The sequence below is a fragment of the Hibiscus syriacus genome, unplaced genomic scaffold (assembly GCF_006381635.1).
Source record: "Hibiscus syriacus cultivar Baekdansim isolate YM2019G1 unplaced genomic scaffold, ASM638163v2 tig00112910_pilon, whole genome shotgun sequence".
Classification (NCBI taxonomy): domain Eukaryota; kingdom Viridiplantae; phylum Streptophyta; class Magnoliopsida; order Malvales; family Malvaceae; genus Hibiscus; species Hibiscus syriacus.
In genome coordinates this window covers 432,322-504,410 of record NW_024063417.1, presented here as the reverse complement: position 1 = coordinate 504,410, position 72,089 = coordinate 432,322, and the positions used below count along the sequence as shown (strand labels likewise).

General features: G+C 33.8%; 1 protein-coding gene across 1 annotated transcript; it reads left to right on the top strand.

Moving 5' to 3' along the window:
- Nucleotides 1-30,385: 30,385 nt before the first annotated feature.
- Nucleotides 30,386-60,434, top strand: LOC120184447 (MADS-box transcription factor ANR1-like). Its single transcript, XM_039188917.1, has 4 exons — nt 30,386-30,567; nt 52,075-52,153; nt 59,129-59,190; nt 60,317-60,434. The coding sequence occupies exons 1-4, from the start codon at nt 30,386-30,388 to the stop codon at nt 60,420-60,422; spliced, it is 429 nt and encodes a 142-aa protein (XP_039044848.1). The 3' UTR covers nt 60,423-60,434.
- The last annotated feature ends 11,655 nt before the right edge of the window (nt 60,435-72,089 follow it).

Sequence of the window (72,089 nt, the reverse complement as noted above, 5' to 3'; positions counted from 1 at the left end):
GACTGACTAAAGGAAAAATGCTATCGGTGGATGTCTCCTTCTGCTGCAGTCTTGGGCATGGTATTGCTTGCCCTTTTTATGTCCTATTGTGAAGAACCCATTCGTATTCACGTTACTATTGAGGTAATTACAAAACTGATTTCGTATATTAATCATTTTATCTAGTGTATAATAAAAATTATTTCCTTGAATAGGTGGCCTATTGACAGGAAAAATCATCGGGATCTACATGATGAATTAGAAATAATCAAGCTACTGATTGATCAGAAGGCTGACAAAGAGATATGTATTTTAATGTTTGAAAATCTATTTCGTATTATAGTATAATAATTAGATTATTATTTTGATAAGAATTACATATATTTGTTTTAGTTTGAATGTGCACCTTATTGTAATGATGATATGAGGATGTGCATCCCACCTGAGTTGAGGTGTCTATTAGATGTTTAAATGGAGGTGGTCCCTCTAATATGTTATACGATTGTCGAGTGGAACCCCATTGATCGCATGCTCCGACAATTTGGTTTTGTAAAACCAATTCCGGAAGCACTTCGCAATATGGACCAGTTCCATAACACAGATCGACGCGGTAAGACAGATACATATTGGCTGGTGAAGCATTATGAGTAGGTCATTATATAGGAGGATTGACATCGACGCATTCCCTATAGGGAACCCATTTATGTTGACGATTTAACGGTTACAAATGGTTATTATGAGTGGTTCAATAGTAACAGGAAATTGTTTCTACTTTTTGAGGATGCACGAGGATGAAGCATTCATCGACGTCGACAGAGATGTGCATCGTCACAACCCCATCGTCCCTCGACTCGTGGACGGAGAACAGGTGCTTTCGGTTCGTCGTCAGTTGTAGCATTGGAACCTTCACAACAACCACCGTGACAAAGTTATATGACCCCTCCTGGAGGATATTATGGTTTATGTTTGCATATCCGACTTGGAGTTCATATGCTAGTTATTTAGCGGGTACAACCTCATCATCGATGGCCGCCACACATACACCTCCTGTACAGTTTTCTCATTCATCGATGTCTGTGTTTTCTGAGTTTTCCCAGTTTTCTATGAGTGGTGGGTTAATCAGTCATACACCTCCAGGGTCCTTATTCTATGGAGGTGCTACATCGTCATCAGTTCCTCATCAACAAAATGTATCTGCTCCTGACGACGACGACAATGATGATGATGATGGTGATGATGATGTCAGTGAGGAGTCAGAACCAGTTATACGAAGAAATCCTCCTCGAGACAGACAGCCACCACCCTGCGGAACACATTCACACCGCAGAGATCGATAGTTTTTTATATTTTATTATATTTGTATTTACCTATTTATTGGACTTTCTTTATTGTAAATTTTTTATTATTTATCATTTAATACTTTATTTATTTTGTTAATTTTGTTGGACTTTTTGTTAATTTATTTTGTTAATTATGTTTATTACCATTTAATATCAGTTATTGTAATTGTTTTTATTATTTACCATTTAATACTTATTGTAAGTTTGTTGTATTTAAAATTATATTCAAATACCAAATTGCTATTAGTTTGATAAAATTTAATAATTGTGTTTGATAACCTTCTTAAGTTTGTCACTTATTATTTGATAAGAAACAACTACATCAGTTCCTAATCAACAATGCAAATTAAACTAAAAGAATTATTAATTGATAAACAACAACTACATCAGTTCCTCAACAATGGTTACTTGATGACAAAAGAAGTGGACATGTTCTTCTAGTGTGTCCTGAGTTTCTACAATGCCCACATTTTTTTCGTGTGTTTATCAAATATCCATAACAAAATGAATTCGGGTGGATTTTGGACGACCACGCTCCCTCAATAAAGTCGGATATGGTACAATCGGAACCCAATTCTAGACCTTATTAGGGTATTTGTCATTACATATAGGGGGAACTCAAATTCGTATACCTTAAACACTTCTGATAGTAGGTATACGAGATCCACAAAACGGTTGTAGTTTTGACCGGTCTACGAGCAAGCTGCTATCACATGAGAGCATGTATACTTCAGAGCTTGAAAAAACCTGTAGTCCCACCATCTATCCTGTAGATTTACTCTTGATGACACAACTTCAATCCCTTGAAGAGGTCGCGACAACTCTATGACACGAAACAATTCATGCGTTCTAGAAAAGCTTGTTACAGACATTCCATTTGATGCATCAATTTGTTTTGTACATCTCTAACTAATCTAGGGTGATAGACATGACCGCCTTGCATCCATGTTTGAGCTTGTCCCTCGAGCTTCGCAAAAAGTGCCCCAAACAAAAATATGTAGTTTTTACCAAAGCCGCTACAGGTAAGTGACGTGCACCCTTTAAGGTCGAATTGATTGCCTCAGCCAAGTTGGTCTTCATGTGTCCATATCAATATCCACCATCATATGCGTTTGTCCACATTTCTTTATTGATGAGGTTGATGTAATCGTATCCTTTCTCATTCTTCATTCGTAAATCTTGAAGCATAGATTCAAATGTTTGAGGTAGTATTTATAACCTGAGCATAAAATATAGAACTTACTAACTTTGTTTCTTTAAAAAATGAAAATGATCGAAAGAAAAAAAAACCACAACATTTTCACTTACCCACGCACACAAGTAATTGGCGCTCATCATTCTTCTTGAACATTCCATGGTAGTTTACAACAATGTGTCAGATATAGTACCTATGCTGGACAAAGGGTGGTTGTCACAGTTGACTCAAAGACTTCATTGATGCTTTGATCCCAGCTCCGCGATCTGAAATGACACAGATTTGTTTCCCTCGTGATAACATGTGAACGTAAGTTTCGGAGGAAAAAAGCCCAAGAATCAGTATCTTCTCATTCAACAAGAGAAAAAGCCACTAGAAGAATGTTTCGATTACCATCTTGGACAACTACCAATAGTAAAACTTGCTTGTATTTTCCATACAAGAAAGTCCCGTCGATCTGGACCACAGGCTTGCAGTATTTGACAGCATTAATGCACAATGGGTAAGTCCAAAAAAACTGGTAGAATTGGCATCGATCGTGAAGAACTCAATCATTATGGTATGCATGGCAGGTTTCGAAATCCATAGTTTACCCAAGATTCAACCTCCGCACCACCCTAAACCAACTTGGAAGCTCGTTGTAAGATGCATCCCATTTGTCGTGAAGTTTTTTAATGGCATTCTGCTTTGCCTTCCATGCTTTGTATGAGATGGAATACCCATACTGCGATTGTATACCTGAAATCAACACAACAATAGCTATATGGGAGCTTGTTTTTACCATGGGCATGATGGCTTAGCAGATCACTTTAGAGTCCAAGTTGGGATGATCTTGGTTGATCCCTCCAGCATAACATGTGTGAAGACCGTTGTATATCGTTAGTTCTCATATATTGTTTTTCCTCTTCCTCTTCGATACGCGAACCATCCAATTGCATCCGTTTTCATGTCAGGCACAGTGGCATACATAATTTTCTATCGTAAAGCGGTCGACTCTGGATTGAACATAATTACGGATATTGTAATTTTTTATAGCCATTATCGCTTCTTCTTTGCTTAAAAACTCCATGCCTAAAGATAACTCACCATTATTTATTGATGAGTAAAATCTATAGCCACCGAGATTAGGTATATCCGCAAATTCTGACCCGTACATTGCACCATAGTCAGCTTCATACATGTGTGCTAGAGGTTCAGTTTGTGCCATATTTGAGGGAGCTTCATCTATATCATCATCATCATCAGAGTTGAATTGTGGTGATTCTGAGTGAATGAATAGTCCAGTCTCATCACCATCCGCACCTGGCTTACGAAACAGTTCTTCTGGTGGAGATGATGGTTCCTCCATGCTCTCCATATTTAGGTCGAAAAACCTACTACTTGCATGCCTTCCACTTGAACTAGAAAACATATCGACATTGAGATCGAAAAAGCTCGCAGTCGAATGCCTGCCCCTGGAGCTTGAAGCCATCGTATAAAATGGAAACTACACATATTGTTGCGTCGAGGGCATCTCCATATTAAGGTCAAAGAAATTGGCAGATGAATGCCTTCCCCTTGAACTGGACGTGATGTTGCCATACGGATTGTTCGTGGACCCACCTCTGTACAGATCGTAAGGAGTTACTGATGAATGTCTCCCCATTGAAGTTGATGGGATGGCACTATGATACAGATTTCCCATTATGGTATTAAAATCATTACACATGATTGTAGTCGGGCTGTCAACTTGATCAGCTTGTTCAGCCAGCCCATAGTGGAAGCTTAATAATAGACCCCGAAAAGCACGCACTTCAACAAACTTTGCATACATCTCCGTATCGGCGTCTGAATAATTATTTTGAGAATCAACTATCATTTCAACATCATCATTGTTCGATAGTTCAAACGTTGTATAAATTAACGGAAATAATGATGTTGGAAATCTATACTGAAGCAACATCATTCTTCTAGTATTTCCAACATGAACCTTCCTTGAAATCTTCATTATCATCTACTCAAGAGTTATATTTCTCTTGAAGGATATTTTAACATAATGATTTGTTACGAAAACAACGTCGGTTTCATCTTCCCGAATTTCTCCGTCATAATAAATAATAGCTAACATTTTTGTCATTCTTAGAGTTTGAAAGTAAGACAATCTTATATCTGCAAAAAAAAACATGAAAAAAGCCTAATTAAATAAATAATATATGAATTAAAATATAACACAATAATTTTTTTACAAATAAATGTAAATAATTTAAATAATATAATTTTATATTATTACCATATCGACAAAAATATTTCGACGTATGCTCCCGCTTTCCAATTTTACAACCACAAAAATTAATTGAAAATAATTAGTACAATATTTTTTTTTCAAATAATCATATATAATTATAAAAAAATTATCTTATAACGAAAGATCGAACGAACTTCTGAATCAAAGATAAGAGGATTGTCGGGTGATATTTACGGGTTGAGATGATTATTGTATTATTTTTTCGGTTGAGAGGTTGTTGTGTGAAAGTTTACGGGGGAGAGGTGTATTTATAGCCGAGAGGAAATGCTTTAAAGCCGAGAAGTGCGGATACAATTATACAAGGCGCTACCCATCCACCGTGTCATTCTGATGCGTTAAATAATTGCAGGAAGGCGCGTCCCATGCGTCGCGCTATACCCCTACATGGCATAAGGTGCGGCCCATACACCGCGCCTTACCCAGCGTGTCTCCATGTCAGCATAAGGTGCAGTGCATAGGCTGCACCTTACCTCACGTGGTGCCACATCAGCGTAAGGCGCGGTGCATGGGTTGCGCCTTCCTGCAAAGGGTGTTAGATCACACGAATAGAGAATTCTAACATATCACCGTTGATAAAAACACTTCAATAAATCCTCCTAAAAGAAGTATTATATAATTTCTAGTAAAATCGAAAATCATTAAATACAAACAAAATACAAAATAACTCTTCCGGAAGTATCAAAAGAATGTTTAACCTATCATGCTAAATTTAGTAATGATGAGTTTTACTCACACTTTAGGTTTAGTAACACATTATTTCATGAGTTGGTAATAAAGTATTTAAGTGGAAAAATATTTAAAAATTTGTTTTTCAAGTTTAAACATAAAATAATTCATGCTATATTAAATCAAAATGAGTTTTAGCGACCTTTTTTTGTCATATAGCGGCGTTTTTAAGCGTCGCTAAAAGCACTAGCGGCGATAGTAAAAACGCCGCAAGAAGTGCCGACCATACCAACGCCACTAAAGTTAGCGGCGTTAGAGAACAAAAAACGCCGCAAATTATCGAGATCTATAGCGGCGTTTTTGGAACAGACGCCGCAAAAGGACGGGATCTTTAGCGACAGTTTTGGAACAAACGCAGCAAAAGGTCATATCTATAGCGGCGTTTTTGGAACAAATGCGGCAAAATGTCGAGAACTATAGCAACGTTTTTCGGACAAATGTCGTAAAAGGTCATATCTATAGCGGCGTTTTTGGATACGAACGCCGCTAATTACCTTTCATTAGTTAAGATTAATTGATTTTGCATATTTCATTTCTGCTCTACATCACCTACATTTAATATCATGTAGAAAAATATGTAACAAAAAAATAAATTAAAATTTATAAACATTAAAATTAAATGTAATGTAGTTTGACATTGTTCTCTAGAATTTAGTCTTCATTGCTCCTTCGTGGGAAAGGAAGTAAAAAAACAGTTTTACTTGTTTGATGAAGCATCTCGTTATGTTTTTCCTCCGTGTAAACTGTATATGGAGAAGCTCTTCATCCATTTCACCAAATAAATCCCCTAGCCCCGGTTCACCAACTTCTGCATGCCTGAACTATATCAGATTCCGATACTACAACACTACCACGAACTTCCTGCAATTGTCATTCGCAACCTCATCACTCAACTAGTCCAGTTCTAGACACAAAAAAGTAAACTACAAAAATTTTTGAAACAGAAAATACCTTGCTGAATAACTCCTTCACCATGCCACACATGCCGTAGAAATAAAGCAAATTAATCACTAGCTCCAGAAACAGTTTTCATAAGATCTGTGTAACAAATTCTGGAGGGTGACTAGCTCCAGAAAATTAATCACAAGAAACAACTAAAGTATATGAGGTTATCTAGGTAAAGTGATAAAATGAGGATCCTTTTTATTATTTTAGCCTTGAACTAATTTTCAAGAACATTACTCAAGAGATAACATAAAATTACAATGAATAGGTATGTACGTGCACAAAGTATGTTAAAGGAAATTCCTTATCCATCATAAAGAAGAAAGCATCCTGATGCGACTTTCACTTTCTTTAATCCAAAGTTCAAAAAAAAAAAAAACCGATTATAAGGGGGAAGATCAGTGGGATAAAAACATTCAAGCAATAAATCCATATTTCATGTCTAGGTAATAAAAACAGAAACATCTATATCTATAATTGGAGCCATCTAAGCAACTGAAAACAGAAAATAAAAATAAAAAGTTTAGTATATAGAAGATCATCAGAACTTACTTTGGAGAAAAAAGATACACAGAGTTCAGGAGCTCGATGCCATTGTGTTGCTGCATAGTCCTAAATGGATGAAACAAGTTTAATTTAGCATAAGAGTTTTAGAGGCTTACCCTCTGTAACGTGGAAAGTAAAATTTAAAGAAAATTTTAAGTTTTTGACAAGTACTACGGAAGCATGAATGCAAACACTTCAAGAATAAGATTTTGTGATAGAACAACATACAGTCCAGAAAATCGCTGATGGGGAATCATTAAATGATACTCGTGCAAGCCCAAAATCGCATATCTTCAACTTACAGGCAGCATTAGCAAGTATGTTCTTCGGCTTTAAATCTCGATGGAATACATTTGCTGCAGAAATTTTTAGAATAAAAATCAAATACAAATCCAAGGTGTGAGAGTATGAAAGAATACTGAGAATAACATACCTGCATGTACATACTTCAGACCAAGAAGAAGCTGGTATAAGAAAAACTGATGGTGCTCAGGAGTTAAGTCATCATTGGCCTTAATTTCTTGATGAAGATCAGATTCCATCAACACAAAAATTACATAAATATCTCTAAATTCTCGTCGTGATGGAGGGAGCATAATGTGTTTTATTTGTACAACATCTAGATGACGAAGCAACCGTAGCAGCTTGATTTCTCTCAAAATACGTGTTGTAGACATCATTTTTTCATTTAAATTTTATTATTATTATTAAATTTATTATTACTAAATATTATTATTATTATTATTATTATTATTATTATTATTAATATATATATATATATATTACAAGAACTCAGGCCCAGATACAAAAGCCCAACATAAACCCTAAAACCCAACTAGGGTTTCTCATCACATGCCCCAGCCGCCATTGCTCACAGCCGTTGGATCTGGCCAAGATCCAACAGTCCTGATACTTCCAGACGAAAACCCTAGGGTATGATACCCTAGGGCAACCACGCGGCGCCGCCTCAGCTATCTCCAAGCTTCCAACTGCCACTTCACTGCCAGGTGGTCCAATGCCCCACTGCCGACGCCTCCACCGCCATTGTCGACACACCAGTACCACGACGACACCAACAGAAGACTCCACAGAAGCTCTGCTGCCACAATAACAGCCGTTCACGTCGAGCTCTATGGTGAGCCACCACCATAGCTATGGTGACTCACCAAACTGAACCCTCGAGACCGGTCCGAAGAAGACACCGGTCAGGCTATAAAAAGCCATCACCGAATCCTGCAAAAAAGAGAAGAGAGGAAAAACAGGAGAGAAACGAGGACATCCAACAACCAGAAAAAAAATATAGAAAACAAAGAAAGAAGAAAAGAAACTTACCCTTGGAGCCTTGACCACCGTCGGAAGCACTAAACATCGCCGGAGAACAGAAAATACCGAAGGTATTTTCGTAGATTTACTCCGATTAGGAGTCTTTTAGGGAAAACAAAGACCGGAATCGGTCTTAGGGCATTTAGATCTACGCTTTGGGGGTGTTTTTGGTGAATTCCGACCACCGTTACGGTGGCCGGCGGCGGTGGCCGGCGGCGGAGTACGGTGGCCTATGGCTGCCGGTTTCCCTCCGGTGAGGGAAACCTAGAGAGAGGCGAGAGAGAAATCTCTCTCTCAGTTTGAGAGAGAGAAGAAAGAAAGGAGAAATGAGTTGCTGGCCCTTCGGGCCAGCCAGCCTAGGGTATTTATACCCTCTCTTAAACGGCGTCGTTTAAGGGAGGACATGTGTGTAATTTGGTAAAGGTTAAATCCTTTCCGCAGTCCTCTGAATTTGTAAACTTTATATTTTAGTCACTGAACCCTATTTTAGATCTTTATAATTTGGTTCTTTAATTTTAGATTTATTTATTTTAGTCCTTTCTATTAAATAATATATTTAGGATAAATACGTATTTAGTCCTTTAGTTTTAATAAATAATATTTTAATCCTGAGAATATATTTTTAATTTATTTTAATCTAATATTCAAATTTTTTATAATTTTATTTTAGTCACCAAATTAATAAATAAGGAAAATAGCATGTTTGATCCCTATAATTTTAAATAATTAATTATGAATTGGGTATTTAATTTTATTAGATTATAATTTAGTCCATAAGTTTAATATATTCATTTATTTTACAAGCTTTATTATTTTTATACCATGTTTTAATTGTATTTTAAACATTATTTAATCATATGTTACCTTTATATATTTATGTTCATATATATTTAATTATCATTGCTATTATTATTATTATTCTTTATTAATTATGTCAATATATATAGTCTTATAAATATATATAATATTTATTTCTTTATTCTATTTTCCTATTTATAAATTTAATTTTATAAATTACTTTTAAGAAAAATAATCATATTTTGATATTTATTTATTTTTAATATCAAAGAAAAAAGTTGTCTTGAGGTACCTAGAAGCTCTTTTCTGATATTTTTGAATAAATAAATATCTTACTATATTAAAATAAAATGTTTTTGATATTTATTTTTAAATATTAAAGAAAAGAGCTGTCTTAAAGCACCTAGAAGTCCTTTTCTGATATTTTTTAATATTTTTTTTATATAATTTTGAAATAATAGGATTATAAATTAAATATATTTTGAATTTTTTTTAATTTTTAATAATAGAGACAATTTATAATTAAAAGTACCAATTTTGGGCGTTGTAGGGGTGCTAATCCTTCCCTAAACGTAACCGACCACGAATCCCTTTTTATTAATAAAAAAGAATGAATTTTTGGTTAAACGCATATCAGTTTATCTTTTAACTGATGTTTTCTTAAAAACTCTTTTAAAATATGATTTTTAGGTATTCGACCTACCTGACCCAAAAGGCCGATGGCGACTCCAAATTATTTTAAAAAAAATATTTATTCACATCAATTTCACCGCCAAATAAATTTTTCGTGCCCGGACGAAAACCGGTTACGACAGCTTGGCGACTCCACTGGGGACTCAGTTGTCAAACTTTTAAAATCAATTATAAATTGTCTCTACTAATTAGAAATTAAAAAAAATCATTTATTTAATTTTTTCTTTTATTTCAATTTTTTTATTATTTATTATTTTCATAATATTTATTATATTTATTATTTTATTTTCAAGTATTAAATTTCATTATTTATTTGTTTGTTATAGATTTGAATATTTCTCCTCACACACAACACTTGCATTGCATAACATAAAGCTCTATAATTGAGTTTGTCCTTTTTAAGTGGGAGTGAAAGCGACGTCTTCGTGAGAATTTATTCTCCGTGTCAGACCTAGCAAGTAACTTTCAGGGTTCATATGCTCTATGTCTTCGTGAGAATTTATTCTCCGTGTCGGGTATAGAGAAATGTGTCCTCTCGAATTGAACTCGATCCATTTAAGTCTGTGATGGACTAGGATTGAGGGTTGATAGCCCAAAGGGGCATCAACAAGGACAATTCGAGTACCTTTACTCCTAGAACTGAAACCATGCATGTAATAAACCTTAGAACTTCTCCTGATCTAAACCTCTGTCCTTAGGTGTACACAAAGGAGAAATAAGCTTTAGCTTTTAATTTTTTAATTTATTATTTTTTCTGAATAAATGCCTGCGAACTAAAAATCATGCGGTTAGGTTAATTTTTCCAAACAAAGCATGGAACTAGAAAGCATGAGGTTAAGATTTATACCTTGATAGATAGATTTTTTTCATTAGTTGGTACTAACTATTTTATTTTTTCTCATTTCTTTTGTTTGCATTGCATGATCATAGCATAACCAAAAGGTGTTACTTGAAAGACTGTTCATCATATTGGAAAGAAATCGTAAATGGACAAAAAGTTTTATGATCAAACAAAATATGATGCGGCCAAAGAAAGACATTCTGAGGAAACTCCGAGGATAGAAGCAAGCTATGCACCCAAAGATCGTATGACCATTAAGGAGCAAGAGGAGATACGAGAAATAAGAGAGCAGATGTCCAAGATGATGGATAGAATATCTGTGTTGGCCAAAGGAAAAGAGATTCCAGCACAGAAAGAGAGAGAGCTCAATGAACCTAACTCTGCAGTTTCAGATACGCAAGGGATTTCGATTCCTAACCAATTAGAGAAATTACAGACAGTCATCATTCGTATTCACAAATCGTATGGAGATACCAAAGAAATGGTGACAACTGTACAAGCTCCCAGAGAAGAGAAGAAATCATGTAATCAGAAATCATCAAAGTTTGGTCTGCTCCCGATGTCTAAAACTCAGGTTCAATCCAAGACAAAATGTGGCTCTCATCTTGATACTATCCCCATATCATATAAAGAGTTGTATGAGAAGCTATTTGAAGCACAAGAAGTGGATCCATATTATATAAAACCGTTCCAACCTCCGTATCCAAATTGGTATGACATCAACGTTCATTGTGAATATCATACCGGAGCTCAAGGACATACCATCGAGAATTATCTTGCATTCAAACGCCGAGTCCAAAGTCTTTTGGATCATGGAATCTTACAATTTATGATAAATGATCGACCTAGTTTGGTAACTAAGGGTCCTGATAGATTAATACCAAAAGTCTTCAAAGGTAAGAATATCAGTAGGGGCGCCCAGAGAGAAGAAGATTTGCTGAGGTTTGAAGCTCAAATACGTCATTTGAAGATTGAAAACGATAAATTGAACACCAAAATGGAAACCATACATGAAGATTTCCAGAAGGTGAGTCAAGCCTTTCAAAATGCTGGTATAGGAAACACCCCAGAAGAGTGGATATCAGGGGTCACCAAATTGAAAAAGAGTTGCAACATACTTGAAGATCTTCTCCAAAAACTTTTTGAACACAAAATGTTCTCTCGCAAAGGAAAATGATCAACTCCAAGAATTAAACATAGGAGATGAAAGAACCCCAGAATGTCATGGAAGAAGTTGCAGTCCAGACAAGCAATATGGCCCATAAGCTGATAATCTAACTTGGTTTTAGAGAAGAAAATGGGAAAGTTATTCCCTATATGTAAAGTTTTGTTGAAGTTAGGATTAAAAGTTGTCCCCTACATGTAAAAGTTTTGTTGATGTACTGAAGCTTTTGTGTTCAATGAAATCTGTTCTAAGATGATCACTCTTAAGTAACACCTTTCATACATACATTTACATTTTGTATATGGGCATTTTCATTTTGTATTTTTATTTTTTTTATATATATCTTTGAATTGCACATTTTGCATTCTTATTTTTCCATTTATGCATTTTTCACATTTTTATTTAAGTACTGTCATGTATTTTAATATAAATAATTCATGAAAGGTTTCTGTAACAGTAAAAACCAAGATCATTCATTTATTTTACTGTACCATCTTCATGAAAACAATGGAGCAATCTTATGAGGGACTACAAGACCATTGGCCAGAACCATTGACAGGGTTACCTCGGGATACAAGGAAAGAAGTTTCAGATTCAGTACCAGATGGATCAGATCAAATTATCCAGGGAATGGAATCTGATAAAGAAGATACAACTGCTATAGAGAAATCGTGCTGAAGAGTCGAGAAAGATAACATATCCTGGGGTATCCCACTCAAACTCAAAGAATAGTCTCATTAATTATTCACAATAAGAGGAGAAAGTCATGAGAACAGAGAAAGCAATCAGAAACATGAAAGATGTTAGTGCCTACCACAAAGAATTAGAAGCAAGAGAGCTCAGCTTGATTCCAGATTTGATTATTCCCCATGAATTCAAAATGCCTGATTTTGAGAAATATGATGGCACCAGTTGTCCTTTAATCCATTTGAGAATGTTTTGCAGAAAAATGGAAGGATATTTGAGTTCTAATGATTTATTAATACACTCTTTCCATGATAGTCTTGTTGGCCCAACAATAGTATGGTACAATCAGTTGACCCAAGAACAAATCAAGAGATGGATAGATCTAGCTGATGCATTTTTGAGACAATATCGATATGTTAAAGGCTTAGTTCCAACACGTATGGATCTTCAAAGAATAAAGAAGAAAACCAATGAAAGATTTCAAGAATATGCCCTAAGATGGAGAGGAGTGGCAGCACAAGTTCAACCTCCCATGATAGAAGAAGAGATATCACGTATGTTTCGTGATTCCCTTCCCGCTCCTTTCCGCGAGTTGATGCAGGCAAATCCAACAAAGGAATTCGAGAATCTTGTGACAACTGGAGATTTAATTGAGAATGTAATCAATGAAGAAAACTCAAAAGTCATATCCAAGAGCCCGATGGATCAAAAAGCAAAAGCTGATCATGTGAATGAATGTTGCATCCAGAGTCCTCGTAATTACAAAAGAAAAAGAGCAAGTAACTGTTCGGATCGACCAAAGAAAGTCATGCGATCAAGAAAACTTTGGAAGTGTTCCAAACTTCCATTTCAGACTTGTATCCTCATTTGGTTAAAGGTCAATACATCACACCAAGACCAACTAAAATGACATCAAACCCTTCTGCTCATAGTTATGATCAAATAGTGTTTGTAATTTCCACTTGGGGGTAAAAGGGCATTCTACAAGCAATTGTAGGCCACTGTTGAAAGAAATAGAGATGCTTGTTGACAAAAGAGTCCTAACACAAGAAATGATCAAAAAAATGGGGGGCAAATAAGGATAATGACCCTGGTCCAAATATACATCCAACATTAGAGGAGGCATGATGTATAAACAAGTGGAAGTGTTATCTACCACTATAGTACTTTCTATTTTCAGCATCTTGTTTGAACTTGTTTTTTTTGTTCCTTTCCTTTTGGCAATAAATAAATAGGTGTTTCTTTTATGGTTATGAGCAAGGAGTCAAATTTTAATCTTGTGATTATTGAGTATCAAGTAGATTAAATGTTCTTTTAATTTTTCAAGAGTTATAGATCTATTGGCAAGTGGTAAAATTATATCTTCAATATCCCATCCAATGCCAATTACTCAAATCAAATCCTTACACTACATTTATCTGAGACTCTGAAGAAATGTCTCTACCTGTTTTTGAGACACAAACACTAGATGTTTACCTTCTCGGGTAGAGTCGATTGATTGACGATACTACCTTCCACCATATACATGACTTCAAAAGTCACACATTTGTCTTTTCGAACACAAAACCATCATAAACCAAAAGACCTCAAAAGAACCAAAATTTCAATTATCCGTGAATCTGACTGTAAGAAGAGATGAGATGAGGTATCATGGACCAACTCATTGAAGATGATTTCGGATGATTAGGGCATACTCAAGAAGAAGGGGAAAATGATTGATTGAAATAAATATATCATGCATTAATTACATTTTTCATGTAAGTAAAATTAATCTTGAATATTCATCCCCCTGGAGATACCTCTTTTTACAAAGGTTTCTGTGTATGAGATGATGAATGGCATTGTTTCATTTATCCTTTAATATATATATATATATATCCTTTGTTGTCCCCATTTGAGCCTGAATAATTTTTCTTCTAATTCAACCCTAACCAAGGATCACCCTCTACATTGGAGGGCAGGGTAAAGGATATTGGCTCACAAGAATAAAGATTGTCAATACAGTTTTATTACGAAGACAAGTTTCCATGAAGTCATGAAAGTTTTGAACTACAAAGTATGTCAAATACAGAGTGCTTGAAGATCAATCCAATCAAGAATAATGGAAAACCTCCAAAATGCAAAAGGAAAAGGAGGTGATCAAAGCAATTGAAGTATTATACTCATCCAACAAAGAAAGAAGACAAAAAAAAGAAGAAGAAAAAGGAAAATTGAATCAAGATGGGTGACTTATTGAGCCTCAAGTTACAAGGTTGATCAAATACGAACAAGAAGAGCAAGAAATGCTGAAGATATGAGAAATTGGAAATGAATCCAAAATTTGGCAGTCTAGAGGGATCCAAATGATGGAAAAATCCCCAACAAAGTAAATCCAAGTTAAGCAAGGCAAGATTGATGGCATTAGAATGAATTGATCCTTGGTTTGATTACCCTTAAACACTTATTTTGGGCCTTTTTATCCCTTTCTTTCGTAACCATAAGCCATGGCCTACGTTACGTACCTGAAAAGTCCATTTTAATCATACATGGATTTCTAATTAAAAGAGAATATCATCAGAATTCATTCTGCTTCTCAAGATTGATTTTTATTTGCAAAAATTGGTTTTTAAAATCTTTAATGCATGATATGAAAACTGATAAAAGGAGGGTTCAAGATATAAATTTTTAAATAACATCTTAGAACCAAAGGAGGATTCGAGTTGAAAACCTGAAAAGGCGGCTCGAATATTGAATGGTGCAACAACGACATAAGAGACGATTTTAAGCTCTTAAAAGGAGCACCACACATCCCAAAGACGTTCATGAGATTTTGGAAACAAGAAGCATCTCTACAAGATGGGCATAACAACCATTTCTTCAAGTTAGTGGAAGCTCGAAGAAGACAACATGCTTGATTAACCTGAGAGACCCTATTTTACCAAAATCAACCTACACCTCAAATCAGTCAATAATTTTGACACTTGCCATATGACTATGATTTTTGAATGATTTAAAAGTGTAGTTGATTTATTTGATATTCATTAAATTCATTGTTTATGATTCGATTATATTGTGAACCTGAAAGGGGCAATACTTTGTAAAAATCTTTCATTCTTTAATAAACAAAGGAAGAAAAAACATTTTCAAACAGGACAGTCTCAAATGAGGAAGGTCCTTGAAGCAATTGTTGCTTATTCTACCTCTGTTGTAGAAAAAGAATGAACGAGGCCAGAATAATGAAGCACTTCACATTTTTGAAGGCAAGTGGTCCAAGAAGCCAGAAAGTCTGGAGAATTGAACTTGTGACACTCTCCTATGACATTAGCAATTCATCAAAAAAAAAAGATTATCGTTATCTCATGCTGAGGGCGATAAGCATCACCAGACATATTATTTTCCCCAACCATCAAATCATGTTCTCTAGAAGATTACATCATAAAGCCATGAACAAGTCACTACCTGCACTCTGGTTATACCGTGATACTGGCTCAAGTCTTGATACAGCATTGCTGCCTTTTTCCATGCTGATCAATTTCCTTGACAAGATTATATCCATTATGTCCTTCAGAAGATTGTTGAATTTGAATTGGAGGACTTATGGCACAGAATAAGATATTGGAACAAATTCTACATTTGTATGCCGTACAGGATTCCAAAAGTTGAGATAACCAGTTTTACCATCAATTAAACCTTTCCATGGTTAGGGAAGAGTGGGATAAGACAGTGTGTATTTTGGAGCAACAGAAGAGACAGTCATTGTGGTAGTCATTGCAAGAAAATGCACCAACAAAAATCTTCTATTTTATCCTGATGATGTTTATTTCTTCCAGTAAGGTTGTTACACTGGATGTCACCGACAACAAGGTCGAATTCGACAAATCTACTCATCAATTGCTCCAACCGATCATCATTCAGTTCTTGCACATCTGTTTTCAAAAGTATGCCAAGACAGTAAAAGGCAACTTCTGCATCATTGATCCCAGAGAAAAGAGACAGGACATTGATACCACCATGGAACATGTCTCTATACAAATCATTGTGTGTGGTTTTTAGGGAAATCTAAAAGCATTTCCACCTCATCGGATTCAAGTGGAACAATTTTATTCTTTTCAACCCATACCAGATTCCATTTTCAAGCACTCATCAAGAACATACTTCTGGACACTCGAAGATGTTTCATTGTCATAAGCTTCAAGAGCCTTACAGATCCTTTCTGTCAATTTGGCACTTCCTGTACATGTTTATAGACAGTTCAAATTTGTTCTTGGATTCCAGGAAGACCATCATTTCTTTGTCAATGGAAAAGCATCAGCACATGGAGGAAGCAGAATAAGAGAAAATCTGTTCTTAATTGGCAGAATTATGAATATAGCCATTTTCAATGTAGTAGCATGGAAATGTTTCGAATCTACGAATTCTGGCTCTACATCGAATAAGCATTGTGATATCCTAGTCCAAACATTAACTAGAAGATGAATTTGCCAATAGCATCTTCTGGAAGTGTTCTTTGAGTTATCTGATCTGGTTGAACAGAACCAATCATTGAATTCAGAAGATAAATTTGCCAATATCATCTTCTGGAAGTGTTCTTTGAATTATCTGATCTGGTTTGGCAGAACCAATCATTGAATTTAGAAGATGAATTTGCCAATAGCATCTTCTAGAAGTGTTCTTTGAGTTATCTGATCTGGTTTGACAAAACCAATCATTAAATTTGGAAGATGAATTTGCTCATAGTAGAAATAAGGAGACTCAATAGCATCTTCTGGAAGTGTTCTTTGAGTTATATGATCTGGTTTGGTAGGAACTACAGAACCAATCATTGGAATTAAAAGATGAACTGCATGATCGTCTTCATTAAGAAGCTTCTTTTCAAGCTTCCTCTGCTTCTTCCTTTTCCACAAATCATAGCCCAAGTTTCGCCTTTGCTTGTAATTGGGATCATTGCATAATGGCTTCCTATCTTCTACCATAAGAAATGCGTCAGTAACCTTAGCCATTGGATCAGCACATATAAAATCTGTCAACTTTGCAATTGATTGAATCTGGAACACATATCTCCATGGCTATTGAAGCCTCAGCCTCTGAGAATCCCATTTTTGTCAAGTATAACAGTTTATTCTCCTCATCAGAATCAGAATTCAGGATTTCCTTGATATCAGAAGAACTATCAATATCTGTGAAATCATCCTAAAAAATCCCTCCAGATAATCAAATGAGTTATTATCAGAATCAACATGTTGCATGGGTGTGGATTTTTGATGAGCTTGTACCACTGTATATGTAGTCTTGTTATTGCATCAGATTACTGTTTGCATAAATTGGTTGCTCTCCCACATAAAAGTATATTTCAGAGATGGCTTTCACTGAAAGATGATAAGCCACTGTGTCAGCCTGGAACGGATTACCAAGCTATTTTTACTTCACTGTCTGACTAAATCCCTCCAGATACAGAAAATGGTCACCTCATTCAGAAGACACATATCTCAGACATTTCTGTTAGAATGATTGAATACTTCTTAAGTTTGTGATAACATGAAGAGAATTTCAGTTACTTGATAATATTATTGTTTAGTGACACCAGAATGAGAGTATTCAAGATAAATAGATTTGGGGCACGAATAAAGCTACAAGTACCTACAACAATTCATTGTCAAAATTGGACCTCGTGGGGATCATGACATTCCATTCAAACAGAGATTGAGAGTGAATCAGATAAATCTAGAGGGACATCTTGAGGGCCCATTTCAACCAGAAATAGAATATTGGGGCATTTTGAAGGCTCACAGCAATATGAATATTTGGGCATTATTGGAGGCTCATCTCAACAAGAAGTAATGTTGAGCACACTTTTAACATCTGTATCAGTAAAATGTTGGGGAATTTTAAAGGTTCCTTCAGACAGATCCATGTGGGGTATTTTGAAGACTCAGATTAATAAGAAGCAAATATTGGGGCATGCTGAAAACCCATTTCAATCAGAATCAGAACTGTTGATGCATTTTGAACACTTGTATTAGCCAATGTTGGGGCATACTGAAGGCCCACAATATCCTGTGTAAAGATCATTGACTTGAACAAATATTTCCAATGAGACAGAAAGATATGAAGAATGAAAATGGTGAAACAGTGACAGTCGAGCTGACTATACATAATTGTTTCGTTCATCAGGCAATTACATTATAATCATGATGTTGAATAAATGTTTACTCAGCAAGTATGTTTTCAAATACCTAATATTCTTAACCGTATGTCACATGACAGTGTGTTCTTTGATAAACTACATTACGGTTGCATGAATAAAGATGATCCCCAGGTAGACTAATTGATCCAGAGTTCAGTTCCTTAAGATCTCAGCATTGAATTTGGTCCTCTGTGTGTCGGTGATAATTGAAAATATTTCTTTGAGATTCCTAGCAAATAGTTTCAACCATACTATTGAGATTATGAAGCTGTTTTTCACATCAATTTTTGCTTACTTGATGACATTGAAAAGGGAGACTCGACTCACTTATATTACTGTTATTCCCGTTGTTATTTGGGATCATCATTGCTAGCCAAGATGAACTGAGTTTTCATCTATTTTGGTTTTATCATTTGTATTTCATCCCCAGCTGCAAAAATTCCACGGATATCTTTCTGTACATTGATCCTATAGTTGATGTGTTTCTACTTCCTACAAAGATCATTATAGAAAGAAAGCATGATCAATATCGCATTTGCCTTTTCCAGAGATGATATCAAGATTTGTCGGTATTTCCTATTCAATTCGATACCAGCACATTTTGTGAATTTGACCAACTTTTTGGTCATACCAACATTACACTTGAATCCCCACTGAGTTTTGTTCTCAAGTGGTCTTGTGACGTTATTCAAAAGCTTTGAACATTAGGCAAAAAGCTTAAATGATTGAGAAATCTTGGCAGAAGCCACAGTAAAGGATGAATGTGTTGTCAAATGTTTTACGAACATCTGAATAGAAACCACAGGAAAGGATGAATGTGTTGTCAAATGTTTTACGAACATCTGAGCAGAAGCCACAGGAAAGGATGAATGCACTATCAAATGTTTTACGAACCTGCTATTCTGATGCTGAACCAATGTTACAATCATATGGTTTCCATTTATTGATCCAAGATGAAGTTTGTCTTCTTCAACCCCAAGATTAGAAGTGAGATATAATGAAGATTTCTTTCCAAGGAAAGCTGAAAATTTTGACAACAAGAAACTAGTGGAGCCAAATAAGATCAAACAATAGGTTGTTGTTAAACATCTTTACATGATATGGTTTGAGTTGCTTTGTTCGAGATCCAATTAGATGTGGAGACATGAAAGGAATTGGAATAAATCCTCCTTGTGATATGTTTCAAGAGTCAAATCAGATCAGACTCTACTCTCCTAATTAATCCCTGCTGAGTCAGGCATATCTACATCTACACTCTTCAAAGATGATAGATTCTCTTTTTAAAGATGACAGATTCTCTTTTCAAAGATGAAAACTTTATGGGATTTCTACACAAGTCCAAACAAATAAAGTTGGTTTTATCCAAAACGAAATGAGGCATCAAGGTCATAGTTTTGACTACGACAAGAGTTCCACAAATGAAACATTTCTTCTGAGACCTTCATGAAGCAAAGAAGACAGTAAAGATACAAGTTGATCAGATGATTCTGCAGAAATGCAAGCTTGATAGCATAAGTTGTTACATTGATATCCAGAGGTAACCCTGGCAATAAATGATGAACTAGAGAAAGACCAAGTTCACCACTTTGAAGTCAAATGAAGATTGCATCAACATTCATGCATTCATAAGAATATCATTTACACAATAGACAATGCATTACATTGATACATCTGAGTGCATTCAAACATGAAGTTTTACAGATCTTCGGAAGAACAAGAAGATTCATGGTAAGAAATACCTTACAAGAAGAAGGTATTCAAAACCGCAAATACAAGAATCATACAAACATCTGAAGAAGTGATAGATGCAATCCACAAGAATGAAAATTATCTTGAGATTAGGGCATGTTACCCAATCAATATGTTATTTTGAAACATAATGAGAAAACAATTTTCATAGTTTCTCATTTTATCTTTTCTAAAATGAAATTGTTGAAAAGTAAGAAAACGATTTTCTTAGTTTTTTACTTAGTAAACTATTTCTCACATCTGTAAGTCCTTCAGTGCATGATGTTTCCAAAAAAAGCCTTCGGGAGCTTTTTGATGTTTTCAAAGCCTTCGGGTCATCTGTAAGTCCTTCAGTGCATGATGTTTCCAAAAAGCCTTCGGGAGCTTTTTGATGTTTTCAAAGCCTTCGGGTCATCTATAAGTCCTTCAGTGCATGATGTTTCCAAAAAGCCTTCGGGAGCTTTTTGATGTTTCAAAGCCTTCGGGTCATCTGTAAGTCCTCCAGTGCATGATGTTTCCAAAAAGCCTTCGGGAGCTTTTGATGTTTTCAAAGCCTTCGGGTCATCTGTAAGTCCTTCAGTGCATGATGTTTCCAAAAAGCCTTCGGGAGCTTTTTGATGTTTTCAAAGCCTTCGGGTCATCTGTAAGTCCTTCAGTGCATGATGTTTCCAAAAAGCCTTCGGGAGCTTTTTGATGTTTTCAAATCCTTCGGGTCATCTGTAAGTCCTTCAGTGCATGATGTTTCCAAAAAGCCTTCGGGAGCTTTTTGATGTTTTCAAAAGCCTTCGGGTCATCTGTAAGTCCTTCAGTGCATTATGTTTCCAAAAAGCCTTCGGGAGCTTTTTGATGTTTTCAAAGCCTTCGGGTCATCTGTAAGTCCTCCAGTGCATGATGTTTCCAAAAAGCCTTCGGGAGCTTTTTGATGTTTTCAAAGCCTTCGGGTCATCTGTAAGTCCTTCAGTGCATGATGTTTCCAAAAAGCCTTCGGGAGCTTTTTGATGTTTTCAAAAACCTTCGGGTCATCTGTAAGCCCTTCAGTGCATGATGTTTTCAAACATTTCCATCCTGCTCAAAAGAAGCCAAATGAAAAAATTATTGTCTTTTTCGTCTTTGCTCTATTCTTGTTAACACAAGAACTCAGGCCCAGATACAAAAGCCCAACATAAACCCTAAAACCCAACTAGGGTTTCTCATCACATGCCCCAGCCGCCATTGCTCACAGCCGTTGGATCTGGCCAAGATCCAACGGTCCTGATACTTCCAGACGAAAACCCTAGGGTATGATACCCTAGGGCAACCACGCGGCGCCGCCTCAGCTATCTCCAAGCTTCCAACTGCCGCTTCACTGCCAGGTGGTCCAATGCCCCACTGCCGACGCCTCCACCGCCATTGTCGACACACCAGTACCACGACGACACCAACAGAAGACTCCACAGAAGCTCTGCTGCCACAATAACAGCCGTTCACGTCGAGCTCTATGGTGAGTCACCACCATAGCTATGGTGACTCACCAAACTGAACCCTCGAGACCGGTCCGAAGAAGACACCGGTCAGGCTATAAAAAGCCATCACCGAATCCTGCAAAAAAGAGAAGAGAGGAAAAACAGGAGAGAAACGAGGACATCCAACAACCAGAAAAAAAATATAGAAAACAAAGAAAGAAGAAAAGAAACTTACCCTTGGAGCCTTGACCACCGTCGGAAGCACTAAACATCGCCGGAGAACAGAAAATACCGAAGGTATTTTCGTAGATTTACTCCGATTAGGAGTCTTTTAGGGAAAACAAAGACCGGAATCGGTCTTAGGGCATTTAGATCTACGCTTTGGGGGTGTTTTTGGTGAATTCCGACCACCGTTACGGTGGCCGGCGGCGGTGGCCGGCGGCGGAGTACGGTGGCCTATGGCTGCCGGTTTCCCTCCGGTGAGGGAAACCTAGAGAGAGGCGAGAGAGAAATCTCTCTCTCAGTTTGAGAGAGAGAAGAAAGAAATGAGAAATGAGATGCTGGCCCTTCGGGCCAGCCAGCCTAGGGTATTTATACCCTCTCTTAAACGGCGTCGTTTAAGGGAGGACCTGTGTGTAATTTGGTAAAGGTTAAATCCTTTCCGCAGTCCTCTGAATTTGTAAACTTTATATTTTAGTCACTGAACCCTATTTTAGATCTTTATAATTTGGTTCTTTAATTTTAGATTTATTTATTTTAGTCCTTTCTATTAAATAATATATTTAGGATAAATACATATTTAGTCCTTTAGTTTTAATAAATAATATTTTAATCCTGAGAATATATTTTTAATTTATTTTAATCTAATATTCAAATTTTTTATAATTTTATTTTAGTCACCAAATTAATAAATAAGGAAAATAGCATGTTTGATCCCTATAATTTTAAATAATTAATTATGAATTGGGTATTTAATTTTATTAGATTATAATTTAGTCCATAAGTTTAATATATTCATTTATTTTACAAGCTTTATTATTTTATACCATGTTTTAATTGTATTTTAAACATTATTAATCATATGTTACCTTTATATATTTATGTTCATATATTTAATTATCATTGCTATTATTATTATTATTCTTTATTAATTATGTCAATATATATAGTCTTATAAAATATATATTATTTATTTCTTTATTCTATTTTCCTATTTATAAATTTAATTTTATAAATTACTTTTAAGAAAAATAATCATTTTGATATTTATTTATTTTTAATATCAAAGAAAAAGTTGTCTTAAGGTACCTAGAAGCTCTTTTCTGATATTTTTGAATAAATAAATATCTTACTATATTAAAATAAAATGTTTTTGATATTTATTTTTAATATTAAGAAAAGAGCTGTCTTAAAGCACCTAGAAGTCCTTTTCTGATATTTTTTAATATTTTTTTTATATAATTTTGAAATAATAGGATTATAAATTAAATATATTTTGAATTTTTTTTAATTTTTAATAATAGAGACAATTTATAATTAAAAGTACCAATTTTGGGCGTTGTAGGGGTGCTAATCCTTCCCTAAACGTAACCGACCACGAATCCCTTTTTATTAATAAAAAAGAATGAATTTTTGGTTAAACGCAGATCAGTTTATCTTTTAACTGATGTTTTCTTAAAAACTCTTTTAAAATATGATTTTTAGGTATTCGACCTACCTGACCCAAAAGGCCGATGGCGACTCCAAATTATTTTAAAAAAATATTTATTCACATCAATTTCACCGCCAAATAAATTTTTCGTGCCCGGACGAAAACCGGTTACGACACGTGTTGCATCGGAGACATGCTCAAATACTTCGTTAATCTTTTTTATTGCAACCTTTTCAGCAGTATGGGTGTCAATTGCAGAAGCAACAACCCCGTAACTTCCCTTTCCAATGACCTCCTGAACTTGATATCAGTTTGTGTCTCCGTACTCGGTGAAAATTTCTTTCTCAAGTGCACCATGTACAGCACAATTGTTTAGAAACATCAAAACTCATAACTGGAGAGAATGACAAAAGCCAGAAGGTGTACAGGAGATGCATGTATTGAAAATGAATACTTTATACTTGTATTATACTATCATTGACAGGCACTACTCACTACTATAAAACCAAAAAGAAATGAGGCTTAACAGTTCATGGTAGCTAAGGTGAAAAAAAATCTACCTAAACACAGTCAATAGAAACTCCAGGTTTGCAAATGCAGCTTCTCAGTAACAATTTCTATTATTCTTCCAAAATGAAAAGAAATTTGTTCTCTTCATACCTCTCAGCAGATTACTATAAATAAAATATAAACGTGCATCCAATATTAAAAGGGATATTACCCCTTACTTCTCCATCTGAAACAAAATTCAGCTTTGACTAGAAGATTGACAACCTACAACAATGGACTTGGTTTCCAAATTTTAGAATAATAGAACAATGCTTGCCTGCTAGAAGTATAAAGGGAATCATAGCATCTTTGAAATAGTAGAATGCGAAAGAATAAAGTAAATACAGAGAAAGCTATTTAGCTATAAATTCCAACATAGATGTAAAAAGGAATAACGGATTAACGGGTCATTTAGTAAGAAGTTTATATGAATAAACAAATAAGCAACGACACTTGCGATCCTTTAGCACTAAATTAGCGGGAAAAATATTCTTCTAAACTTTGACTCATCTTAATGCAGTAACAACAGAAAAGATATAAGGAGATCGCAGCACTCATAGAACATCATTCAATCAAATAAATCTATGTTTATCTAAACCCAAAAACCATCGTAAAACAAAGTAATCTTTTTTATTAAGAAAATTAAATGAAACTAACTCCTTTGAAGGTTTTCGAGCAGGAAATTTTGGTCTATATTTTAGAGCACTCCTAAATGATTCATTACAGAGTCCTTAAATGAAAATTTTATCCGTAATTTCCAGTTTCACATTAACAAAAATCTCTCCGCAATGAAAGCAGACGAGATCTGGAAGAAAAAAAGGGAAAATACCTCTTTGTGAGAATCCATGGATGAATTAACAAAGTAATGACACTTAGGAACTTTGACGAGCCTCAAGGAAGAGAAATCAAAATTTTGAACAATAAGATCGGTTGTTGTTGCCCAACCATCAATATACGCATCTCATTCTCGGCAAAAAGCCGCCTGAATAGCTTTGCGAAAGACAGATCCATTCTTCACGTCTGCCAAAACACCAAATTTCAAAATCAACAATTAATTTGAAAGTGAAAAACTAACCGTGACACCTCGGCCGTCGAGGGAGATGTTGTTGAATAGATGGTTGTCCGTCATAGCGGTTGTCCCTCTTCCTCTCTTTCCTCTCCCTCCACCACCTCCACTTCCGATAACTTCCGGCAGGAATGAAAAAAATAGGTGAAGTGGAAAAATAAAAAAAAGGGTAAAGGGGTGTATGATTTAAAAATTGTAAACGTGCGACGTTTGTAAACACAAGCCCCACGAGTCTTTAGTGGCGTTTGTATAAAAACACCACTAAAGCATGAGTCTATAGCGGTGTTTGTATAAAAACACCACTAAAGCACGAGTCTATAACGGCATTTGTAAAAAAATGCCACTAAAGTATAGTCTTTAGCGGCATTTGTATAAAAATGCTACTAAAGTACAAGTATTTAGCAGCATTTATTCTAAAAAAACCAATAAAGTATAGTTTTTGGCGGTGTTTTTATAAAAGCGCCACTAAAATACGAGTATTCGGCGTTTGTTTTAAAAACGCCGCTAAAAATATCGCTATAAACCCATTTTGTAGTGAATTTTACATCTAGATTTAGATATTGAAAGAATAACATAAAGTTATTAGATTTTAATTTCCAAAAGATTGAATTAAAATATTTTGATATACAATAATCTTACAATATTTCTTAATCTGTAGATGATAATGTGATGTATGCTTATAGATTTGTCGGTGTACGTATCAAAAGCAAAATGACCGATCAGTGCGAAATTAAAATAATTGTAAAACTTGATAAGCTCAGCTGATTTGTACAACTGTTATTTCCGGTACGTTTCCCATTTATATAAGAGGCGTGCAAAGATAGAAACTAGTTGTGCGCCATGATTATGCCCTCCACGTTTATCCTATCGACCGTTAATTTGTAGGTTTATATATATATATATATATATATATATATATATATATATATATATATAATTACCATTGATCGACTATTTTGGATTGAATATTATAGAGATGATGACGACTCGCTCGATTCACAAAGGTCAGGATTCAAACCTCTCACCTTGCTTGAGGAATCTTGTGTCTCATCCCACTAGACCAAATGGTTATAAGTAATTTGTATGTTTGTATATATACATTTGTTATAACGGTTAAAACTAGGATAAATTATTATAGGGTAAACTATGTATTTTGTCACTAAACTATTCTCGTGATCTCGTTTTGATAATTTAACTAACTTTTTTAATAACCACTAAACTTACGTTTTTATTTCGTTTTGATCACCAACTGTAAAAAAAATAAACAGAACTCTTGATAATTAACATGACATTTTTATTTTTCATCAATGATGTGACATTATCTTATGTTGACATGTCACTATTACCATTAATATTTTAACGACGAGTAACTAAAACATAACAAAAACGTAAATTTAGTGATGATTTTAGAAAAACAATAGCTGGATGACTAAAATAGAACCGTGTGAATAGTTGAATGACTAAATATGTATTTTACCATTAATATGGTAATTTAAACTTTAGTTTAAATATATAAGAGGGGACTGAATTATAACTAAATGATTATTTTAATTATTATTTTTTAAAAGAAATAAATCATTATTAAATTTATAGAACTATCATAAAATAATTATGGAGATGTTATAAAAATTATAGAATTTTGATAAATTTAATTATCATTTTAGAACACTTTGATAAATTTTAATTAATATTTTATAAATTGGATAAACTTTAATAATTATTGATACTAGTTTAAGAAATTTAATAATCATTATATAACTTTTAGTTGAAACTTTAAAAGGAGAAATGAAATGACATATTACATATATTTTTTATATTTCTTAAAGTAGATGTTGTTTAACTTGTATAATATCAAATTCATTAATAATTTGAATAATAATATCGATTGTTTCTCTATATCCATGTGAAAGGGTGTATAAATTATAAACCGATCTTTCATTGATTCTTTATGCAATTAAAATAGATTTAATATTGATATCTATTAATTAGTCAAGTGGTTACAAATATTCATATTATTTTATCTTGTGTGGATTTGAATCTTGCTGTCTATCTTAATATTATAATATCTCTTTACTTAATAAAAGAAATAGATTTAACATTAACAATTTGATCAGTTGTGCTTGAAAGTAGGGGTGACCAAAATTTGAATCGATTCGAAAAGTTAAAATTTTCAACTCGACTCGAATTGACTTTGATTTGTAATTTCATAAACTCAACTTGACTCAAAAACATTTTAAATTCAAATCGATTTGAGAAATACAACTTGAATAGTAACTCGAAATTTTTAGTAATTAGTTAATTAATTTTCAAATTTGAGTCGAGTCTCCCGATTATATATGATACATGTATATTACATATGGAAGAAATACGAAGATATATATATATATATATATATATATATATATATATATATATATCAACTTAAATTGGAATCAATAATATAAATATTTACGATTAAATTTAAACAAAAATTTAAAAATTTGATTCGACTCGAAAAAATTTCAAATCAACTTTGAGTTATAAAGTAAGACTCATTAACTCGAATAACTTAAATTTTTTATTCAAATCGACTTTATCGAACGCTCATCTCTACCTAAAAGTAATTAATTAAGCATGTAGTAAAATTGTCAGATATTTAATATATAAACAAGAAGAGTTTAGTATAATAATAATAATAAAGATAAGATTTTATATTAATTTTGGTTTGCCTGCCAAACCTTCCAACTTAATGATGAAGAAAGAACTAAAAGGACAAGTATACATGTGAAAACCATAGAATCCACCAAAGAATCGTACGCGTGTCGGCAATAAAACTCTTCAGCCAATCAGAAAACATAGACGCGTAGAAAAAGTAAAACAAGTGTACGGCCAGGGTTTTAATAAATAACATGCCGTATACCTATACGTCACACATAGTACTGTGGTTTCCACTCCCCACTCTGAAAATCCTAGGATATATTTCCCTTACTCCCTCGAATACACTGTTTTGGTACTCGCTCCCTTGTAGCGACACCTGTTCATATGGAATCTTTTCTCTTCCGACTACAACTTTGTTTAAGGTTAATAATAATAAAAAAAATTTGTTTTAGGGTAAACTATATATTTAGTTGCCCATCTATTCATACGATTTTGTTTTGGTTATTTAATTATTCTTTTAAATTATACCTAACATTATATTTTTATTTCATTTTAGCTACGTGCGTTAAAAATAGGTAAACTGTATTTAGTCACTTAACTATCACTTTGGTTCTATTTGGGTTACCCAACTATTTTTTTTAAATCATTACTAATGTTACGATACATGCACGAAAAGGCTCACATCAAAGGAAGACGGACTAACTCTTTCAATCGATCCACATATCCAAGCCTTGGAAAAGAAGACCATAACAATAACAGACTTGCGACAACTTTTTGAAGGGGATCCAAGTGTTATTTGGTTGACATGTCTTATGGAGATACGATCGACCATCTCTTAGCTTTCTAACGGTACTTGAATCGCTTCAATCCGATGTCGAAAACTCGAGATATGTCTATTTTAGCGAAGACATCGCATGTGAAAATTCTTATATATGATTAATACGAGATTTTATAAATATTACGAATTTTCAATATTTTATTGATTATTTATAATATAATTTAATATAGGATGATGCATTATCTTTTAGGTTAGATTTATTATTTTTTTTAGAAATTAAAATTGAGTTATCTTTTGTTTATTATTATTTTATTCATTAAGTTACTTAGAATTTTGGAACTCCTCCCTTATATAAAGGAGGCAACATGAGTATGTTTTTGCAAGTGCTGATAGCATTGTACCTTTGAAGCATTCTTCATCATAAAGTTCTTTAAGTTCTTCGTGAGGAGATCTTGACATTCTGGTTTGCCTTTCCAATTCAGTTAGGAGGTTGGTTAGAGTTTATTATAGAATTTTCCTAGTCAATTGCGGCTAGGAGGGTTCTTAGGACATCTATCTATCTATCATTCATCATCATCATCACCATAGCTATCATTCACAACAACTTCATACATACCAGGGGCAATTTCAATTTGATTTCTTTCATAGCTTTTTCTATCGTATATATAGTTGTTATATATTATTCATCATCTGTCTAATATTCATCATCTTTTTTGATTTTCCAGCAACTTCTTTCAAGAAACCTAAATTGGCGTCAAACCTCTTCTCATGCCAATCTATTTCTTTGTTTGAGTTTAGAACCTTAGGCTTGATTCCTTCAACTACGAGCAATGTTCAACAAATCCTCTACCATCCCCTATCATGTTACATTTTAGTTTCATTTTAGTTACTCGTCGTTAAAAAAATTAATGATGATGTCGATGTGTCATCATAAGATAATATCAAATCATTATTTTAAAAAATGTCATGTAAATAATTCTATTATTTTTTAATGGCGGGTGACCAAAACGAAACCAAACCATATTAGTGATTATTTTGAAAAACAAAATAGTTGTATGACCAAAACAAAACCAAAGTGATAGTTGAGTGATTAAATATGTAGTTTACTGGAAAAAGTAAACAACTTTTGGTGTGGTAATTTTTTTTATTTTTTTAATGATGATTTGACAATTATCTTATGATGATATATTATCATAATGGTTAATTTTTAAAAAACGGGTGACTAAAACATTAATTTTAGTAAGATTTTGAAGAAAACAATAATTGTATGACCAAAATGAAACCACAAGAATAAGTGGGTGACTATATACGTAGTTTACCTCTTTTTTTATTCACCCAACAGATGTCACCCTGAAATGAGCGAGTAGCCAAATGTATAGCCACCGACGCGAGTAGACTAAATGTCCTACATGTGAGTTCCACATTGAAAACTGCTAAAGCGGTATTGAGCTCCATGTTTTGTGACCCTAAGAAGAGAGGTTTTAACCTTTAAGATCAGAAAAACCGCTTTTGAAAAGACTTATTGATTTTCTATAAAGTTTTCTCCAGAAAAGAAGAAGAAAAGACTTGCCTCTCTTCGTTTCACTCACTCTTCTCCATAATTAGCTTTAAAACAAGTAAGCTTTTTGTCCTTTATTATTATTTCTCCGCAAATCAATTCATGATCCCCTTTTTCGACTTTGATTTGATTTTAACACTTTTACTGTGTAATTATACCTCTTCGTCTTGATTTTATCCCTGGTTTCGACGTTGATTTGATGAGTTTAAGTGTTTAACCGGAAAAAAAATCCCTAACTATACTTACCGGAAAAAACCTAGGAATAGAGAAGAGGAATCAAATCCCTAATCGATGGGAAGAGGGAAGATCGCGATCCGACGAATAGAGAATACAACGAGCAGGCAAGTGACTTTCTCAAAGAGAAGGGTTGGGTTACTGAAAAAAGCAAGGGAATTATCCATCCTTTGCGATGCTGAAGTCGGATTGATCATCTTCTCCAACACTGCCAAGCTCTACGATTATGCCAACTCCAGGTCAGATCCATTTTCTCTTCTTCCTATTATCGTTCTTTTTTAATCATTCTATTTGTTTTACAATTTATTTATTTATTTATTTATTTATTTTCTGAGAAAATATACCAGTGTTTCAGATTTACAAAGAGATAACCATTATAATTATACTAACAATAGGGATAGAGCTAGTAATCATGTAGGACGATGAAGGTGTGCCCTCCATTGTTGTTAACATGCACGTAAAGTTTGCAAGTTTTAAGATTCAAAAAACCTTGAAGAAATTGCATGTAGGATATAAGTGGTTCATCTCCACTTAATCTTTTATTGCTTCATAAACCTAAAAACAATGGGAATCCAAACCAAAACTTTTGGTAACACAATTACACATATCCTCAATTAAAAGAGTTGCAAATGAATATAATTATACATATATTTAATGTTCATTCATGAATTGAACAAACGATATCAATGTTGCAAGATTTAATCGTGTTTTGAATAGTTACTTATTTTGTCGATGGTGTCAATTCTCAAATTTTATTTATATTTATCTCGTTCAAAAAATTTATATTATTAACATATGTGTACACACCCTCAAAAATATTTATGAATTGGTCAATATCATCAACTAAGTGAAGTGATAAATGATTTGTATTTTTTATTTCTTATATATAGATTTTGGATTTGAATATCCACGTTAATAAAAATTATTGCAATGTTTTTTTGGGCTATTACTTTGTACCTTTCATTACCTGGTACTTTATATATATATTTCATCTATCTATAAGCCTAAGTTACCTGGTACTTTAAGTTGGTTAATTTGATTAAAATTGAAGTTTAAACAATCTTAAGATGGAAAATTCTACAATACATGCCATATACAGAAATGTACCACAAATTTTAAAGGTAAATTTTTTAAATGGTCATTCAACTATACTAAAATACTCCTTTTGAACATTGAACTTTAAAAGTTACATAATATCTCATTCAATCAATCCCTCAATTGTATTACAAAATGAATATCGCATCTTTAATTATCATTAAAAGGATAACTTAACATGTTAAATTAATTAAAAAAATCTCATTCAACCCTCAATTATATATTAAATTTTATTTTGATATTTTTCAATATTTTAAAATAATAATTCTAAAAAATAAATTATATATATATATATATATATATATATATATATATATAAATTTATGATTCATATTTAAAATTATAAAAGTATTTTTTAAAAATTATAACTTTATAATTAATCTTTTAATTCATGAAATTATAATTATTATTTTAAAAAATATGAATTTATTAATTCACAAAAAATTTATAATTATTATTTTTATTTAGTTGTGGTTACATTTGAAAATTTATAATTTTTGAAATCCAATAACTTTGGTTATACAAATTAAATCATTTTTTATTAAACAATGTGATTCAATTCTTTAACCTTTTTTAGTAGTTTTAAATATAATTTTAAAAATATATTTAAAATTTTGAAAATAAATTTTGAAAATCCATATATTTAAAAATATTTTTCTAAAATTTTGGAATTATTACTTAAAATTATTGAAAAATATCAAAAATAAAATTTTAGTCACAATTGATGGAGCAAATGAGATTTTATTTATTTATTTAATATGTCACATTTGCTCTTAACGATAGTCAAGTTTCAATACTCATTTTTAATGAAATCTAAAATTTCATATTCATTTTATAATTTTTTAAAATTTGAATGACCAAAATGATCATTTTATCATAGTTTAATAACTATTTATAAATTTATACCGATATATATCGGTGTGTGGCATGTGTTGTAGACTCATCCCTCTTAAGACTAAATAATGTATATTAAAAATTAAAATTTTTGGTAATTCGGTTAACTGACCAATTTCGAACCAAATTAACTGATAATTGAAGTTTAAAAAAATCATTAACCGTTAATGGATCTAACCTAAAATTAACAAAAAAAACTTTGATTCGATTGATTAAATCGGTTATAACCAAAATTTGAACACTCATAGTTCCATCAAAAATCCAAAAAACAAATTAAAACACCATAGGAATTAAAGCGACACACTAGAATCAAGGGGAGATTCATAAGATAAAAAAGAATTATTACAAAATCAGTATAGATTTTCAATTATAAAATATTTTTAATTTATATAATTTTTTTGTTAATATTAATAAAAGTTATAAGGTTATATGAAGTAGATTGGACTTTAAACAAGCAAAATATGTTTCTGTCATCCTAGCTTGATTTGATTCTACGATGAACAATTTGGGTATGAAAATCTTAAATTTAGATATTATATGTGATATTAATATTACAAACAATATATAATTCTTTATAACGAAATAAAAATGTTTAATTTTTTATATGAATTAGAGTATCATTATTGAAAAATTCTACGGTACTAAATTCAACAATTAATATATATATATATATTATTTTTGAAATGATTACAAGATAATATCTGCTTAGAATACTCTCAATCATTTAACGATGGACATTTAAAAATCCCTGTAAGTGTTGTGCTCGAACATGAGATTTCTAGGGATATCAATCATCTCTTAACCACGAAGATTACTTGATTCATATAATATATAAATTATTTTACTTGCAGTAAAAATGAAAACTTTGTATTATATATTGAAATGATTTAAAATTTTATTACTATTAAGAGCCATTTAATTGATTGAGAATGTGATACAAATATATTGAAATGATTTATACTGATAAAGATATAAATTATGTGATGGGAAGAATTACATTAATATAACTTTTGAGTTGCAGCACCGAACCTTCGCTATACGCATCATTTCAAATATACCTGCTTGAGGTTGATGAATTGATGCATTGTTTTCTCCATCCTTCAGGAACAAGTGGAACGTGCCTTTGCATAATCATGGATGAGTATTCGATCGAGTCGAGTTAAAAGTTTCGATTTAGTCGAGTTGTCGGGTCATATTTTATAACTCAAACTTTATTTGATACTTTTTCAAGTAGAGTTGTTAGATTTTTAAAAAAAAATTAGTTGTAAATATTCATAATATTATGAAATTAATTGATTTCAATTTAAACATATATATATATATATATATATATATATATATATCATAAAAGATTGAGGGACTTGATTCAAACTTAAAAATCAATCCTAATTACTAAAAAATTTGAGTTATTAGAACTCTGTTTTATAACTCAAACCTTATTTGATTTTTTTCCAAGTTGAATTGAGTTTATAGAATTACGAGTCAAATCAATTTAAATCAATTTTTTTTAACATTGAGTCAAGCAAAAAGAAATAATATCTTTTGAATTAAATCGAATTTTGTTTACCCCTATGCATAACATCAAGTTATATCTTGTAATTTCCATTTTCCTTTTTTAACATTTATGTTCAATACATATTTGAGCATGAAAATGAAGGATTGATCCTGAAAATGCATAAAAAACTATATAAATATTTTTTTGTTACTAATTAAAAGATCTCATTTTAATTGTTAACTAAAACATACACACAAATAACATTATAATTTTTTTTTGTGTATTTATTTTATCAAGGTAGTATCACTTAACTCTTAACACTAAAGTAAAAGATAGGTGTTGTCTAAGTAATTGAAATAAAATTAAGATAAAATGATAAATACATTTTAAGATGATAAATTAGTATAAAAAGTTACCTGTATATTAGAGCAAAAAGTGTTCAAACTTGTTTTATATAACAGACTAACTTGGTATGCTGAAAATTTTCTCTATTTCCGAGATGTATTAAATGGTTGTGAAACCAATACTTTCAAAATTTTGATTTTATCACCGGTATCTTATTCATTGATCAACTATTCTAGATTTGATTTTACATAAGCCCACTATAGGATGACCCTCTTAACTCAATTTACTTCATTCGAAACGTCAAAATTCAAATTCCTGGTCTTATTTAAGGAATCTAATGTCTCATCCCACTAAACCAACTATTCGTTAGTGAAACCAATACTTTCATTTGATACATCATTATTTATTTTCAAAAATTGTTACTTCACCTTTATCTTTTGTGTCCAATTTTGCAAATATTCGTTATACTATCCATTTTTTCGCTTCAAAGTCTAAGTGATCGACCATTATCTTTTTTTAAACCAAATATAATTTTCAGTACTTTTAGAGAATATTACTCAACCTTTTATCTTTTTTGGTCAATTTCTGCAAATAGTCCTTATACAATAACTTAGACTTTGCTAAACTCTTGCAGACAAGAATTCTAACAAATTATTTTCCATCACGGGGTGGAATGTAATCAAATTATTTTTTATATAAGCAGAATTATTAACCATCTCTGTAACTGTAAATGGTAAAAGTTAAAGTTAGTTGATACTGATTTATCCAAAGCCAACTTTAAAAATTGTAAAAAAACTCACTTTCTTCACCTTTTTATTAATTGAGTTGACAAATCATGGATTTAGCGTTTGCTAAAAAATATTAGTTTCATCTTCTAAGTATTATAATCAAAGGAATAATGGAAAGACATTGTTGAGAATAGTTGATAATAATAGTTAGGTGATTTAGGTTGGTTGGGCCACACCTTGTTGATGAAGGATGGCGACAACTTAATTATGAATATAGGAAGGAAAGAAAGCAACCTGCAGCAAGTGAATAGCTACAAAGAGATGGGTTAGGTAGGTAGATGTAATGGTTGAAGGGCGGGTTAGAAAGTTAATTAAGAAAAGAATGAAATGATGAAAGAGTGGGCTGTTTTGATGATGTTTAGGCGTGGTGATGGGCTAACAATAGAAGGATGGTTTGATGATGATAATATCGTAAAGAAGACTCATGGAAGAACATAGGTTATATGAAGCCTAAACCCGAACCTTATGTTGCTTCTTTAAGGGGTAGTAACAAGGACTTGGACTCGTTATCTATGAAGAGATAGGAAACACAATGATTAAGGTGGAAATAAGAAGGGTTGACACCACAAGTATTACTACTTGATAAGTCGATAAAGTCACAAAGGACTATAAAGAGAGAAAAATATCACAAAGGTATATTGATGCAAAGGGATGATTACAAAAGCCAAATGAATTGGTTATATATAGGAAATGGAAAGGCATAGTTGTATGGTTACATGGTGGTTCGACTAGCCCTTGTTTCCTTTGATAAAGTACATGTTTTTTAATGAAAAACTATGGTGATGTTTCAGCCAAAATGAGAAGGCACAAGATGTGGTCGAATGGTGATGATGTTGTTTTATTTTGGAGCCTAGATGGGGAGACATAAGTCTTGGCTGAATGGTGAGGACTTGGATGCATTTGGCGCCTAAAGGAGTCACATGGTGTAGGCTTGCACATGATTTCTTTCTTGATGTCACATGACCTTCCACGCCTAGTATGATGAGAATAGGTTCGACCATGGTGCTTGCTTGGCACATGACGTATTCTAGATGCTTAGGTGAGTGCTTAGGTAGCTAGCTAGGTGAGTTGTAACTAGGTAGACTCAAGCTAGCTAGCTAGTGACACTCTAACTACTCAACTACCACCTCAACTACTTAGTCCTTAGCTCCCTCCCAGCTACATTTAGGTCACATTCAGCTCCTTCAGCTATTATCCTTTAGTTACATTTGGTGTAAGCTAGCTTCCTTCAGTCCTCAGCTCAACTACTTAGTCCTCAGTTCCCTTCCATCTACATTTAGGTCCCATTCAGCTCCTTCAGCTATCATCTTTATGCTTTTAGGTTTCTCCAGCTAAAGTGAGCTTTTATTCATTTCCTTTAGCTAAACATGAGCTGCCATGCTTTGAGTTTCTTTTCACCAAGCTTCCAAAGAAAACCTTAATATTACTTACACCTGTATGAATCATGAAAACAATAAATTAGATATAAATGAACTATGAAATGTAAGGAGTTCATGTTTTCGTCTATGTTATGAAGTAAATGAGGGAGGAATGAATATGAAAACATAACATATGCATAATATAAACTAAGTATAAAGATGTTGAGTTAATAACATGCTATGTAACTTAAGTGATATGCATGATGTAAGGACTAAAGTATATGAACAATAAACCTAACATAATATGCACATAGTAAAATATAATAACATAACAATATATGACAGGTTTTCCATCCTTATCAATGTAAATAATGAAAGATAAAGTAGAAGTATGTAAAAATAATGAATATAAGAATGTGAGAGGTTTGTAAAAGATCCCTAGACTTCCATCCTTGTGAAGAAAGATGAAAGAATGAAGCAGATAAATAAGTGCTTGAACATAATCATATCATTAGGGTACACGTGTATTATTCTGGTTGTGTAAGAATATTAGGTTGTTAGCTATGTAGTTAGTTTGTTAAGCTAATTAACATTAATTGTTGTCAACTACATGGAATGTTGAGTGTTATAAAAGCAATGTGTTATTCCCTCGAATGAGATAAGTTTTCCCTGTGAATAAAGAAATGTACTATTCATTACTTACCTTATGGTTATTAAGGTTTTCCCTTTGATATTTCAACATGGTATCAGAACATGAAACCTCATATAAGATACTCATGAGTTTCATAGTATCATGGGAGCGTTGCTTTATACCTGTCACACAAGACCATATATTGTTTTTAGTGTAAACAAGGTGACATAACTTATGCATACTTCACGTGAGTTACATCTTCTAGTTTTCAAACGAATTCAAAGATATTTGGCAAGTACACTGAACTATGGTTCTTTAGTTTTCATCAGAAGCGTCTGAGGCTTGCATAGTATCTTTTGTACATGTTGATTGGACACAGAGTGTGGATAATCAAAGGTCCATATTTGATCACTGTGTGTTTATAAGTAACGAAATGGTTACGTGGAGGTCGAAGAAATAAAAGGTGGTTTTTAGGTCAACCATGGAGGCGAAGTATAGAAGCATAGCAGATGTGGTAATTGAAGTAACTTGGGTTGGTGCCTTGTTAATGGATCTGGGTGTACCATAAAACAAGTAATCAGTTATTTGATATGATAATACCAATTTGATCGCCTTGAGTACACATCCAGTTTATCGTGCACAGTCAAAACACGTGTATCTAGACGTCTATTTTATCTGAGAAAAAGGTTGCAACCAATCAACTTTGTGTCAATTATGTTCTAGAATATCATCAAGTTACTGATGGGCTAACCATACCGTTTCCCAAGACTTACTTTGAAGTTTTTCGAGAAAATATTAACATTTGTTTGTTTGAAGAAGAAGAATAAGGAAAAAGCAGGGAGAATGTTGAGAGTAGTTAAAGTCAAACTATATCTGGTTAGGCAGTTAGATTCATGTTGCTAAATGGTTAGTTAGTTAATCTGTAGCAATAGTTCTGTGGTAGTTAGGCTAGCTCTCTTTTGAGTCTTTAAATAGCTACCTTTACTATGTAATTATAAGCTTCTGTAATATTTAAGTTTACACATTTTCTGTACTTTCCTACAATAATTAACCTGGTATCATTCACCATCAGATCTTGAAACGGTTTTGTTGTGCGTTGGTTGTTCTCTTCTTTTTCCTTGCTTCTTGGGTTATGGTTTCTTTGATATTTTTAGTTCGATCATGGTTCAATCTGCGTCGATGTCAAATATAGCTGAGGATGAGCAGTTCACAGATACTAGCTCGCACACTTTTATTAACAAAAGGATCAACGTGTGTTTGACATATTCAAACTATCTTTTATGAAAACAACAAGTGACACTCACGATCCGAGGGCTTGAACTTGAAGAATTTCTTAATGAATCCATGGTGGTTCAGTTGAAGTTGGTTATTAACGATACTGGTGAGCAAACTATCAACCCAGCTTATTTGTGTTATGTCAAGCAAGATAACTCTTTGGCTTCTTGGATTCTTTCAATCGTGAGTCCGAACATTCTTTCCTAGTTGGTTGGTGTTAAATCAACAACAACAATATGGAGTGCTATCACCAGGTTGTACTCCAAGCTTTCTACTACAAAGATTATGGCCCTGCGTTGTCGTCTTAGTTCAATGAAGAAAGGCTCCCAATCCATGAGAGATTACACCGTGGCCATTAAAGAAATATGTGATATTCTAGGTATACATGGTAGTCATATTTATGATATTGACCATATAGCTACTATTCTTAATGGTATACCTGTTGAATATGAGCCAACTGTTGATGCTATCATTGCGAACAAAGAACCCTTTGCCCTGGACAACATGATATCAATCCTTATTGATGTTCAATAACATCTTTATGACTCATCTCATTTTCCAATAAGGGTAAACTTCACTCGTTATGACTCCAATCAAATCTCTGATGGTCAACACTACAAGCATCGTGGGGGTTCTAAACCTAACAATAATACTGGAAAAAAATACAAGAGCAAACCCAAGCAACAATGCCAACTCTATGGGAATATAGGTCATCTTGTTGACAGGTGTTGGCATAGGTTTGATCAGAATTTTAAGGAAGTAACTGCTCAACAAAATTCTTCAACTTCTGAAGTGCAGGCCAATTTTTATTCATGTTTTCCTCATGTGTATGATTGCCATTACACTCATTTTGTAAGCACAAATACAGGTGATGGAGGCTCGTTTGACATGGATCCAAATGACAATGTTTAAGTCAATGCTTTAATGGTTGATGGTACTTTGGGCTATGCTAAATGGTTCCTTAATTCAGGAGCCACACATCACGTGACTGGTACTTCCTCCACAATCACAAGCAAACAAGTGTACACTGACAGTGGTAAGGTTCATTTAGGGGATGGTTCAACTGCTTCAATTACTCATATTGGTCAAAATGTTTTTCAAACTTCTTCTAGAGACCTTTTGCTTGATTAGACACTATATCTTCCAAACAAAAATAAGAATCTTTTTTCAGTTTCAAAGTTTACTCAAGATAATTCAGTTAACTTTAAGTTTCATGCAAATATTTGCTATGTTAAGGATGAAAGTACATGAGTTGTGCTGATGGAAGGAAGACTTGCTGGAGGATTGTATATCTTTGACGGTCAAGTTATGAAAGAAACAACAGCAGTTCATAACACTGTCGTCAAAGATACTAGTGAGTATTGGTTGTGGCATAAAAGACTAGATCATCCTGCAGCTGAGGTAGTGATGTCAACACTTAATAAACATCTAAATGTAGATAAAACTGAAGTTTGTGCAGCTTGTCAGATGGGAAAGAGTCAAGTTCTGCTATTTTGTGTGTCACAAACATTGTATAAGCGACCCTTTGATCACTCGAAGAAAGCATGCCATTTTTAAACCAAAAGTTTTTTCCATTCAGTGTAAAGATGTACCTGAAGACATTCAAGTTGCTCTAAAAGATGATGGTTGGAGGGTGGTTCTTATGGCTGAATACAACGCTCTTCTCAGTAATAACACATGGGATATTGTGAAATTACCAGTTGGGAGAAAAGCCATTGGTTGTAAATGGCTTTTTAAGGTGAAGAAAAATACAGATGGATCTGTAGAAAGATTGAAAGATCGACTAGTTGCCAAGGGGTATTATCAGATACCTGGGTATGATTTCATGGATACCTTTAGCCCTGTGATTAGGTTCTTTACAATGAATATTTTGATTTCATTGGTTGTTTCATGCAAATGAAAAATAAGGTAGGTGAATGTGAATAATGCCTTCTTAAAAGGTGACTTAAGTGAGGATGTCTACACGCAACATATTCCTGGCTTTGAAGAGCATTCCACTGATGGAGTTGTCTTGGTGTGCAAGTTAAAATAGACGTTGTATGGATTAAGACAAGCTCCAAGAAATTGGTTTCTTAAGTTACGAGAATTTTTGCTTAGCTTAGGGTTCAAGTCTTCAAGGGAAGACTCTTCGCTGTTTATTTGCCAAGATGGAAGTGAAATGGTATATATGATAGTCTATGTGGATGACATTCTCATCACAGGGAGCTCTCAGCTGGAGATCAACCAAGTAATTCATGAACTGCATGAAAAGTTCTCCTTAAAAGATCATGGACAACTTAAGTTCTTTCTTGGCATAGAGGTGCATAGATCAGACAGTGGTTTGTTTCTTTGTCAAAAGAAATTTATCACTGAATTGCTGCAAAAAAACCAAATGCTTGATGTGAATCTTGCTTCTACTCCCATGGAAACAACAACCAAGCTTAGCAAGAGTGATGGGGAAATGTTAAACGATCCACACAGTACCAAAGTGTAGTAGGGGCACTTCAATAGTTAGGGTACACATGTATTGTTCAGGTTGTGTGAGAAGATTAGGTTGTCAGTTGTTCAATTAGTCTGTTAAACTAGCTGGCATGGTTATTGTCAACTGCATGGAATCTTGAAAGTGTTACAAAAGCAATGTATTGTTCCCTCATATTCATTGTTTACCTTTTGGTTATTAGGGTTTTCCCTTGAATATTTCAACAGACTTATCCTCTTCTTCATGAAAAAAACAAAATAAACTGAAACTTTGCCATGATACAATTTGCATCACCTGCATTTTAATTTGTAAATTGTTTTATTTTGGTTCTGAATTATCATCTCTTTTGGTCAACCTTAGAACTAATACTAAAATGTCTCAAAAATATCCATTTTATTTATATAGGTCTTTCAGGAAGTTGTTTGTATATGCCACTTCCAAAGACAAACCCACTTAATCTCATTCTGGCAGTCAACTATCCCAAATAATTTACGGTCAATAGTCCACTCAAACAGGTAGAGTCCCAACTTGACGAGAACTCATCGAACGTAGTTCTTGGAAGAGTCTTAGTAAGAACACTGACTAGATGATTTTTGGAAGGAACAAAGTTGATCTTCACTACATCATTGTTGACCTTCTCGAAAATGAAATGTATTTGTCTCCACATTCTTGGTCTTATCATGGTGAACGATTCTTTGCAATGCTGATGGTAGATCAACTACCGCTTTGCAAATCAAAATGATCATTATAATTAACCTTTAACTATGTAAGAAGCCTTTGTATCCATAAACCTTCACAAATTCCAAGGACTATTGTTCAATATTCTACTTCTACACTGCTTCTAGAAACAATCGATTGTTTTTTCTTCGTCAAGTGACCAAATTACCCCAAACAAAATAGCAATAATTATTGGTCGACGTTCTCTATGTTAACTCACCAACTAGGTGTTGGTTTTTTGGCAAAGTCATACATTGGTTGTGTATAAGGAGGAGGGGAAATTCTTTTGTTATAAATACAACCCTCCTCCTCCTTAGTTAAGTATCCCACAAATATAAGCCTTCTTCACTATTAAAGGCTATTTGTACTTTTTCTCTCTTTGTAATATTTCCTCTATTAATAAAATATTATTTTAGTAGTGTTCGAGGAGGTAGGCATAATTTTGGCCTAGCCTCGTTAAATTTTGGTGTTCTCTTTAAGTCTATTTAATAGCTATTGTCGGGTATAGTTGTTGTTAATTATTGTCCTATTAAAATTACTTGTCTTGGTAGGTGTGTCTAAGGAAAGTGGATTTTAAGAGGGACCATTATGACCGCTCCTCTTTCTTGGGAATCTATATTGGGGTGATTTTTAGTACAATCGTTTTCATACTAGTTATCTAGATAATAGTTTTCAAGGTGAATTTGTTATTATTGGTAGAAATTAACCCGAATTCCACAACAATTGGTATCAGAGCTCTTGGTTTATTTTAGTATGCTCAGTGGTTGATGCTTAGGCTGATCTTCCACATCAGAAAAAATTTCCTTGGGGTAATTAATATTCCGCATTGACAACTATTAAATAAAATTTGTAGCAGAAATGGCAGACGACACAAAAACATCCGCAAGAAATGCTGTGACAAATGTTAGATTTGCAATGGAGATTTTTGATGGCACCGGTCATTTCGACATGTGGCAAAGTGAGGTTCTAGATGCCCTATTTCAGCAGGTTCTAGACATTGCTATTGAAGGAGAGAAACCAGATGATGTTGAGGAGAAAGAATGGAAGAGGATCAATAAATTGGCATGTGATACTATTCGATCGTATCTTTCTAGAGAGCAGAAGTATGCATTTTCTAAGGAAACTTCTGCAAGTAAATTGTGGAAGGCACTGGAGGAGAAATTTTTGAAGAAAAGCGGTCAGAACAAGCTCTACATGAAAAAGAGATTGTTCCGCTTCAACTATGTACCAGGTACCACTATGAATGATCACATTACTAGCTTTAATCAGCTGGTGACTGATCTGATGAATATGGACGTGACTTTTGAAGAGGAAGATCTAGCTCTAATATTGATGGGATCACTTCCTGATGAGTTTGAGTATCTTGAAACTACTCTACTTCATGGGAAGGTTGATGTGTCTCTCAGTGAAGTAACTACTGCCTTGTATTGTTATGAATTGAGAAAGAAAGACAAACAAGAAAACACAAGTGTCGAAGCAGAAGCTCTTGTTGTTAGAGGCCGTTCGAAGAGTCAGAATAAAGGAAGGAGAGGGAGATCGAAGTCAAAGTCCAGATTGAGCAAAGATGAATGTGCCTTTTGTCGAGAAAAAGGGCACTGGAAGAAAGAATGTCCCAGGCTAAAGAATAAAGGCAAACATGAGAGGGAAAAGGCTGTCTCAGAATCAAATATGGTCGAGTATGATGATGCAGATTCAGATTTCACATTCGTTTCTACGCCATCAACCAGCTGTTCCAGTTTATGGCTGTTAGATTCAGCTTGTAGCCACCATATGACCCCCAATAGAGAATGGTTCTTTGATTTTAAAGAACTAAAAGGTGGAATTGTCTACACGGTAAATAATTCTCCTCTTGATACACTTGAGATTGGTTCAATTCGCTTGAGGAATCAGGATGGATCAATCAGAACCTTAACAGGTGTCCATTATGTACCAGATTTAATGAGAAATCTCATATCTGTGGGAACCTTAGAGTTAAAAGGTTTAGAAGTGAGGGGAAAAGATGGGATTATGAGGATTATCTCCGGTGCACTGGTGATAATGAAGGGAATTCAGAAAAGAAACAATGTGTATTACTTTTTGGGTAGTACAATTGTTGGGACAGCAACAGTGACAGCTTCTACTGATATACATGAGTCAGAAGCAACCAGGTTATGGCATATGCGCTTGAGGAATGTTGGTGAAAAATCCTTGAAATTACTGATAGATGAAGGATTATTGAAGGGTGCTCGGGCTTGCAAATTAGCTTTTTGTGAGCATTGCATCAAAGGAAAGAAGACGAGGGTGAAATTTGGAACAACAATCCATGATACTAAAGGTATTTTGGATTATGTTCATTCAGATGTATAGGGGCATTCCAAGACAACTTCATTGGGAGGAACACACTATTATGTCACTTTTGTTGATGATTTTTCCCGAAGAATTTGGGTGTATACAATGAAGACAAAGGATGAGGTGCTAGGATTTTTCCTTAAATGGAAAAAGATGGTGGAGACTCAAACAGGCAAAAAATCAAACGTCTCCGTACAGAAAATGGTGGAGAGTACAAAAATGATCCATTTCTGAAAGTCTGTGAAGAAGAAGGTATTGTCAGGCACTTCACTGTCAGATTTTACACGACAACAGAATGGGGTGGCAGAGCGTATGAATCAGACATTAGTGGAGAAGGTTCAGTGTATGTTTTCTAATGTTGGGTGAGGCAAAGAATTTTGCGTTGAGGCTTTGGTCTATGCTTGTCACCTTGTCATCCGCTTACCATCGACTGCTATTGGTGGTAAAACACCATTAGAGAAATGGTTTGGAGTACCTGCTACAGATTATGATTCCTTACATGTGTTTGGTTCCACTGCATACTACCATGTTAAGGAGTCAAAGCTGGATCCAAGAGCAAAGAAGGCGATCTTTATGGGGATCACCTCTGGTGTGAAAGGTTATCGTCTTTGGTGTCCATAAACAAAGAAAATAATCTTCAGCAGGGATGTTACCTTTGATGAATCTACCATGTTGAGAAAGGTAACTTCAGAAAAATTGGAGCAGATAGATGGAACTCCCAAACAGGTGGAGTTTGAAGGAAGAAAAAATTGACCCAGCCAGTAAAGAAACTGATGTTGACTCTCCTATGGTAGAAGAAGAGTCAGATGAAGAAGAGGTTCAGACCCAAGAACCTCTACAGCAACATGAATCAATTGCACTCAGAAAGGAAAAGAGGACCATTAGACGACCTGCTTGTTATACTGATATGGTCTCTTTTGCATCACCAATTACAATTGATGATGTTCCTGCCACTTTTAATGAAGCAATCCAAAGTTCAAAACATAAAAAGTGGAGGATCGCCATGAATGAAGAAATGCAATCCCTTCAAAAGAATCAGACGTGAAAACTAGCTAGTCTTTCGAAGGGAAAGAAGATAATTGGGTGGAAGTGGGTATATGCAAAGAAAGATGGATTTCCTGACAAGAATAACATCCGTTACAAAGTAAGATTGGTGGCTAAAGGCTACGCTCAAACGGAGGGAGTTGATTATAATGAAGTATTTTCTCCAGTTGTAAAACATTCCTCCATCAGAATTTTATTGGCTTTGGTAGCGCAGTTGGATTTGGAACTAGTTCAGATGGATGTAAAAACTGCATTTTTACATGGAGACTTGGATGAGGAAATCTACATGACTCAGCCAGATGGATTCAAAGTTGCTGAAAAAGAAAACATGGTGTGCAAATTAGAAAAATCGTTGTACGGTTTGAAGCAATCTCCAAGGCAGTGGTACAAGCGATTTGACAAGTTTATGATAGGGCATAAGTACACAAGAAGCAAATATAATCATTGTGTGTATTTACGCAAGCTACAAGACATATCCTATATATATCTTCTTCTTTATGTTGATGATATGTTGATAGCTTCCAGGAGTCAGATAGAAATTGTGAAACTAAAGACTCAATTGAACAGGGAGTTTGAGATGAAGGATCTTGGTGAAGCGAAGAAGATTCTAGGCATGGAGATATCAAGGGATAAGAAATTGGGGAGGCTTTGTTTGTCTCAGAAAGAATATCTGAGGAAGGTACTAAAACGTTTTGGCATGAATGAGAAGTCAAAACCAGTTAGTACACCTCTTGCTCCTCATTTCAAGCTCGGTTCATCCATGTCACCTAAGGATGATGTAGAATGGGAATACATGTCAAAGGTTCCGTATGTAAGTGTTGTTGGTAGCTTGATGTATACAATGGTGTGTACGAGACCCGATATTTCATAGGCAGTTGGGGTTGCGAGCAGGTATATGCATGATCCTGGAAAGGAGCATTGGCAAGCTGTGAAATGGATTATGCGGTATATTCTGAACACCGTAGATGTTGGTTTAGTCTTTTAGCAGGACAAACAAGATAGTCAGTGTGTAGTTGGGTATTGTGATTCAGACTATGCAGGTGATTTGGACAAGTGTCGATCAACTACTGGTTATGTGTTTACATTTGCAATGACACCAGTCAATTGGAAGTCCACCTTATAGTCAACATTAGCTTTGTCTACTACAGAGGCAGAGTATATGACAGTTACAGAGGCTGTGAATGAGGCAATTTGGTTTCAAGGGTTGCTTGGTGAATTGGGAATGGAACAGAAGCACATCAAAGTGCAATGTGACAGTTAGAGTGCTATTCATTTAGCAAAGATCCAGGTTTACCATACAAGGACAAAGCACATCGATGTTCGATATCACTTTGTACGAGAGATTCTAGAAGAAGGTGGAGTCATAATCCAGAAGATTCGGACCACTGAGAATCTTGCTGATATGTTGACAAAAGTGGTAAATGCGGTCAAGTTTAAACATTTTTTTAGACTTGGTCAATATTGTTACAAATTGAAAGATGAATTTGCACACACTACTGAAGATTGGATTTTTTGAGAGATGTGTGTGGAATTTGCCAAGGTGGAGATTTGTTGGTTTTTTTGGCAAAGTCCCACATTGGTTATGTATAAGGAGGAGGGGAAATTCTTTTGTTATAGATAGAGCCCTCCTCCTCCTTAGTTAAGTATCCCACAAATATAAGCATTCTTCACTATTAAAGGCTATTTGTACTCTTTCTCTCTTTGTAATATTTTCTCTATTAGTGAAATATTATTTTAGTAGTGTTCGAGGCGATAGGCATAATTTTGGCCTAACCTCATTAAATTTTGGTGTTCTCTTTATGTCTATTTAATAGCTATTATCGGGTATAGTAATTGTTAATTATTGTCCTATTAAAATTACTTGTCTTGGTAGTTCTGTGTAACCCCCTTGACCTGGCCTATGCGTTTCGATTAAGTCTAGTGGATCATATTATGATTATTAAAGACATTTTCCGAAACCGTTATTCCATCAATATAAAATCACATTATAAATAACATGAAATTATAAACAAATTATACTATCAAAATCCAACTCGTAAATATAATACCAATAAGTCATAAATTAATTTAAAACATGTCTTCAAATTCAAAATCACAATAAACTGAACAGTAATAGCAAAAGAGTCAACATTAAAAAAATCTGATATTTTAAAATAAGGTCCATGTCACCAAAATAAAGTCAACTTGCAAAATAAAAACATTACAATATGATTTACTTCAAGAGATATGTTGATCCTCCAAGTGCTCGAACCGAGGTATCTAACCAACATTATCTGAAAGGGGAAAACATTTTCGAAAGGTGAGCTAGGCTCAGTGTGTCCCAACATTTCCATAAAATCACAATAGGCACAAATCATAGTCCAGTAAATCTCACAAATTCGTAAAAGAGTTTCACTTTTGAAAATCATAGTTTAAACCCTTTTCTGGTGCACCATCAGTAGTTCCCAAAATTATTTTCCATATAGCTTACTTTATGCACATAGCAAAAAGAAAACCGACTTAAGGATAGGCTATGAAGCTTGTATCCTTAAGCCCAACTCAATAAGTCCATATAGCTTACCCTAAGCACACAGCAAAGGAAAGCCGACCTAATGAAACATCTTGGGGCCCTCAAGAGTCACATTAGGCCCATTTAGGTTGATCAGAACTATTCCATCGTAATTCAATTCCAAAATTCAATTGCACCGTGACATAAATTCCATAAATCCAAAAACATGGTAATCATATACCATTTCAAAACAAAAATTAGATAGCAGCCATATTCCATAAATTTTCACATTAAATTGGTGCATCCATAAAACAATAACCAATGAATTCGGTGTACCACATATTAAAACCAATGAAACAGTTCAGTAATAAGTAGGGAACACACCTCGACAATAGGTTCAAATAGCAAATCTACTGATTGCTGGTTTTACCACGCTCTGCTACAGTTTTCGAACGGGTGAATACTGGCACACGTGGTTTAACTGATCTAGAAGAGCTGGGTCGAGCTGTCGAACGATCCGAAGAGTCTCTTGTACCTTCAAACAATAATAATTTATCAGTCACAAATCCTATTTAATTGTTCAAAGCTAAACTTCTTAAGTATATAAGTATTTTTCGGGTTTGACTGTCAATTTGGGGTATTTCGAGTCTGAATTTGGCCAAACGGATTACGGAATCGGAATCAGGACGTCGAAAAACATAAAGTATGAATTTCCGAAAATTCAAATTCTTGGTCAAAGTCAAAGTCAACCACTTTGACCGTCGATTTGGAGGCCTTCGGGTTCGAATTTGACGAAACGGACTTCGGAAACGGATTCGGGACGTCGAAAACTATCAGAATAGGTATACTCGGAAAAGATTAACGGTCGTTTAATGCTCGGTCAAAGCCATTTTAAGTTTTGGTCAAAGAAAGTCAACGGTCAACGGTCAACGGTCGGGTCGGGTCAACGGTCGGTTCGGGTCGGTCGGGTCAGGTCCGGTCAGACCGGTCAAAACGGTTCGAACCAGTCGAAACCGGTCAAACCGGTCAAAACTAGTTGAAAACCGGTCAAACCAGTTTCCAGCAACGTCCACTCTCCCTGCGGCGGCGCGTGTGGCGCGTGAGGCATCCTCCGGGGCCTTAAAAATCCCGAAAATTTTTTTAAAAATTATTTTGAGCGATTTCGAGATACTTACAACGATCGGTTCAAATTTTTGAACGACGGAGAGCTCGATTTCAACTCGGCCAAATCTTTGACTGCTCCACCTCCTCACGCGCCACCGTCGACGGCGAACAAGGTTGACACCGGCGGACTCGAAACGACACAAGGAACACGATGGTGCAGGAGGTGTCGTAAACGGAGCAACGATCGGCGGTGAATTTAAGATTTTCCCGGCGATAGAGCTAACAAAAACGTCGAGACTTTGACTCGAAATTCACGGCGTTTCGTAGCGTTTCGCTATAATTGGTTTACTGGGCTTTGCTCACGAGTCAAAGATGAACACGATGGTGGTTTCAATTTGACAATCGGAGGTCAGACGACGTCGGAATCGGGCTTGAAAGTGGTGGTGCGGGAGAAAGGTAATATAAGCAAAACTGGATTCTGATTTTTTTTTGAAATCAGAAACGCTTTTAAAACAATGTTGCCGACACTCTTTGGAGGAATTCAGGGCTTGGTCCCTTAATTTCCTTCAACTTCTAAAATGGACATCAAGTTTTCAAAACTTTTAATTTAGTCACCAAATTTATCAATTTTTACAATTTACCTCCAATTTCAATTAATATTATTTTGTAAATATTCGGGTTGTTACATTCTGTCTAAAGAAAGTGGATTTTAAGAGGGACCATTGTGACCCCTCCTCTTTCCTGAGAATCTACCTTGGGGTGATTTTTAGTACAATCGTTTTCACACTAGTCACCTAGATAATAGTTTTCAAGGTGAATTTGTTATTATTGGTGGAAATTAACCAGAATTCCACAACACTAGGTAACCTTGTTTGCATCCGAGAATATTTCAACTTTTCTTAAAAATGAGGCCATGTTCGGATGTCATCTTGAGATGCTTCAAGATTCTGTTTACTACTTCAAGGTGCTTCTCCTTAGGATTATTCATGTATTGACTTGCAACACTTATTGAAAAGGTAATGTCTGGTCTTGTAAGGGATAGGTAGATTACTTTTTAAATTAACCTTTGACATTTCTCTTTATTCACCAGAGAATCCAGATCATATTTCCTTAACTTTAGGTTGGATTCCATATGAATTTCATTTAATTTGCATCCCAACATTCTAGTTTCGAATAAAAGTTAAAAAATATATATTTTCTTTGGGTGATTACAATTCATGCTTTCGATCTTGTAGCTTCCATCCCAAAAAATATCTATGATAGCCAAGATCTATAGTTTCAAATTCACTTGACAACAACCTCTTCAACATGTTGATCTCTTGAACGCCGTCACCTTTAAGAGTTATGTTATTTACATAGACAATTAAGTGGTGAGATTTCTGTGAAGAATTTATGATATGTTTGTAGCCATTTTTACAATAACTTTAGTGAATCTATCAAACTAGGTTTTCAGAGATTGTTTTGAATCATACAAAGACTTTTGTAGTTTGCATATCTTGTGATTAACTGGTTTTTCATTCAAACCTGGAGGAATCTACATGAGTACTTGTTCTGCCATGTTTTCATTTAAGAAAAAGATTTGATGTCTAGCTGATGAAGAAGTCAGCCTTTATTTACGACAAAGGATAACAAGGTTCTTATTGTATTTAATTTAGCCATTGGTGCAAAAGTTTCCTGATAATTCCATAGGCTTGTAAGAATCCATTTGTTACCAAATCTTACTTTGAATCTCTCTACTCTCCCATCCGAGTTGTATTTAACCACAAAGACCCATTTACAACCCATCATTTTCTTTCATAGTGGCGACTCAATTAGAATCCAAGTGTTGTTGCTTTCTAGGGGCTTTACATCTTCCTCAATCGCTTTTTTCCACCTAGGATCCTTTAGAGCCTCACTTATTGACCGTGGAACCTAATTACTGTCAATTTTAGTAGTGAAATTTCCAAGAAGACATTAATTTCCCATATGCAACATATCTCTGTATAGGAATACTTGTATATTTTCTTACCCATTTCCTTGAAGAAATAGGCAAATCAAAATTATCCACAAAAGAATCAAATTACGAGAGAACTCCACACCTTCACCATATTTCGAGGCAACTAAATTTGGTTCCGGTTCTTGATCTGTCCCAAGTTATGTAATTTCTTCAAGGATTGGCTTTTTCCTCCTTGTATAGACACACAATTCTTTTTCTTTCAAGTTGGTTCTTTGAAGGAATTTAAGTTCTTTGTGGAGCTTTCGAGGAAGGAGTAAAGTTCTTTGTAGAAGTGTAGGGTCATTGTTGGGTAAGAAAGTATATAGAATTTGTTGAAGATTATAAAAAAAAAATCATCTAAAAATCTCCTGAATTTCAGATTTGAAGAAATATGATTTATATTAAAAGAATGTGAACCCATGGAGATAATATGTTATCCTTGTGTAGACTTGTAACCCTTCTTAGTAGGTGAATAACCAATAGACACATTTAATAAATCTAGGATCTAGTTTGATTCGAAACTATTAGTGAATATGCACAAAGGTTGAGCACCCAAGCATTTTCAAGGGAAGATTGGAGGAAATAGGTTTAAAGTGTAGGAATTTTCCAAAAGACATCTCTCAACCTTTGAAATTTTAAGATTCTACTATACTTCCTATCAATAAGGTAAGTGATAGTAAGAATTGTTTCTCCCAGAAATATTTTGGGACAATGATAGAAATAATAAGTAAGAACCTTACCACTTCTAGGATATGTTTATTTTTCTTTTCGATTTATTGAGGTGTGTTAACACATAAGTTAATCTGAACACCTCCTCTCTCCTTAAAGTAGGAACCTAAGGCTTTGGTGAAATACTCACTCTTATTATCGATTTTGAGGTTTTAAATATTACGTTGGAACTGACTCTCAATCATTTTTGAAAAGTGTTTAAGGATCTCCGAGTCCAGCATCTGAAATTCACAGAATTTGAATAAAATTTAGTAGACCATCTTAAATCATTGGACAGTTTGCTAACAAACACAAAGTTGCACAAATTAAGAACAAAAAGAATAAAGTTCAAAGTTATATCTCTATTTATTGGAATAATGCAAACCCCTTCAATGAAAAATAAAGAACCATCAACTTCTCGCACATGGGACTTTTGATGAAGCTGTGTGAAACTTCAAAATAGACTTATATCACCTCTTATATGGTTAAAAGCCCCATAATTGACTATCCAAGTGATGAAATTGTTGTTACTAGAAGTATATGCAAAAGAAAGACTACCTCCATTTATTGCAACGACTATTGTTTGACCATTGGTTACTGTCATTTGGCTAAAGTTGTCGGTTAGGATAGTTTAGGAGGGATTTTGATCAGAATACAAATTGATTTTAGAGTTTGTTTTCATTTTTTTAGATTTTGCGAATTGTCAAAATCGGAAGTAGGTATTCTGGAAAAGAGAATTCTGATTCATTCTCTATTTTTCAGATGATAAATTATATAAAAAAACTTATTTATAGACTGAGTACAAAGGTTAAGTGCATAGAAATTTACTCGGACTAGAACACGTTCTTATCTTTACTTTAGATAAGTCTTACTATAAATAGGATAAAACTTAAACTACATCTAAACTACTAATTTCTCAATACAATAAAATACAATATTAACAATAGATATTTACAATATTTAAATCTGCATGTACATAAATTCAATGTGATCTTGTTATACAGATTACACGTATTGATGTTGGATTGTTTTTTTTAAATCAGCATGAAATCTATTATTGAACGCTACAACAAGGTTAAAGAAGAACATCATCCATTATTGAATCCCGATTCCCAAATCAAGGTAAATTTCCCCTTCAATTTAATTCCACATATTTTATCTTGTCTAATAATGATCTCTTCTATAACATGTATATATTATTGTTAGAATTATTAAGGCTCTATGGATCAATCGAAATAAGTCAAAAGTGGGTGAATTGGCCTTTTAAAAATCTTGGTGTTGGAGCAAAGAAATATAGACAATTTACACAACAATTTATAATGATTTAACTTTCCAACGAAGTCCACATCCACTACCTTAGCACCCACACTAAGGATTTCTAACAAATTTACTAATTTATTCTCACCTTTTCAAGAATTGTAACCTTTACAACTCTATAGTTTTTCTCAAAGACTAAACTAGAACCTCTCTCATTTTACAAAGATTTACTTTGTGTAAACAAGACTTCTCAAGATAGGTGTTTACAAATTTGATCTCACAAATAATCAAATAAAAAACATACAATAAAGCTCAATACACTATATACAAGAGAAATAAAAAATAAAGAATATAGATTTTTTTCTCTTGATCTTTAAGCTTGGATAGGTGTAATAACCTTCTTCAAGTATTCTTAGAGTGTTTAATATATTGCAATGAGTTTCTAGCCGTTCAGAGCTGTTAGGATTGAATTTTAATCGTCAGGTAGTTAATTTCAACATCAAAATATGCTCAAATAAAGTGATATCGGTACTCCTCCTTGCATTATCGATATTACTTGTGTCAAACTAAAAAATCTAGTCATTGGAGAAGTTGGAGTATTGGTACTTATACCTAATAGTATTAGTACTACTATTATAAGTAGTATCGATACTCTCAGGAGGATCAATACTAGCTTCGTATTTTGAAACTTGAACAACTTTAAAAATAAATGGTGATATCGATACTACCAAGAGAGCATCGATACTACTCATAAGAGTAGTATCAATACTTTTCATGCAATATTAATACTTCAAGAACAATATCGGTACTACTTACTCAAGAAAAACATTTTTGTGCTCAAATTCACATTTTAAAGTGCAAAAATGATTAAGAAAATGTTTGAAAACATTTGACAAAATAGAAACACATTTGAAATATATTTTTCAAGTTTATTTGGAATTTGGATTATTTTTAAAATATTTGAACAAATTCAATTAAGTTTAAAAAATATTTTATCTTTAGTTGTTATATCAAAAATATAAATTCATCCCTCTTTTTTGTTATATAAAAAATAATTCAATAATAGAAAATATATTAAGTAAAAATAAATAGTTCAAGTATAAAATCATTTTAAAAACAACTCTCCCTTAAAAAGACATTCCACGAAATATTTTAGCACAAAATCATTAGTACTTTAAAAAACTATTAAATTTCAACATAAAAAAGAGAAAACAAGTTAATAGCATATGAAATTCAATAAATCCAAGACTTTATAGATACTTTATGCAATAATAAGAGAACAATTTAATTACATCATAAAACACTCGATAATGTCATGCATTTAGCATGTATATCAATTGTTAATATGATACCATTTGAAAGTGTGAACATATGCATAAACATTTGAAGTTCTCTTACATATATACCTTTAAAAATAATTCCAATTGAAAAAGATTTTAAACATTATCATAACTGGCTACAACTTTAAAGTGATTCCAACGGTAAAAAATATTCAATAAATCAAGCAAGGATATCACTTGTTTTAAAAAATAATTTTCAATAAAGCACATTAAGGTCAAGGCATTTTAAAGAAATTGTTAAAAAAATATAAAAACTTAACTTGATCAAAAACATTATCATGAACTAACGTTGATAAAAAACATTTAATTTTAAAACATACCATCATAACACATTTTTACTATGCATGGGACAATAAAATAACACATAGTCATTCATGCTCAATACTCATGCATTAAACATAAAACACCATTAGACAACCATAAAGCATTATCAAGAGCTTTAAGTTTAGAGGTTACCCATATTTTATTTGTGTGATTAAAGCATTCAAATTTCTTTGCATTCCTCTTCATTGCCCCAACACACATACAAGAGACATTTACTTGATTTTTGGTACCCAAATTATTTTAATTCTTTGAGAATTAGTTCCAATGTCTCTAGTTCCTTTAGGAATACATACATATCCAATGATTTCCTTTTCTTTTGGTAAGCATCCAAGCTTGACTTTTAAATCGATTTTCTTTTTTTAAAATTCTTCAATTCTCATTTTTGAAAACTCTAAATCTTTTCTCAAAATATTATGATTTTTAAAATCAAATCATTTTTAATTTTAAATTTAGAAACTAATTTCTTGTATTTAAAATTCATGGTCTCAAACTCTAAAAACAATTCAACATAAGCATCATGTAACTTATTAGAAGAATATGAATTAAATTCACTTGAATTAGAAGATACTTTGAATCTTCTTAAATGATCATGAGACAAAGATTGACTACATCATCATCTTCATTTTTGGAGACGTCCTCATCGCTCCAAGCAGTCACAAAGATCTTTTCTTTTTTTGCTAGATCCTTTCTTTCTTTAATAGGAACGATCATATTTGACATGTCTCGATCTTTGATATTCGAAACATATAGGGGGGCTCTCTTTGATTGATACTTCAATTTTTTCCTTTTTGATGTCATAAACGTTATAAATCTTTTAAATGGATTAATTATCTCTTCATCTTCATCCACCTCTTCACTAAAGTCGTCGTCGTCGTCATCATCGGTGAATTTAAAGGCCATATCTACCTTATTTCTTCTTTTTTTAGTTTACTTTTTTGAAGATTCATATCATGAGTGAAAAAAAAACCAATGAGCTCATCAAGAGTAAAATCTCCAAATCATCAGACATTTTCTTTCCTTCCCATGACATAAAAGAGTATTTTCACTAAATCTTCATTGGAATATCCCCCCCAACAAAAATTTCTTAAGCCCATTAATGATAGATGTAAATAAATCGGGCATCGTCTTAATGTCTTCATTGAACTTCATCATGAAGTTCTCCTAATGAGAGTGAGAATGTCAACTTTAGACTTCTTATTTGATTTGTTCCTTCATGAGTCACCTCAAACTTATCCCAAATTTCTTTGACACTTGAGCAAGATGAAACTCTACCATATTCATCTGATCCAAGTGCACAAAAGAGAATGTGTATGACTAAAATTGAGTTACGCTTACTTTCTATCTTCTTTTGTCCATTCTGATTTGTTCTTATGAGAAGTGTGAGAACCATCGATGATGACATCATACACCAAATAATCAGTAGTTTGAATAAACATCATCATATTCTTCTAATACGAGTAATTAGCACCATTGACGATGGAATCAAAGTCTTCAATATAGTACAAACCGAAAGTTGAAGTTATCTTATTGAAGCTAAAATTGCAAGAGCTCTTCAAAGATCCTCTCAAGAGGTTGTTAGAACTTAAAAGAGCCAACTTTGATACCAATTGTTGAGATTATTGAGACTCTATAGATCAATCGAAATAAACCAAAATAAAGAGTGAATTAACCTTTTAAAAATCTTGTTATAGAAGCAAAATTAGATAAACAATTTGCACAACGATTTATAATGATTCGACTTCTCAACTAAATATATGTTCACTACCTTAACATCTACACTAATAATTTCTAACAAATTCACTAATTTATTCTTACCTTTTCAAGGATAAGATGTAACATTTACAACTCTATAATTTTTCTCAAAAATTAAACTATAACCTTTCATTTTTACAAATATTAATTTTGTGTAAACAAAATCTCTCAAGATGGGGGCTTACAAATTTGAGCTCACAAACAATCAAATGAAAAAATATATAATAAAACTCAATACATTATATAAAAGAGAAAATGCACGAATAAAAAATGGAAACTCATTTTTCTTGACTTCAATACATTATATAAAAGAGAAAATGCACGAATAAAAAATGGAAACTCATTTTTCTTGACTTCAAGTGTGGATAGATGTAATATCCTTCTTCATGTGTTCTTGAAGTGTTTTTATATATTTAAATGTGTTTTCAACCGTTTGCAACAGATGGAGTTAAATTTTAACTGTTGAGTAGTTAATTTTAACATTGGAATCTGCCCAAACAATATAATATCAGTACTTCTCCTTGCAGTATCGAAAACCCAACCGTTAGAAAAGTTAAAAGTATCAATACTATTCCTAGTTGTGGCAATAGTACTGTTATAAGTAATATCAATACTCTTAGTAGTACTGACATCAATATTGCTTTCTGAAACTAGAATAACTTTGAAAACCAAGGGTAGAATCATTAATGTTAAGAGAGTATCGATACTACTCACAAGAATAGTATTAATACCACAAAAATAATATCAGTACTATTTATGCAACATTGATACTTTAAGAACAGTATTAAGAAAAACATTTTTGTGTTCAAATTAACACTTTAAAGTATAAAAATGATTAACAAAATATTTGAAAAGATTTACATGTAAAAAGACATTTGAAATATATTTTTTCTTTTGAAATATTTTAACAAATTCAATTAAGTCCAAAATTATTTTACCTAATATCAAAATATAAGTTCAATAATTATATTTCTTTTTATCTCCTCACTTTTGGTTACATACTAAAGACGTGTTACATTGCATTATATTATCAACATCTTGTGCATAATGGATTACAGGCTTAAAATCTGAGGTTTTAGCTTTGTTTCAATTGCTTTTCACCCTCCTCAGTCTAGGTTTAGAGGTTCTCAACATCGTACTAGAATTATAGTATTAAGTGCATAACAACCTACAAAACTCAAAACAAATAGGATGAACCATGCACTCCTAAAACCCACAATTCACATTTGAACTTTCTTGGAACCATGAAAACATTAAGATTGAGAAAATAAAGAACTTTATGATGCTGGAAGTTTTGTATAAACATCGTAGGTCCACAAATGAAAGTGGAAAAAACCTTGAAGAACCAAACAGATTGATAAGGGTAATAAACTGAGTTATGATCATGGTTAATTACCAAGTTTACCGCTAGAAAGTATCACAGAAAGGGAAAACGTGGCATTGTATCTTGTATGGGAACTGAAAGATAAAAGGGCAAGTGCGTATCCAGGCTAGTCATCTCAAACTTCAGCTATGAATTAGATAGCATCTCCAGTAAAGGATCTTGTAGCACCTATAAAGCAAGAAACGTTCCATGGGGGAAACTTCTCAACATAATGACAAATGAAAACCATCCAAGTGGACGAGTACATTACAGTCTAAAAACAATCATATCAACCATTCAAGATCAAAGGCAACATTGAAGATCTTAGAAACCGTCGCACAAAAGTTTTACAAGTCTAAACCCTGCAACCCATCACAGTCTCCTTGATAGTATATCGGTGCCACCAAATGACTATAAATTTGAATTTTCCTGACGTCATTCATGATTTTCTATGATATAGCAATACTAGAAGTCACAACTTTTCCATCAGTACAAGTTATTAGAACTACTGGGATAAATTTCAGAAACTATAATGCTAATGGCGGACATCCATACTAGAATTTCCTAGACAGATGTTGCACGCCAAAATATGAAGCCATGGAGTAAAAATTACAGCAATCACCAACCAGATGGCTCAATATTTGTAAGGGTCAACAGATATTGAGCACTTTTATCAAACAATATATACTTGATGGTGTTTGTAAATGGTTTTCAATAAAATCACACTCTCTTTTCAAATGGTAGATAAGTTTCCTTTGCCCCACTAAGATCCTTAAAACAGTTGTATACTCCCAGAAGTGACATTATAAACAAAAATCATAACCTCCATTTAGTGTATACAACGTCACAGTTGCTTTTCCAATGCATCCCAGGTTATGTCCAATAGACTCCACTACTTCTTCGAGCCAACTACCTTGTTTCCCAAAGCGTAAGCTGTCACCCTGAATATAAGGTAATAATTCTGTCATAAATTCAGCAAAATTGGCTACTAGTTACCTCAATAGGTTAATAGGCAATCACCACCAAGTTTCCTTGATTCGTATTATAGGATCAAGTATCCCTTTTTAGCCTCCAGTAAAAATTCATGAAGGCATAAAGAACTACACAACATGAACTCGTTAACAACTCAACTTTCACGAGATACATCTTGATTTATATTACTACTTCTGCACAATTCTACAATGCTACTCAATTTCATGAGGCATTACTTACAAGAAATTTGCTTTATGATATATCATGCTTCTGTGGACCGTCCAAGAGTAAGGCATATTGGAAGATAAAGCACTTAAAATCTAAATATAATTAATCATCAATTGTCTTCCTTATGAACGGTTAACAAGCTAATGTGGGAGAAAAGGAAATTGTATTGAGTAGCAATGTCAATATTCACATTCACCTACGAAATCATAGAAGAAAGTGAGAGTCATATAACCAATAAATGAAAGGGGAGAGGCATCAATATGCAAATGTCACAAAATGCCACTGCGTGCACACTAATGAGAATTGAAGGTCGGAACAAATGTCTTAACAAGAATTCTAGAAATTCTTTAACTTTGCTTTCCCTTCCTTTACCATCTTCTCTACCAAACAAAAGGAAACAAACTTGAGTTTCCTTCCTTTTCTTCATTCACCCATTGTTCAATTTTCTTTGTTTCATTTGCATTCTTCCCTCCAAAAGAGATACCAAATTTAAAATACTTGGTTGTTTAAGAAGCTTTGAGTCCATACATCAAATTTTCTCATAACTGAACTCTATTCAACTTTATTAGCATGAAATAAGAATCAAGCTAGCACTAGAGATTAAGCCTTCTAACAAAATAACTGAAAATTTAAGAGCAAGATTAAGCCTGCAAATGAGTATTAGGCCACTTAAATTTAACCTAGTTGCTATGTGAACCCAACAACAAAACAAGTTGAGCCTGCATAACTAAGTCCAATTAACTCATAACTGACATTGTTCTATGACATGTACTTCAGTATTTACATCACTAGTTTACAGTACCATACATCACATCTAAAAATATGCCTTGATTATTTAATAATTGAATTGTACTTGAATAGTTTTGGCAAATGGAGGCAGCAAGCTTGAGGCAACAACTACAGTACTTGCAAGAATATCACAGGTACTCAAAACATCCACTGTTTCATTGCTAATACACTTGGGAGATATTTGAACTTATAAATTCAATGCACTTAGCTAGTTTTGTACATGGTGTAATACTTTTTAACTTCATAAATTTGCTAAGAAATACATAATTCATGCTTACCTTGTTTAGAACTAAGTTTTTGGTAGTAACAAATTACTACGTTTCTCTTAGAACTAAGTTTCAATGTACGATTATGCTTACCTTGCTTAAAGATAAGTATAGGTTAAATAAGGATAAATCTAGGATTTATATTCAATGGGGACACATTATAACAAATGTTAAAAACAAACTATTGTATTCCTTGAGGTCCCGGGTTCGAGCACCATGAATATAAGGGATGTGAGCGATCAATGTCAAATGTTTGAGAGTTATCGTTGAATAGATACTACCTTATACTTACCCCAGATTAATCAATAAAAACAAACTATCTCCACTACAATCAATATTGTTATTTTTTCCTACATAAAATACATATTGGAAGCTTAATAAGTCTACTTATATATAATCAAACAATTAACCCACCCTTCAAAAATTGACAGTGTTTTTTTTTTTAATTTTAAAATATGTGGGTTATTTCTCTGCATACACCAAATAAATTTATAGTATAAAAATTTCAACTAATAAATCTATAGTATAAAAATTTCAACTACTAAACAAACAAATACTCTTACCATAATCACAAACTATCAAAATGCAAATAAGACAATTGTTCACTTGAAAGAAGAAAAAGGTGTTCCATCGACATTCTTCTTCAAAAGTTACTTGTCTTTCTTATTTTCTCTAAAGAGTATTCCTTTTTTTACTTCTGTTATGTTATGCAACTTTTTTTGAATTGGAAAAACAAGTGAGGTACATAGCAACTTTTGAGCTTAGTTTTCCATACCTTTCAAAAATCTCATATCAATAACAAAAAATTAATCATAAAATCTTTTATGTTTTACACATCATTACCTATTGTCTTCCAAACTCACCTATTTAACTATTTTTTTTATAATATGACAAAAGGGGCATTAGGATCCTAGTGGGACCAACTTCTAAAAATGAAGTCTTCTCTAGATCATAAAATATAACTTAAATACCATTTGACTGTGGTGTGTTGCAGGCAATTGATGGGAGAAGAACTATCTGATATGGGTGTTAAAGACCTACAGAACCTGGAAAACCAACTTGAAATGAGTTTGAAAGCTATCCGCACAAAAAAGGTATGACAACTTCAGATTTTCCCATCTCATATAACATGTATTTACTGCAACTGCTGTTATGTTATTTTTCCTTCTAGGACCAACTACTTACAGACGAGATCAAACAGCTAAACCACAAGGTTTTTTCCAAAGTTTTCTTTCCTTTCAGGTTTACATCAATAGATATCGTTTGATTGAGTAACTTCAATTTAATAAATTGCAGGGTCATCTCGTTCATCAGGAGAACCTAGAACTACATAACAAAGTAAACTTCATCCACCAAGAAAATGCTAAACTTCAGAAGAAGGTAGTTGACCTAGTAATTTGATATCCCTCATTCACTTTATACTTCCTCCTTTTACCTTATTTTTTGTGAAAAATTTTAAAAACTAGTACCACTAGGTCATACCACTAAAACAATGTTCAAATTCTTTTAGTATTCCTTGTACTATGCATAAGTTGTAGCCTTGTAGGTTTAATTACTACACTCCAATTTAGTCATTTTCACTCCCTATTTTAAAATTTCCACCCTTTCTTAAACTGTAGTCGTGAAATTTATTACATCAAATTATGCTATTAGTCTCTATACTATACATAAAATATAGATTTAGTTCCTATTCTCTAATTTGATCATTTGATCAATTTTAAGTCGCTATAATATTTAGTCATGTGGTCCCTGTACAGTTAGATTAAGACTAAAATTCATAAATTCAAAAAAACTAAAATTAACCAAATTAAAGTATAGAGATTAAATCCATAAGTTATGCACAGTAAAAGGACTAATTGAAGAATTTGACTTAAAATAATCTTGAAATTTAAGCAAGTGAATTTTCCTCCCAATATTCTACAAGAACACTGTTGGGTCTCAGGTTTACCGAACAAGGGATGCAAATGAAGCTGGCAGAAGCTCCCACCCAAACCATACTTTGAACAATATAAATGATTTGCACACATCTGTTCGTCTGCAATTAAGCCAGCCCCAGCCTCCCATAAATGATGAACTTGTAACCCCTCAGACCGATGCGGGTAACCAGATCCGATCTGGGGTGTAACATTTGGGCCACCGGAGCGACCCACTGTAAAAATAGCGGAAAATTTAAAACTTTTATTGAAACGTGTAACTTATAAAATCAGTTGTCGCTATTTAAAAATAAAACAGATTTCCAGAATCGTATATAAATCAAAATACAATTACATGCCTTCCTAATCACATGTACCATACTCTGCAACAACGCCGGAAGAACTCCCTTACTGAAGTCGATAGATGCACTGGTACAATTCTTTTAACCTGAAAAAGGTGAGCAATAGAGTGAGCTTCGAAAAGCTCAGTAATACAGAACTACCAGATGATGCTGAAGAACGTGCATATACAGATAAACATACATATCCTTATTATTTCCAAACATTTACAGATTTTTATGTTGAGCAGAGATCCTACTGATATTTCAGATGGTAACGGACAATGAGCTTTCAGTTCAGACAAATATTTCGGATGACTGAGTTCAGGAGATCAGAATAGGTTATCTAGTGTGTTCCCGTAAAACCAACAAAAAGATACAGATCTTTTAAAACATATATATATATATACACCCCCATCCGTCAAGTCCAAAATGTGTAGGTTCCCCAGAACCATACACCCACCGTCAAGTCCAGTAGGCCCTGAGCACACAGCCGAGGAGCCGGTAAGTAAGGCCCTGAGCACACAGCCGAGGAGCCTCCAGGTATACTTCCTCCAACATTACCCCCAAGTAAAACATGTTCCGTTCGTAAACGGATATATCAAAAATCATAACATAATCCAGGTCAAGTATCCGATCAGAATCCAGGTCATGTATCCGATCAGAATCCAGGTCAGGTATTATAATATAAATCAAATCGGAAATCAGGTAAAATATCCAGGTGATTAGGGAACACGCCAGAGTTTACATGTATTATTTAGAGGTACTATCAGGCAGAGAAACACAGTTCTTCAGTATGTGATAGAATGTTGGAATTTAGAATCACTATTGGAAGAGTTTAGTAACTGATAGAATCATCAGTTATTCAGAATGTGAATTATCAGGATCATATCTTATTCGGACAGTTTTCAGAAGCTGTACGTAATCAGAAGGGTATTCAGAATCCTTTACATCCATGTCAATTGATCGGATAATCGAACAACTTGAGAACGAAGATTCAGAACCTTAACAATCTATGTCGACTGGTCAATTCATTTTCCTTCTAGGGTATTTACTCTTTAATACCACAAATTCTTGTCCATAGATCATCTTCAGAATCATCGCTGAATAGATATTCCAATGGTCTTTATTTCATTTCCAAGGTTCCACTATATCATGAAATACTGACGTGCTTGATTTGTAGTTCATGTTCCATAAGGGCGATACATCATGTAAATTCATCCGAATTTCCAGGTTTAACCTAATCACTTACTTAATCCTCAATCATTGAAGTTACTTAGTTCATTTAGCATCCAAGTCCCTTCCAGTTACTTCAGGATTTTCCAGAGCAATACAACGTTCCTGTATTTCAGATATATATTGTACTTCAGATCCATTCAATTTGGCCTTCTTGGTTGATCTGTCGAACAAACGTCCAATTCTTAATACTGAATGCGATCTAGAATTGAGCTGAGCAGAATACTTCCAAAATTATTATCGAGCTAAACTTAAGAAGACGAACATGCATTCAAGTAATATCTATGTCGTTCAGGTACTGACATATCATTAAAGTTGATCGACTTACTTAATCTGTGTTCCATAACTTTTAAAAGGTAGTCCAATACCTATGCTTATTTGGATTCCTTAATTAATCCAAGGCATTTACTTAGAATAGGACATAAGGGTATTTTGGTAATTTTAGTGTTCATTTTTATTCCATTTATTTCAGAGCTCGAAGATATCTAATCATTCTTGAGCTTGGTGGTATTCTTGGGTCATTTTCACTATAGGGGTATTTTGGTCATTTTACAACAGTGTATTTCAATCTTTTCCTTTCTTCTGATCTTACTATTAAATTCAATCTTATCATTTATTTCAGTCCTTTCAAACAATTCTGACAACAGAATACCCCCGACAAATTGTTCTTTAGGTATTTACTCATAACTCGGATATTTCCGGGTCAAGTGCCTTCTCAGATTTTACAAACGGAATATCAGGAATTTTCCTACACTAAGTCAGGATCTTAACAATCAAATCCGTACTTAATCGAGTTAAGTACAAATCCTCAAAGTATTTTCTCATTCAGGGTCAACTCGAACTATTTTACCTTTCAAGGGCATTTCCGTAATTTCTTAACCAGATGATTTCGATATTAGCTCTTAACGAAAATAATATAATTTAGAGATCCTATGATTAATTGCTATCTTGAACACTCTCTGATCTTGAAACGGTTCTCTTAACAAACTTCTAGTATCATTCACAAACTCTCATAGGATTAAAACCGGTTATCCATAATTTTCAAATAAAACTAACATTTCTTATGCACATTTGTAATTATATCAGATCAATATGTTCTTTCAGAGTTATTAACCAACTTCCAGGGATAATTCTTAACATCCTACAACATAAGGGTATTTTCATAATTTTACCCTACCGAAGTATTCTCATAATTTCTCATCCAATACCTTTAACATTTAACCTTTGATGATATAAAATATAAGTTACAAATCCAGGGTTGATTTCTTTATCACCAATCACAAACTTGTAATTTAATTCTAACAATTCCTTAATCTCTTATAATAGTCATCTGAGCCATATTCAGTTACCTACTTGCTACCGTATTCGTATCAAATGTAGATCTTTATTAATTACACATATGAGACAAAACATTTTCATTCATGCATTTACCAATAACAACATGTTCTATAAAGCATAAAAAGGTAGTAAAGTATTACCTTGATTTCCGTGCAATACTGATCGACCATAAAAAATTCCATTCGAACGCCTTTGATCTTCAATTCAGCTTCCAATAATTCCTCATATACATATCAACATAAATTATATAAAAAACGGAGCTTAATTACGATAAACGGATCGAATCAGGTGATAAATCAGATAAAAATAGCTTACCGGGTTCGAATTTGGCGAAACGGACTTCGGATTCAGATTCAGGACGTCGAAAGCATAAAATATGACTTTTCGAAAATTTGGAATTTTCGGTCAAAATCAAAGTCAACGGGTTTGACTGGTAATTTTGAGGCCTTCGGGTTCAAATTTCGAGAAACAGACTAGTGAATCGGATTTGGAACGTCGAAAAATATCAGGATAGGTATACTCGGTCAAAGTCAAAGGTCGTTTAATACCCGGTCAAAGTTTTGGTCAACAATGGTCAACGCCAGTCAGTGGTCAACGGGTCGGGTCGGGTCAACGGGTTGGGTTAACGGGTCGGGTTGTGACCGGTCAAACCGGTCAAAACAGTTCCAAAACCGATTCACCTCCTCACGCGCCACCGTCGACGGAGACCAAGGATGACACCGGCAGACTCGCAACGATGCAAGGAACACGATGGTGCGGGAGGTGTCGTAAACGGATGCTCGGATCGTCATGAATCGACGAAAAACCAATTGAAATGAGTTATTACCGACGATACTTTCGACTGAAATTAACGACGAACGGCGACGATTCACGACAAAAGCTTTGAGGGGGGTTTTGTTCCTCGCTCGACAACGAACACGATGTTGGTTTCGGCTTGTCGATCGGAGGTCGTACGGCGAGTAGATCGGAGTTGAAAGTTGGTTGATTGGAGAGGGAAAACTGGAAAAATTTTCCAGAAACATACGGGAATGGGGGTTTATATCATCTCATAAATAAAAATGGTTAAATCAAGAGTTTAGTCATTGAACTTCCTGCACTTCATAAAACGGTCTGCCAACTTTAAAATTTTATAATTTAACCCACTGTTTCTTTCAAAATACCAAATTAAATCCATCACTTTATAATTTCTAAATCTTAGCCCCTAAATTGGGGTGCTATAATTCTCCCCTCCTTAAAAGAATTTCGTCCCCGAAATTCATTCGTGTCACATAATTGCATAAATCTAGGGTTGATTTCTTTATCACCAATCACAAACTTGTAATTTAATTCTAACAATTCCTCAATCTCTTATAATAGTCATCTGAGCCATATTCAGTTACCTACTTGCTACCATATTCGTATCAAATGTAGATCTTTATTAATTACACATATGAGACCAAACATTTTCATTCATGCATTTACCAATACCAACTTGTTCTATAAAGCATAAAGAGGTAGTAAAGTATTACCTCGATTTCTGTGCAATACTGATCAACCATAAAAAATTCCATTCGAACGCCTTTGATCTTCAATTCAACTTCCAATAATTCCTTAGATACATATCAACATAAATTATATTAAAAACGGAGCTTAATTACGATAAACGGATCGAATCGGGTGATAAATCAGATAAAAACAGCTTATCGGGTTCGAATTTGGCGAAACGGACTGCAGAATCGGATTTGGAACGTCGAAAAATGTCAGGATAGGTATACTCGGTCAAAGTCAAAGGTCGTTTAATGCCCGGTCAAAGCCTGTCAAAGTTTTAGTCAACAGTGGTCAACGCCAATCAACGGTCAACGAGTCGGGTCAACAGATCGGGTCGGGTCAACGGGTTGGGTTAACGGGTCGGGTCAAGTCAACGGGTTGGGTCAGGTTGTGACCGGTCAAAACAGTTCCAAAACCGGTCAAACCGGTCACTTTTCCCTTCCTTACGCAGTGGCGGCGCGTGGGGGAGCGTGAACAGTGCTAAATTCTCGAAAAAATTCCTAAAAATTATTTTGAGCGATTTCGAGATACTTACAAAGCTCGATTCACAATTTTGAACGGCGGAGAGCTCGATTTCAACAAATCGAAACTTTGACCGCTTCACCTCCTCACGCGCCGCCGTCGACGGAGACCAAGGATGACACCGGCAGACTCGGAACGATGCAAAAACACGATGGTGCGGGAGGTGTCGTAAACGGATGCTCGGATCGTCGTGAATCGACGAAAAACCAATTGAAATTGAGTTTTTACCGACGATACTTCCGACTGAAATTAACGACGAACGACGACGATTCACGATAAAAGCTTTGAGGGGTTTTGTTCCTCGCTCGACAATGAACACGATAGTGGTTTCGGCACGTCGATCGGAGGTCGGACGGCGAGTAGATCGGAGTTGAAAGTTGGTTGATCGGAGAGGGAAAACTGAAAAAATTTTCTAGAAACATACGGGAATGGGGTTTATATATCTCATAAATAAAAATGGTTAAACCAAGAGTTTAACCATTGAACTTCCCGTACTTCATAAAACGGTCTGCAACCTTTAAAATTTTACAATTTAACCCACTGTTTCTTTCAAAATACCAAATTAAATCCACCACTTTATAATTTCTAAATCTTAGCTCCTAAATTGGGGTATTACAGAACTTGCAAAATCAATGGAGTCGGGGTAATTCTTACACTCAATACTGTTTTAAAATCTACAGAAAATAAAACCAAGTTAGCAAACTATTTCAAGCTCAATCTAAACTATTTTCCAAAATAAAAACAGATTACAACTGCATTAGCAAACTTTTCTGACAACTATGGATGGGCATCCTCAGTACCTATCAACAAACTTGCCCATGGTTAAGAAAAAGCTTCTGCCAGTGAGCTTCTGTATTCCAGCATATGAAAATGATTTCATGTGAAATGTTTAATGGAGAGGGAGATAGACAGAGAGCACTTTAGAATTGTTGTAAAATGAACAGAAAACAAGTTATCTGATATCAACACACAATAATTAAAATAAACTATTTGTGTCTGATGTAACTCAGCTTCCTGGTGAACTTATTGTGTTCGACGAAAGTTATTGTTGCAAACTGCAGTAGTACTAGTTTTGTGTTATGAAATAAAGCAACGATGAGATTAGTCTTTCTTTTCCTTATGCAATAGGACAATAAAATGAACAGATAGATTAGTATGCATGGTTAATAGAAGCAACCTTATTTCACAAGAAGAAATGATTTGTTTCATTCACGTCACTAAAAGCATGCTTTAGTGACCGACTCAGGCAGGCCAAGATTTTGTTAGCATATTGGGATCAGTCACCATTTCAGCCATATGCTCCTTTACAGAGGGAAAATACATTTACTTTTATCAATTCTCTGGATGACACAAGGTTAAATACAAAGGGGAAATTAAAGCGCAAATGAAATCAAATAATTCAAATTAATAAATGTCATTGATATCAAAGCATAAATGAAATCAAATAATTCATACTAATAAATGTCATGACAAAAATTTATATAACTGCAGAGTACGTGAAAAAATTGTATCCAACTCAAGCCATTCATACTTACCACCAAACATAGGTACGATGAGAGAATATGATAAGAAAAGAAACTATATAGGAAAAATGTTCTAACCTTGCAGCAAGAATATCCTAGCATAAAAATATCATCACAGGAAAGAAGTGCGGGTATTCAAGATTTTGAAACTCAATCCATACAAATAATTAGCATAATTAATTCAAGACATGTTCTCATTAGTGACGTGTCCAGAAATATTTTTGAAGGTGGACACATATATATTAATAACAATAATTTTTCGTATAGGGTGCGCACAAATAAAATTTCAGGGTGAGCACTTCTAATAAAATAACCTAATATAAAGAAAATTCAGATTTTAGGGTGGGCATGGCAACACTTACTTCCGCCACTGGTTCCTATGCTCAGTGCAGAAGTTGCAAACCCTAAAAACTTGCAATGTTTTTTAAAGGTAACAAGCACTCTTCTCCTGAAGTCAATGTGTTATAAAACAGACATGCACTGGTAAATGCCAGAAGGGGCATGTTCGAAGGCTGGATGTCAGGTTAGCCCCCCCCCCCCCCCATTTCGCTTTTTCAGATCTATAATAAATAAAGTAATATTTTTTCTTTTTATTTTCACTTAAGATGCACATTGCATCTGAGTAAGGTGTCACTTGGACTTATGGCGGGGATAAACAGAACATTCGAGCTCATTTACCAATAAAAGAAAATTAAACAACTTTCTCCTAAAACAGTAATGCAAAATCTTCAAGAGAATATACATGTAATTTTTCCTTAAATTATAAAGTTTAATTATTGTGTTTTACAGACTCTTCATTCAACAAGTTGTCATCTGCTGACATCAGGCAAAATGTAGCCCAAACTCAACAATATCTAAAGGCAAGTAGCACTCTGGATTTAAAGCTATGATTCTAGGTAATTTGTCACCTCCAAGGTTGAAATACATAAATAAGCAAAACATTTAACTAAAACAAACATGTAATTTCCAATGACAGCCAGAGATTTTAAACTCATCACTTTTGAGGCATAAGGGTATTCAAAAGTCTTCTGCTACAACAGGAAATAAGAAGACGATGGGCACAAGTAAAGAATCATATAGAACACCCAATTACATGAAGATTGAAGATGTTTTATCCTTTAGAATCTCACAAGACCCCGATTGAGGTTTAGAGTCATTGAAGTTATACAACATGTCTAGGCTAACAGAGTTGTACTGACATTTTAAGGACCTAAAGTAACTAATTATGGAAAGTGTTCTGCTACTGCTCCCTATTAACAAGAACTAATTTTCTCTATTAACCACAGAAACCATGTATTAATTATGCTTTTCGGACGCACAACACATCAATAAGACAATGGTTAGAGAAAATATATAACCTTGGTTGCACTAAGCTACCGGTGAACCATTCAACCAACATAAACTTGAGCTAATTGATAAATACTAAAGAATGCAACCAGCTGGTTTATACTTTGACTCGCAAGGTAAAACATTATTTTAAGAATCAATGATCCCAATCACATGAACATTAAATCAAACAGCCTATATACAACCAGAATAGAAGACAATAAAACCTCCATATTTGATATCAAAATTTTAGCAAAAGCGAGTATGTGCTCACTTTCAGTAATAAGATCAATAGTTCCATAAACTAAACTGCAAGGTCAATATGTGTTTCAATATCATAAATGAACCACTGAACCCAAAAGTTTAGACAGATATGCCAACACCAATAATCAGATTTGATGCTCCAATAAGACCACATTCTCCTCTCCAAAGGCCCAATTAACCAGTTACATCAAGTTTCACATAGCAACCATCAAAACCTATTTAAAAGTAAAAATGAAAAAACCTAAAAAAAAAAACTACAGTAATTCGTGGTGATATGGGAATATAAAAAGTAAAATCAAGAATGATGTAGAAATTTGGCAACTATAGTCCAGTAAATGTACAGTGGCTTAACATATTTCTATTTCAACAAATAATTAATGCTACAGCCAAAGATTTCAAGTCTCAAAATCAAATCATCCCAAAACTACTCGGTGACATTGAACAACTTGAACTAACACACACAAATAACAAGTAATAAGGATACTGCTACATGTTTTCACCTTTCTAGTTAAAAACCTCCATATTCTCAAAACTCAAGTGATAAGCATGTATGTTTAACTTTCATGAAATAAAATGGTCATAGTGACTTACAAGTGACCACAGATCAGGATCCTAAAGGCAATATACACCAAGTATACTTGATCTTTTCAATACCCTAATTTTGTTGAAGCTGCTTCTTGACATGGATCAAATTTCAAAACAAAGACATAACACGACTTTTGATAAAACCAGGCAACAAACACTTTATCGTTCAATGGTCTATTAATTTACAGAATGAGTTTACGGGAGCCATCTTTAATCTCATCTTAGTTGGGATAAAGAAGCTAATCCATTAGAAGATAATCATAAGGAAAGATTTAAAAAAAACTGAAAGAGTTAGATTAAGTTATTGTCAAGAGATAAGTGATGAAGAATAGAAGAACAAGGGTACACATAGGAGCAACAATTCCCGGGATCCAGTTCTAATAACAATTAGGTTATTTTTGAAACATTAACATATAGCATATGAAAGAAAATTAAGTCAAAGTGAGAAAAGGAAAGGTAGAAGAAAGGGAGAGAGAAAAGCTTAGCCATTACCATGCTCCGATCGCCATGAAAGTGATCAAGCAAAACTTACTCGTATTGATGAAACTGTACAGAGAAGAAATCAAACTGAGAATAAGGCAAACGGTGAGAAAAGAAGGGGGATGGTGACGGAGATAGATATGTTATGTTCCTTGGTGGAAGGAAAGCATGGATGACACCGCCCTCGGTCCTCACCTGTAATTGTATTATCAAAATTGTCGTAATGAAGAGAGATATTAAAATATCCGGAGAAAATAACTTCAGTGACGGAAAATGGCTTATATATATGATTTTAACAATTTTTTTGATTTATGAAAATGACCAACAAATTCGCAACGCAATCTCGAATTCGCAACGCAAACACCAATTTCGCAACACAGTTTCCAAATTCGTAACTCAGTTTTTGCAATCGCAACGCGAATTTCTTTTTCGCAACACAAGTTTCCTTTTCGCAACAAGATTTTTTAAATCGCAACACGAATTTTATTTTCGCAACTCGATTTTCGAATTCGCAACACGAATTTTAATTTCGCAATAGCTTTTATTTTCGCAACACAAATGTTTTGGGTATATAAACTACGTAGCAGCAACAACTTATAACATAAATCCCTAAATCGCAACTCATTTCATCTCCATCTATCACTCTCTCCGGCGACATTTGTTCCTATATCCAACGACATCCTTCCACATCTCTATTTTTTTTACATAATTTTATTTCTATATAATTTTTCAATGATTTCTCTCCCAAATTATCAACTATCAACTTAATAAATGTATGTTTTTCTCTAAATTAGTGATGATATATAGTTTATAGCTCGTTTGTTTAGTAAATTAATTTACAATTTGTAGAATGAAATCATCTAATGTTGATCATGTTTAGATAGATTTGTGTTTTGGAGGGTCATGAGAGAATGTTCATGGTGTTTTACAATATATGCCTTTACCCATGAATCTTCAACTAAAACTGTCATTAAAAAAGTTAACTTATGAAACTTTAATGTACGTGTTGCAAAGAAATTGAATTTAGAGTTTCTAAGTGGATTTAGGCTATCTTATCAGAGAAAAGGTAAAGTTTATTTGTTAACCGACAATGAAGATGTTGAACGATTCATTGCTTACATTAGTGTTTCGCAAGAAGATGATGTTACATTGTATGTTGTTAAACCTAGAAGTAGTGAAGTTGGGTCAGTAGCGGGTAGTAATCAACTAAGTTCTTCAACCCAGTTTATGGTGCTCACAATGCACAACGTTGTTATCAACCTCAAAATTTAATGGTTCCACCACAATTTCATCACCAAGAAAATTTTGTTTCACCACATTTCCAATATCAAACACAATCTCAAAACACACAACCTTTCTCTAATCCCAAATCACAATAAACTTTTAGCACCAAATTCTGGTTTTTGTATTGACCAGTTAAACGATGATGAGCCAACAGAAAAAATTGTGAGTACTAGTCAGTATTCGAAATTTGATCTTGGTCAATACCCAGACTTTGATCTTGGTCAATACTCAGATTTTGATGATGTTTCAGAAGAAGAAACATACCCTGTGTGTAATGATTTTGATATTGGTCAATACCCAAATTTTGATGATGAAACAACCGTTGTCGAGGAAGATGTTGTTGATGATAATGAGGAGGAAGTTACGACTGTGAATGAACATGTTGAACATCCATTACGTAATTCATATAACCCTGAAGAAGAAAAAGAAGA

Bases quoted from the DNA above. Each gene is read 5' to 3' on its own strand.
- LOC120184447 (XM_039188917.1), top strand. From the start codon at position 30,386: ATGGGAAGAGGGAAGATCGCGATCCGACGAATAGAGAATACAACGAGC. The intron at 30,568-52,074 runs GTCAGATCCATT...TTTTTAAATCAG, and splicing joins TACGATTATGCCAACTCCAG to CATGAAATCTATTATTGAAC. The intron at 52,154-59,128 runs GTAAATTTCCCC...GTACTTGAATAG, and splicing joins ATCCCGATTCCCAAATCAAG to TTTTGGCAAATGGAGGCAGC.